At 43.3% G+C, this 72,089-nt stretch overlaps 1 long non-coding RNA gene across 1 annotated transcript; it reads left to right on the top strand.

Moving 5' to 3' along the window:
• The first annotated feature begins 25,178 nt into the window (after window positions 1-25,178).
• Window positions 25,179-71,693, top strand: LOC137627419 (uncharacterized). The gene is made up of 3 exons (XR_011041160.1): window positions 25,179-25,314; window positions 42,727-43,389; window positions 69,385-71,693. It is a non-coding gene; the product is annotated as an uncharacterized lncRNA (long non-coding RNA).
• Window positions 71,694-72,089: the final 396 nt, after the last annotated feature.

Here is a 72,089-nt window from a genome sequence, read left to right as displayed (position 1 = left end):
ATATAAATGGTATCTAATAGTACACACACATATATACAGTATATATATATATATATATATATATATATATATATATATATATATATATATATATATAAATGGTATCTAATAGTACACACACATATATACAGTATATATATATATATATATATATATATATATATATATACAGTATATATATATGTATATATATATATATATATATATATATATATATATATATATATATATATATATATATAATGCACTCATTACATCCGCCATATGAATGTATTGTGATAGTTGTAATACGTATGCGTTTTTAATAGTGCTTTTAGGATAATTATGACATGAAGATTTTTTCACTAATTCGTTAAACATCGGCAAATCTTTTTCTCACAACATAATTGGCGTTTATCTGCAACTCAGTGATATGATTGTTAACATCGTTGAAGATACAGTATGGTTCTCTTGCTTGAGGATACACTCGGGCCCGCTATTCTATATTATTTCTCTTCCGATTTCTTTTTTTTTGAAGTTTTTATAGTTTATATAAAATAGGTATAATTTGATGTTGTTAATGTTCTTCAAAGATTTTAATTTAATTGTTCATAACTTCTCTTGTAGTTTATTTATTTCTTTGTTTCTTTTCCCCGCTTGGCTATTTTCCCTGTTTGAGCCCTTGGGTTTATAGCATCCTGCTTTTACAACTAGGGGTGTAGCTTAGCAAGTAATAATAATAATAATAATAATAATAATAATAATAATAATAATAATTATCATTATTATTTATCACATTCTTGATAGCATTAACTGTATAGTATTTTGCGATCAAAATGATTACCTTTAAAGGTTTAAAGGCAACTCATGAATGGCAGAGGCAAGGGACAGTGACATTGCCTTAGCAAGCAAGACAATACCATAGAGACTGACCATATATACATATGACCAGCGCCCAAACCCCCTCTCCACCTAAACTAGGACCAAGGAGGGCCAGGCAATGGCTACTGATGACTCAGCAGATAGACCCATAGGTTCCCCCAAACCCCGCATCCTTAGCTCACAAGGATGGCGAGGTCGCAGCGAGTAAAAGAACTAACGAGTTTGTGCGGGACTCGAACCCCAGCCTCTGGGAATCACCAGGTAAGGACGTTACCAATTAGGCCACCACAAACCTTTATTGAAACGTCGTAATCTCTTTTTCCAATTAGAACAGTAATTCTCTTTAATATGGTCTCCGGAACAGTAATTACATTCGAATAAACTCGCTGAGGGGAGAGACAGTAGCTCTCTCTCTCTCTCTCTCTCTCTCTCTCTCTCTCTCTCTCTCTCTCTCTCTCTCTCCGACTTGTCAAGATGTTCAGGGTTCTATTTGAGGGGCATAATTGGACTTGGAGCTAATACTCATTAGCGACCCAAGTTACAAAAAAGTGGCAAAAGTTGAACAAAGGAATGATGGAGAAGGATTTGCCTTTACGAGCAAACACTAGGGGCTTAATGTAGTTTTTCAATTGGAGTCATTGCAAAAATAATTCTGCAACATTTACTATTATTTTCCATCGTTTTGCAGAAATCAGTCTTTCACGAAAATAATTTCATGAATGGTTTAAAAGCCATACATGAATGGCAGAGGCAAGGGTCAGTAACATTGCCCTAGCAAGCAGGACAATGCCCTAGAGGCTGACCATATATACATATGCTCAACGCCTAAGCCCCTTCTCCATCCAAGCCAGGAACAGGAAGGGCCAGGCAATGGCTGCTGATGACTCAGCAGATAGACCTATAGGCTCCCCCAAATCCCCTATCCCTAACTGACAAGGATGGTGAGGTTGCAGCGACCAAAGGAACTAACAATTTTGAAAGGGACTTGAACCCCAGTCTGTCGATCGCCAAGCAAGGACGTTACCAACAGGCCACCACAATTACAATGTTAAGGGGGCTAAACAAACGTGAATTCAGTATTCATTATTCATCATATTTACATAATGAAAACTAAAATCTGAATTGAACTCAAACGACATTCCTAATAGGCCACCAGCCAAGAGGATTCCCCATGGCAGACCAAAACTGATCTTTTAAGGCCCTGACATATCTATTATGCAAATCCGAGTGGCATTTGTGTATAAACTGGATTGCAATGTGCTATTTTTATGTATTTTCATAGGTACCTTCATCTGCATACAGCTATACTTAGGGGTTACATAAAACTTCTTCTATTAACGTGCATTTTCCTCATTTTTTTTTTTTTCATGGGTAAGTACGGTTGCCTTCTATTTGAATGACTTAGTTTAGCTTTCGGGTAGACCAAGGTCCCGATCAGCTGCCCTGCCTGACATTGCTTTAGACCCCGTTAGCGTATGTTCATTGTACCAGTCACCACCGTCCTCCCTCCCAGCAGCGAGGAGTCCTGGACTCCTGGCGCGTGAGGTGTCTCATAAAACAATGTATAGAATCATATCTCTGTTTCTAATTATCATAGAATCATAATATTGGTATCTAAGTGTATGTATCTTAGTTCATGGAATGTATTGGTGAACCTTTTAATCCCCCATCACTGACCATCGTCAAGAAATTTGAAGTTTCAGGTGCAAAAGCTTATGCAGGAATTTAACACCCAGCATCATAACTATCATAGTATTGTGAGTATTATCATTATCTTTCTCTTTATCCTCATCCCCTTGATCCTCTTCATCATCATTGCTGTCACATAGTAGGTCCTGGAAGTTGATCAATTCTTTAGGTAGAACGCTGTAATCTAACTGCAATGGCGCCACCTTCCCATCGGCAAGATGAAATTTCTAATTTTATGTTGTTCATCATCCTCATCTCCTCCTACGCCTATTGATACAAAGGGCCTCAGTTAGATATCGTCAGTCGTCTCTATCATCCTCATCTCCTCCTACGCCCATTGATGCAAAGGGCCTCAGTTAGATATCGTCAGTCGTCTCTATCATCCTCATCTCCTCCTACGCCCATTGATGCAAAGGGCCTCGATTAGATTTCGCTAGTCGTCTCTATCTTGGGCTTTTAATTCAATACTTCTCCTTTCGTCATCTGCTATTTCCCGTTTCATAGTCCTCAGCCATGTAGGCCTGGGTTTTCCAACTCTTCTAGTGCCTTGTGGAGCCCAGTTGAAAATATGGTGAACTAATCTCTCTAGGGGAGTGCGAAGAGCATGTCCAAACCATTTCCATCTACCCCTCACCATGATCTCATCCATATGATGTTGTTATTGTTCTTAAAATATTTTATCCTAATTGTTCGGTACTTCTCCTATATTTTATTTTAATTGTGTATTACTCCTCTTATATTTTATTCATTTCCTTATTACCTTTCCTCACTGGGCTATTTTTCCCTATTGGAGCCCTTGGGTTTATAGCATCCTGCTTTTCCAGCTAGGGTTGTAGCTATTAATCATATCTACATTAAGATCCCACACAAATATGCATTCAACATAGCTATTACAGTGGTAACACGTTCGCCTAGCTTTCACATGGCACCACGTCGATCCCAGCCCGGGAAGTGAGTTTGAGCTGTTTAGGGGAAGCCACTGCTGCGACTGGGCACCACAGTGGGAGATTCGGTTAGCCGGGCTGACGTTCTGGTGAGTATATATGAAACTGGAACCGAAGGCAGACACCTTAATATAAAAAATCATATGTAAGGAATTGCTAGCTATATTTTGCGGGTGCAATTCTATTTAATAAAGATGTTAGATGAAATAAGGTGTTATAGAGTTGACTTGCGTGAAAATCTCTGCGATTTTCGTTTTAGCACGACAACTTTAATATGGTCGAGATGTTTTGGCCATCTCTCAAAGCTGATTGCGAGGAGGATTTATTGCAAATCCCGTTAGGGGTAAGCACTCGATGCCCTTGCAATTCTTTGGGAGGTTATTTGAAGTCTATTTGTTTTATGAAGCTTATGGATAGACAGTTTTTTTGTTCGTAGATAGTGTTGTCCTTGCATGGTTGCAAAATCGGCCATTCAAAAGTAACTATGAAAAATTATCAAATTTACTAATGGTATATTATAGTTCGCGATGCTAACTTGCATTATCAATGTTTTTTTATAATTCTTAGTGTTTTTAACTGATTGTATGTTAAGAATTTCAAGAGCGTCTTTAGAGCCTAAATTTTTTTTCTTTTTTTTTCTACAAGTTTTATTGTTTTTAACCATTTGCTGCCTGTGGAATCTAATTTAATGTTAAGAATTTCAAGAAAATTTTGAGAGCCTAACTGTTTATTTTACAATTTTTATTGTTTTTACACGTTTAATGCCTGCAAAATCCAGTTGCAATTTAAGATTTTTTTTTTTTAAAAACTATCTAAAATCAAATCAGTAAACAAAAGCTAAGGTTTCAATACAAGGCCAGCAACCCAGCAGTCGATCATCAGCCAAGACCAATACTGAACAGTATCTTCTAAACAAGAACGCTCAGAAGAAAAGACTCTTTAGCTATGGTAAGCAGCTCTTCTAGGAGAAGGACACTCAAAAATCAAAACCATTGTTCTCTAGGCTTGGGTAGTGCCATTGCCAATGTACCATGGTCTTCTTTCATTGTCTTGGGTTAGAGTTCTCTTGCTTGAGGGTACACTCGGGCACGCTATTCTATCTAATTTCTCTTCCTCTTGTTTTGTTTAAGTTTTTATAGTTTATATAGGAAATGTTTATTTCAATGTTGTTACTGTTTTTGAAACATTTTGTTTCCTTGTTTCCTTTCCTTACTGGGCTATTTTTCCTAATGGGGCCCCTGGGTTTATAGCAGTCTGCTTTTCCAACTAGGGTTGTAGCGTAATAATAATAATAATAAAAATAATAATAACAAAAATAATAATAATGATAATAATAATAATAATAGTAATAATAATAATGATAGTAATAGTAATAATAATAATAATAATAATAATAATAATAATAGGATGGAACTGTTATTAATTACATGCAGAAATAGGATTAGTTTCAATATGTACATAAATCAAAATTATAAATTTGCTATAGATTTTCAGATCACTTCAGTTAAGAAAATAGATAGTGAAATTGTATGAACTCAAGATTTGTATAAAGAATGTAATTTTCTTGTTTTGAAAATAAAAAGCTATAAAACATTGGTTCACTCTCTCTCCCTCTCTCTCTCTCTCTCTCTCTCTCTCTCTCTCTCTCTCTCTCTCTCTCTCTCTCTCTCTCTCTCTCTTATATATATAAATATACATATATATACAAATATATATATACAGTATATATATATATATATATATATATATATATATATATATATATATATATATATATATATATATGTATAGTTTCTAACTCTCTCTCTCTACTGTATATACTGTATATATTTCTAAATCTCTCTCTCTCTCTCTCTCTCTCTCTCTCTCTCTCTCTCTCTCTCTCTCTCTCTCTGTCATTATACTACTATGTTAATATCTATTCACCAATCTAGTGAACTGAATTCTCTCTCTCTCTCTCTCTCTCTCTCTCTCTCTCTCTCTCTCTCTATCATGCACTGCCCTCTTACTTGTTGCAATCAATGGCAGGTCCTTCTCCCTCCTTACTTCATTCAAATTCACGTGATATCTTTCGACTGCATTTTCTAATGGGCATCAGTTCCTCGTCCAATTATTTCCTCCCAAAATCGTGTCCTTTAAATCTTGACAAAGTCACGCAAGGAAAGACAAGGTTTCTTTCTCCTGTTAACTCATGGAAATTGAATTGTGTTACGCAAGACGAAAGCATTTCTTTTATACACTGTATTAAGAGCTTGTGGATACTCTGTAGGTAAAATAAAGGTTATAAGTGGCTTTTGTATCAACTCTAGCAATAAAAGACAGAACACATTATTATTATTATTATTATTATTATTATTATTACTAAGAGATATTAGTTCACCAAATGTTTATCTGGGCTCCACAAGACACTAGAAAAGTAGGAAGGCCCATGCCTGCACGGCTGAGGACTATGATGTGTGAAGTGGGAGATGATGAATGGAGAAGTATTGATTTAAAAGCTCAAGATGGAGACGACTGGCGAAATTTAATCGAGGCCCTTTACTTCATGCATTCTGGTAAGCAAGCATTGCAAATCCTATGGTGTTCTGCTAACAAGGACAGCATCATCAGCATATTCTAGGTCTGCGAAATTCCTATTACCAGTCCAAACCAAACTCTCCCCCATCATGAGGAGGATAAACAACATAGGTGACAACACATTCCCCTGGAATACTCGTGTCCTCATTTTTACATATTACCCTACACATTAATAGGTAGCCGAAGTTTGACTTCAAATCACCACGTTCTGGTTCACCACAACCGCTTCAGGTGCTCACAGACCTAGGCACTTTGTCAGTGTTTTAACACAGCTACCCATTAGCTTGACTTTTCCAGTCATTGTCCCTTTTAGATGGCAAAAGAACAGTATGTGATCTGCATTGTAGTGGTTTCTAAAATGCTGTATGTATTGTTTGTCATAAGGAAAGTAGGATATCAACTGAATTATGCTAAGAGCAACCATCCCGCATAAGGATCTTTTCGAACAATGTTTACGCTTGAACCAGTTTGCCCGTTGCCATGGTAAATGACGTCATGACTTCGGCTCCCAATTGTTCCTTGTTTGTTGACAGTTTATTATTACTCGTTTCTAGTCATTCTTACTTTACTTAGCTTTACTTTTACGGCTGTTTTTCCGGTCCTATACAACAAGGAAATCCTAGGCTACTCTCTACAGGATCTCCACAGTCATTTTATCATGTTCGTTCAAAGTATAGAACATTTCATATCACGTATTAATCATTTTCTGTTAAATCGTCACTGTCAAAGGACTCACGGAATAAGAAATTCTTCATTTTCCTCTTGAAAACCTTAATCTCTTCAGTCATTCATATGTCTCGGGGGAGCTTATTGTATAGTTATCTCGTTAAAGCAATTCGCTGTCGCAAATAAAGATTTCGAACCACTGCTACCCGTCCATCATCTTGTTCCCGCCCACATCAAGGTAATTTTTCATATTCATTTTTCTTCGTCTTTTATTACAAATCTCATTTTTCTTCATTGTAGATTGTCATTATTATCTTTTTATTAATCCTAAAGGGATTTATCAGGGTTGTGGTGGCCGATGTGGTAACGTCCCTGACTAGTGAACGTCAGACTGGAGTTTGAGTCCCGCTCACAATCATTAGTTTCTTTGGTCGCTGCAATCTCACCATCCTAGTGAGCTAAAGATGGTGGCTGGTTTTGGGGAGCCTATAGGTCTATCTGCTGAGTCATCAGCAGCCATTGCCTGGCTCTCCGTGGTCCTAGCTTGGGTGGAGAGGGGGCTTGGGCGCTGATCATATGTATATATGGGCAGTCTCAGGGCTTAAACTTTCAAGGTAATTACCTTAGTTTGAGGTAATTTTCATGGTTTCAAGGAAATTTTAAGAAATTCTGGCTTTACTAACTTAAAATTTAAGGAAATTGGAAAGGTTTGAAGGTAATCTAAGGTAAAAAGCAGAAGCATTTAAGGTAATGGCCACATGGCACATGCTTGAGTATAAACCCTAGTGTCTAGGGCATTGTCCTGCTCGAAAGGGCAATGTCACTGTCCCTTGCCTCTGCCATTCATGAGCGACCTTTAAACCTTTAAACATTTAAACCTCTATCTTTTATTCCAATCTTTATATTTAAACTTCTATCTTCTATTCCAATCTTTATATTTATACCCTTTTCTTCTATTCCAATCTTTACATTTAAACCTCTATCTTCTATTGCAATCTTTATATTTAAACTTCTATTTTCTATTCCAATCTTTATATTTATACCTTTTTCTTCTATTCCAATCTTTATATTTAAACCTCTATCTTCTATTCCAATCTTTATATTTAAACATCTATCTTCTACTCCAATCTTTATATTTATACCTTTTTCTTCTATTACAATCTTTATATTTAAACCTCTATCTTCTATTCCAATCTTTATATTTAAACATCTATCTTCTATTCCAATCTTTATATTTATACCTTTTTCTTCTATTACAATCTTTATATTTAAACCTCTATCTTCTATTCCAATCTTTATATTCAAACCTCTATCTTCTATTCCAATCTTTATATTTAAACTTCTATCTTCTATTCCAATCTTTATATTTAAACCTCTATCTTCTATTCCAATCTTTATATTTAAACCTCTATCTTCTATTCCAATCTTTATATTTATACCTTTTTCTTCTATTCCAATCTTTATATTTAAACCTCTATCTTCTATTCCAATCTTTATATTTAAACATCTATCTTCTATTCCAATCTTTATATTTATACCTTTTTCTTCTATTCCAATCTTTATATTTAAACATCTATCTTCTACTCCAATCTTTATATTTAAACCTCTATCTTCTATTCCAATCTTTATATTTAAACATCTATCTTCTATTCCAATCTTTATATTTATACCTTTTTCTTCTATTCCAATCTTTATATTTAAACCTCTATCTTCTATTCCAATCTTTATATTTAAACATCTATCTTCTATTCCAATCTTTATATTTATACCTTTTTCTTCTATTCCAATCTTTATATTTAAACATCTATCTTCTACTCCAATCTTTATATTTAAACCTCTATCTTCTATTCCAATCTTTATATTTAAACATCTATCTTCTATTCCAATCTTTATATTTATACCTTTTTCTTCTATTCCAATCTTTATATTTAAACCTCTATCTTCTATTCCAATCTTTATATTTAAACATCTATCTTCTACTCCAATCTTTATATTTATACCTTTTTCTTCTATTACAATCTTTATATTTAAACCTCTATCTTCTATTCCAATCTTTATATTTAAACATCTATCTTCTATTCCAATCTTTATATTTATACCTTTTTCTTCTATTCCAATCTTTATATTTAAACCTCTATCTTCTATTCCAATCTTTATATTTAAACATCTATCTTCTATTCCAATCTTTATATTTATACCTTTTTCTTCTATTCCAATCTTTATATTTAAACCTCTATCTTCTATTCCAATCTTTATATTTAAACCTCTATCTTCTATTCCAATCTTTATATTTATACCTTTTTCTTCTATTCCAATCTTTATATTTAAACCTCTATCTTCTATTCCAATCTTTATATTTAAACATCTATCTTCTATTCCAATCTTTATATTTATACCTTTTTCTTCTATTCCAATCTTTATATTTAAACCTCTATCTTCTATTCCAATCTTTATATTTAAACATCTATCTTCTATTCCAATCTTTATATTTATACCTTTTTCTTCTATTCCAATCTTTATATTTAAACATCTATCTTCTACTCCAATCTTTATATTTAAACCTCTATCTTCTATTCCAATCTTTATATTTAAACATCTATCTTCTATTCCAATCTTTATATTTATACCTTTTTCTTCTATTCCAATCTTTATATTTAAACCTCTATCTTCTATTCCAATCTTTATATTTAAACCTCTATCTTCTATTCCAATCTTTATATTTATACCTTTTTCTTCTATTCCAATCTTTATATTTAAACATCTATCTTCTATTCCAATCTTTATATTTATACCTTTTTCTTCTATTCCAATCTTTATATTTAAACCTCTATCTTCTATTCCAATCTTTATATTTAAACATCTATCTTCTATTCCAATCTTTATATTTATACCTTTTTCTTCTATTCCAATCTTTATATTTAAACCTCTATCTTCTATTCCAATCTTTATATTTAAACATCTATCTTCTATTCCAATCTTTATATTTATACCTTTTTCTTCTATTCCAATCTTTATATTTAAACCTCTATCTTCTATTCCAATCTTTATATTTAAACATCTATCTTCTATTCCAATCTTTATATTTATACCTTTTTCTTCTATTCCAATCTTTATATTTAAACCTCTATCTTCTATTCCAATCTTTATATTTAAACCTCTATCTTCTATTCCAATCTTTATATTTATACCTTTTTCTTCTATTCCAATCTTTATATTTAAACATCTATCTTCTATTCCAATCTTTATATTTATACCTTTTTCTTCTATTCCAATCTTTATATTTAAACCTCTATCTTCTATTCCAATCTTTATATTTAAACATCTATCTTCTATTCCAATCTTTATATTTATACCTTTTTCTTCTATTCCAATCTTTATATTTAAACATCTATCTTCTACTCCAATCTTTATATTTAAACCTCTATCTTCTATTCCAATCTTTATATTTAAACATCTATCTTCTATTCCAATCTTTATATTTATACCTTTTTCTTCTATTCCAATCTTTATATTTAAACCTCTATCTTCTATTCCAATCTTTATATTTAAACCTCTATCTTCTATTCCAATCTTTATATTTAAACATCTATCTTCTATTCCAATCCTTATGCGCCTTCAAACATAACATGGTCACGTTTCATTTCGTCATCGTAATATTTGGTTTGTCCCAATTACCTTTTTTTTTTTTCTTTTTCTTTTTATCGGTGTAATCTCTTTGCGCTGAGCGAATCCTCAGTCCAATTTCGACTGCTTTTCGATTTAATACGTATTTGATGAGTTTACATTGCGAAAGAAGTTTTGTAAAATCCGTAAAAAAAAAGGAAGAATGATAGTTTTTTTTTTTTTTTTTGCCTTTGATGAAATTCAAATCATCTTAGCGTCCGACGGAAGGGGGAGACATTGAGCCACAAACTCACGATAAATTTTAATGAGATTCAAATGCGAATTTAAAAAAAAAAAAAAAAAAAAAAAAAAAAACTCTTGGTACAACGTAGCGTCGCTGAATTTTCGACATAATGCAGTGATTTGGCTTTCGACATAATTCCTTGTTATTGGAATGTCGACGCAATGCAAATATAATGGATCGTCAAAATAGCAAAGCAAATGAGAATTTTGGAACTATGCAAATTCGTTTATTATTTTCTGCTTTTTATCGTCAATGAGCTTTTTATTATTATTATTATTATTATTATTATTATTATTATTATTATTATTATTATTATTATTATTTTTATTATTATTATTTTTTTACTTCCTAAGCAGGATACTATAAGCACAGGGCTCCAGTGAGGAAAGGAAACAAGGAAAACTAAAATATTTCAAGAACAGTAACAACATTAAAATCAATATTTCCCATATAAACTATAAAAATCTTTAACAAAATAAGAGGAAGAGAAATAAAACAGAATACTGTGCCCGAATGTACCCTCAAGCAAGAGAACTCTAACCCAAGACAGTGGAAGACCATGGTACAGAGGCTATGGCACTACCTAAGACTAAAGAACACCGGTTTGATTTTGGATCCAAACCCCCTATCCCTAGCTCACTAGGACGGTGAGGTTACAGACACCACTAAAAAATTATTGACCTTGAGCTGGTTTCGAGCTCCCGTCCAACAGATTGTGAGACAGAGATTGTTTCCAAAAGGGTACGCATTTCAGGACTGGTTCTGAAGGTCGAAGTGATTACCCTCAACTCCTCTCTGTGTAGGTCAGAGCAGTTTCTACAAACAGTGATTTTAATGGAAAACGTCTTTTCATGGTTATCCATCTTGTACTCTACCTCCCTTATGAGCACCATGAGAAGAGGTCCTTAGTTGAATCTGGTTCCCATAAAAAGAGGTACTTGGTTGAGTCTGGTTCCAACAAGAGGAGGTCCTTAGTTGAATCTGGTTCCCATAAAAAGAGGTCCTTGGTTGAATTTGGTTCCAACAAAAAGAGGTCCTTGGTGGAACCTATTTCCTACAAAAAGAGGTCCTTGGTTGAGTCTGGTTCCAACAAGAAGAGGTCCTTGGTTGAATCTGGTTCCCATAAAAAGAGGTTCTTGGTTGAGTCTGGTTCCAACAAGAAGAGGTCCTTAGTTGAATCTGGTTCCCATAAAAAGAGGTTCTTGGTTGAGTCTGGTTCCAACAAGAAGAGTTCCTTAGTTGAATCTGGTTCCCATAAAAAGAGGTCCTTGGTTGAATTTGGTTCCAACAAAAAGAGGTCCTTGGTGGAACCTGTTTCCTACAAAAAGAGGTCCTTGGTTGAGTCTGGTTCCAACAAGAAGAGGTTCTTGGTTGAATCTGGTTCCTACAAAAAGAGGTCTCTGGTTAAATCTAGTTCTAATAAAAAGAGGTCCTTGGTTGAATCTGGTTCCCATAAAAAGAGATCCTTGGTAGAATCTGGTTCCTACAAAAAAAACGGTCCTTGGTTGAATCTGGTTCCAACAAGAAGAGGTCCTTGGTTGAATCTGGTTCTCACAAAAGATGTTCATTTTAGCAGTTGTCTCTCACCCCCTAAAAAAACTTCTAGCTATCATTGCCCCTGGCAATGGTCCTCCTTCGTGCTGGACATTCCTTCTCATCAGCAAGTGTAAAGTAATCCAGATCCCAAAGCGACACAGATCAGAAAAGCAGAACAACGATGGATTCGATCAAGTGTTATTCTAGTTCTATTCGAGAGATCAACAGTAATCTAAAGACTTAATTATTTTGTTTCTTTTGTTAATTATAACTAAGCTCAAAGTTAGTATTTTAATACTAACAAAATGAATTATGGTTTCGTGTATATATGTAGATACATATAAATATTCATTTACTGTATATATATATATATATATATATATATATATATATATATATATATATATATATATATATATATATATATACTTTATATGCGTTCATCTCACTCGACTCAAAATTCTTAGTAACTTGTCTTTCTAAGAACAATAGAATTGCAAATGCATTTTATGTTTAATTCGTAAATCATCCGTCGAAATGATTATGTATCCAACCAAACTGTTTTTTATCTTTCAGATGTTAGTCTCTTTAGTCACCGGAAATTGGGAAACAGTATAAAAATATAGAAAAAAAAGTAGCCTTCACTGTTTCAGCCTTTCCATGTTATGGTGAACTAATTTTATGTTGTGAGATAAACCGCGAGATAATGTTTAATATCCAAACAAAAGCTGACTATACTCAATTTTTTTTTTAATGAGGCACGTATGCACAGACTCACAGGGGTGCCCTTTTAGCTCGGAAAAGTTTCCTGCTAGCTGGTTGGTTAGAATTATTTTGTCCGACCAATCAGCTAGTAGGAAACTTTTCCGAGCTAAAAAGGCACCCCTGGGAGTCAGTGCAAATGTACCTGACTTGCAGAGGTGCCCTTTTAACTCGGAAAAGTTTCCTACCAGCTGATTGGTTAGAATTATTTTTCCACACCAACCAGCTAGTATGAAACTTTTCCGAGCTAAAATGGTACCCCTTGGAGTCAGTGCAAATGCACCCGACTCGTAAGGGTGCCCTTTTAGCTCGGAAAAGTTTCCGGCTAGCTGGTTGGTTAGAATTATTTTGTCCGACCAATCAGCTAGTAGGAAACTTTTCCGAGCTAAAAGGGCACCACTGCGAGTCTGTACAAATGCGCCTCATTAAAAAAAAGATTAAGTATGGTAATTCTTTAGTCAATTAAAAGTCTGTTATATCAAGCGGTTATTTTTTTTTCTTCAAGTGGATACTTTAGAGATTACAATAGAATAACATTTTACATTACATTTTCAGGTCATATGTAATGAGTGTAATGAGCTTGTAATATTTTCTTTATGATAATTCACTTCTTTTGTAAATAGTTGTTTCATTCATGAACTTCAGTCGGATATTAATGCATTGTGTATCCTTTCATACATACCCATATAAACTAAATATAACTTTACCTGTCATGCTTAATTATATTAAAAATACATACAAAAAGTAAGAAGTCTCTCTCTCTCTCTCTCTCTCTCTCTCTCTCTCTCTCTCTCTCTCTCTCTCTCTCTATATATATATATATATATATATATATATATATTTATATATATATATATATATATATATAATATCTTTTCATGGTTTTAAAAGACTTTCCAAAATATGAGATTACCAAACAATTCTCTTTTCACCCATAGCCTCTGTACCATGGTCTTTCATTGTCTTGGGTTAGAGTTCTCGTGCTTGAGCTTACACTCGGGCACACTATTCTATCTAATCTCTTTTCCTCTTGTTTTGTTAGTTTTTATAATTTGTTTATGAAATATTTATCTTAATGTTGTCACTGTTCTTAAAATATCTTATATTAATTTTTAATTACTTTTCTTGTAGTTTCCTTATTTCCTTTACTCACTGCGCTATTTTCCCTGTTGGAGCCCTCGGGCTTATAGCATCCTGTTTTTCCAACTAGGTCTGTAGCTTAGCAAGTAATAATAGTAATAATAAATACATATATGCAACGATATTTACGAAACTGATAAGATGAAATTGAAAACTTTGTAGATAATTTCATAAACTCAAACATTTTGTGGGGATTTTTTCTATTAAATAGGTTGACATAAGTCTCTCTTCATAATTTATATTTATTAGCTTCATTTTAACATTGTTACTGATGTTAAAAGATTTTAGATATTTCATTCATTATCTTTCATAAACAGTTTATTTGTTAATCAATCATTTTCTCAACGTGCGGTTTTCCTTGTTGGAACCCTTAGGCTCGTAGTATCTTGATTTTCCTACTTGGGTTGATAATAATAATAATAATAATAATAATAATAATAATAATAATAATAATAATAATAGAAGAAGAAGAATTGATAATAAAAATAATAATAATAATAATAATAATAATAATAATAATAAAAGAAGAAGAAGAAGAAGAGGCAACCACAGGCCTTTGTAAACACGCAAGGTTAGTTTCGGAACTCCCTTGTGAAAATCGCCACTAAAACGAATTCTCCTGATTCAAGGTGACCACAAACGTCTAATATTTCCAACCGGGGCCACCCATAGACAGAAACATATCGTAGCAAGAACTCTTGGATAAAATTCATGGCTACAGGTAGGTTAAGCCACAGATTATCGATTGTTCATTGACCTTATCTCTGCCATTGGTGACTCAGTCATGATTTGAAAAAGGAAAACATAATTTAAAACCACCCAAACTATATCAACCTGGTATTCATTAGATATGTCTTGATGAGCGTTTTCTGGTAAATAACATCAAGCTACGATTTGTGTGGTCTTGAAAGATTTTGCTACACTTGAAAATATGCATTAAAAAAACGGTAAATGTAAGGCAACATTTATTCCAGGATTCTTACCGTTTTAAAAACGGATGTATTGACGTAATGAAGTGATATTACGGTCACCAAACCGTAAAAGATAATAACAAAGAAAGGTAAAATTACTGTCGCCTGTATTATACTGAAATACGATTGAGAGCAGTATATTTATACGGAGAATTTCCGATTAAAATTACGTTTGTTTTAACAATGTACATCACAAGTTTTGTTGAATTTACCACTGGCAGTGAGAAGGTTAAGCTGAATTCCTTGTCTTTTACTCCTTACTCTTTACCATGCAGCAGAAAAGTGTTCATCATACTGTATAAGCAAGTTAAGCATTTACTATATTTGTTTTATAACATTCTCTAGTCTTGGGTCTTGCCATAGCCTCTGTACCATGGTCTTCCACTGTCTTGGGTTAGAGTTCTCTTGCTTGAGGGTACACTCGGGCACGCTATTCTATCTAATCTCTCTTCCTCTTGTTTTGTTAAAGTTTTTTATAGTTTATATAGGAAATATTCATTTTAGTGTTACTGTTCTTAAGATATTTTATTTTTTCTTGTTTCCTTTCCTCACTGGGCTATTTTCCCTGTTGGAACCCCTGTGCTTGTAGAATCCTGCTTTTCTAACTAGGGCTGTAGCTTAGCAAGTAATAATAATAACAATAATAATTACCATAATTGAAAAGTTAATCCGGTTACTTAACAACAAACTTTTAAGCGTTTTCTATCTTTCATTCTTTATTCAATGTATAAATGTATACTGGCGTTGCATCGACTATGGTCATTGGGTCTGGCTTGATAATTCAATAGTGTTTTCTTGTGAAAAGAGGGAAGACTTCACCCATCATTGCCAATACAATTCTACTTTAGTCATTCAAGCTACCTTATTCATACAAGCATTTCCCTGACTAATAGATGGCATCTCGTGGAATTTCGATTTGGCAACGTTGATATAGTAATTATGTCCTGTTAAATTAAAATACTTTAAGAATAGTAACAATATTGAAATAAATCTTTCATATATAAAGTATAAAAACTTAAAAACATCAAGAGGAAGAGAAATAAGATAGACTAGTGTGCCCGAGTGTACCCTCAAGCAAGAGAACGCTAACCCAAGGCAGTGGAAGACCATGGTAAGGAGGCTCTGATAATTTGTCAATTTTTTTATATTTTTAACTTCATTATATAACATTTCTCTTGGAGATGTTCGGTATATCTATGCTATCTTATTACTTTGACTGATGCTGCTTTGAAAGTATTAAGACCTTTGCAAACACAAATGTCAAACACCTAATTCTATTCATTTAGATTATCAGAAATGTTTCTAAAGTCATTCATGAATTTCCTGACACAATAGCTTTATTGTTTTTAAACTAATTTACATGAATTAATATAGTTTTTTTTTCTCTCATCTGTTATAGATAGTGTAAAATCTGATTCTCTCCCCATTTATAGTGACAAAATGAACATAATTATATCTTATTATATACATTTCTTTCTAGTTTTCAACTACCTCGCTTAAAACTATAATTTTCTGTTTTCTTTCTCTGATAATCTCAAAGTAAACCACATCCTTTAAAAGTATATTCATTTATTCAATTACTTCTCAATTAGACAATCAATGCTTAAAGCAATTTGTCTAGTTATTAATACGAATTTTAAAAGAGAATATATTAATATTTTTCTTTTTAGTTTTACCATAATATCCCATGAACATTTCAACTTAATATGATTTTTTAGTTTTAGTAAATCTCATGGACTTTTCAACTTAATACGTTTTTGTCTTTTAGTTTTGCCGTAATATTTCATGAAGTTTTCAGCTTAATATTTTTTTCCCTTTTTTTTTTAGTTTTACCGTAAATCTCACAAACTTTTCAACAGGTTTTATACGATTTTCTACATTCTTCAAAGTCATTGTCATACTTTTATCTTATTTTTATCATTTTAATTAAGAGCTGCTTTCTACCTCTTCAAATACCTCGAATAATTACAACCATCGTTTTTCTCTACACTAAATTTCCTCCCTCATCTTTGTTGCTCTTTTCCAAAGTTCACACACTTTACCTGTTAAAAGTAATTTAGACAAAAATACATTACACGACAACATCTCAAAAATGAGGAATTCAGTGCCCTATTAATATATGATTAGAAACATTATTTCAACCAATTACATGTGATTTTCTAGAAACTTTTCCTGACCGATGTTCAAGTTTCCGGGATATTTTCATAAATAGCTTTAATTGCCATAAGTGGATTTAAAAAAAGAAAGTTTCCACTTGGCAGAATTTGACTCTCTCTCTCTCTCTCTCTCTCTCTCTCTCTCTCTCTCTCTCTCTCTCTCTCTCTCTCTCTCTCTCTCTCTCCTGGTGAGATTTTGTGAAAACACTGATATTGGTTTCACTTTTTTTGGAAGTTTTAGGATTTAAGGTGTAACTGCTTTACCAAGTAGTGAAAGGAGTTTATGAATTTTGACGTCAACAGAATTGGTGACATTCCCAAAAATGCGGTGAACATAGTTGTAGTTTCCGTTAAATGATATACTGCCACACTGGCATTTAATACCGAATTCTACCTTGGGAATATACATCCACTGGAATTCATTTATGATAATAGCTTCTGGGTAGGCAGGGATTCGAACCCCTGCCTTCTCAGCCGAAACCATGCCTGCAAGGACTACCAACTGAGCTATTAAGTTGGTAGAGTCCTCGCAGGCTTGGTTTCGGCTGAGAAGGCAGGGGTTTGAATCCCTGCCTAGCCGGAAGCTATTATCATAAATGAATTCCAGTGGATATATATTCCCAATGTAAAATTCTGTATTAAATGCCAATGTAGTTGATATATATGTGTATATATATATATATATATATATATATATATATATATATATATATATATATATATATATATATATATATATATATACTGTATATGTATATATACATGCTTATTTGTGCGTTTATGTGTCGATGTGTAAATCAATCTACGTAAAGGATGGCCTACAATAAAAAACCAGACTATAGTTTAGTCTGACTGTCTCTTCTTTCACTGGTGCATGTTGCAACTTTAATTCTGATCTAGATTTTATTACAACACTCACCAGGCTCTGTGACTGCACCGACCCAGCAATGTATGTATACCTTAGCTTCAGTATCGGCTACAACCTCTAATGTGCAACTTTTTATCTTCTAATACATGAAACCGTGACATTCATTGTCGGTTGCATGCACGACGCAGCACCATATGACATCTCGATCAGTCGTCTTCAGCATGTTAGCTGGTTAGTTGGCTGTAGATTGCCTTACCTATAGCAAGACGGGTTTTTGCATTGGCATCCCGTAAGTCAGTTAAGGTTGTGAAAGAGGTAGGTCATATACACAAAGAACGGACAGGATGATGAAGAGATGGCAGCAACATGACGACGGTGGCAGTAGTCCGAAGCCTGTACGAGGCACCGCAAAGCAAACGTAGTCGACCAAGCCCGTTTCCTCTTCGGTCCTGGAGAAATTTGATCTTTTCTTATCAAAGCCCCCCCCCCCCCGCCCCCAGAATCTCGTACGAGGCACTGCAAAGCAACCAATCCCGGTTCCGCTTCGGTCCTGGAGAAATTTGGTCTTTTCTTATTGAAGCCCCCCCCCCCCCCCGCCCCCCGAATCTCGTACGAGGCACTTCAAAGCAACCAATCCCGGTTCCTCTTCGGTCCTGGAGAAATTTGATCTTTTCTTATTGAAGCCCCCCCCCCCCCCCCCCCCCCCCCGCCCCCAGAATCTCGTACGAGGCACTGCAAAGCAACCAATCCCGGTTCCTCTTCGGTCCTGGAGAAATTTGATCTTTTCTTATTGAAGCCCCCCCCCCCCCCCCAGAAAGGATAGTATGTTAGCCTGTCGCCTACTATTTGATACACTCTTGCCCAGTGTTCGACTGTTTTTCCCATAGCAATGATTTGCAAAATGTCTGCTTTTTCCCGGAGTGAAAACATTCCGCAGCGCTAGCAGGGCAATTGGCACGCCCTCTCAAGTGTGCAATCTTGCAAAACACATTTCACACTTACCTTGGAGCTTGATATTGCCGCATCTTCCATCTTTAAATGTTAATTTGTTTTCACAGTCTCTACTTCTTCCAGTGACAAAGCTGATTCTTCATCCCTTTTGATGCCTGCCTCGGTGAACTCTCTTCGCTACCATTTTTTGTTTGGGACCCCTTCATTCATGTATTACATCATTGAATTTCTCATTTTGCTTAAATTTCTCTAAATTAATTCTATTGCTTAGATTTTTTCTGAAGTATCCTGTTACAGCTTTTGATTCAGTGTGCTGTTCTCAAATTCACGTGACAGCACGTATTCACATAAATCCTCTCTACACTCTTTACCCTCAAGGTCTTCCCGTTGGAACCTGTAAATATATTTGATTTTTCTTCCTCTCTGACTTCTTGTGAATAAAATATCGCCACACAACCGCTCTGATCACCGTCTTTAGTAAAAATTTCTTCGGACATCAAAGGCGTCCTCTACCCCTAAAGCATTCCAAGTTGCTAGAGAGGATTGAATATCTATAGCACTTTGTCATTTGTCTTCGCAGAATAGCCTGATATTCATTGCTACCTTATCACGTGGAAACTTACTGATTTTCATACAGTGTATTTCTATCCAATCCGTAGATTGCTTAGAGTCTGAAATCCTCTGCTGAGATCAAATACATGTAGTTCTTGGGAGGAATATACTTGTTGCTTCCATGTTTTTGGTTCGATTATTCCCACCTCTTTGTATCGTACCTAAATCCTCTGGTGCCCAAGGGATGCATAGGGCCTAAGGGAATTTAAGCCATATGTCTCTTTCCTGTGCTATCTCCCTGAGTTCAACTCAATTTTCAGATCCAACCTTCCTCTGCATTGTCATTAGCCACTTTTCTCTTGGTCTGCCATGTCCTCTCTTGCCCAGCGGCTTCCATTCAGGAGGATCCTGGAGTAACTCATCTTCCCCTCTTAATATATGCCCCATCCATCTCCATCTTCATAATCTAACTATATCGTTCTGATTGTGCGCCCCTGCCACCTAGCTAATTGCCTGTTTGTATAGCAATACATAATGCCTGAACTAATGAGTGTAGAACTTTATAGCCAATGCTGCTCAATTGCCACTCTGTCATTGCGCCATGTAGTAAGCTCTATTAACAGGGTAAAAGGCACAATAGTATTACCTTGTTGGTGGTCTATCGCAAAGAGTACAAATTGTAAAGTGGGTCCATAATAACGGGTGTTGTTTTGAACAGAGCTAAGTAATGCGTTGCTGATCACAGATGTAATTACATTCGACTATGTAGTATTGTCTATATCTGATGTAATGCATATTTTTTTTTCTAAATTTTGATATCTATCATTGAAAGTAAAACTTTATTACAATAAGTGAGTGTACATGTATATGTATAAATACTTTTATAAAGTATAAAATAAGTAGAAGTGTCTAATCCCGGTCCATAGGATTCCAAAGACTATTGCATCATTCATGATATTGATATCTTTATTGGCCTTTGTTACAATAAAAATGTGCTATAAACATTCGTAGTACAGCCCAAGTCCATTAAGCATAAAGTTTTTATATGGACCAGACTTAGTTAACATGAAAATAAAGACATGCAAGTGTTATGGCCTTATCAAGATGTGTTTTTGATGTCGGTACATTTTATGCAGCGTTTCTCTGGCCCGGCTCTATACCTGTACTTGCTTTTTACCTTATTTTACCTCACTTTCTGCTTCACTCTTCCATCTTGTTGTCCAACCTCTTCAACTTTTATATAACTACCAGGTTTTCCCCGAGTTCCACTTGACCTCACAGGTCCTAGTGACAGGCTAATTAATCCTGATTTTGTAAATCCATCCTTAGCAGCAACATAATTCTAGTTTGACCTATTTTCCTTGTTGTTCAAACCTCAAGTTTTACTTGATTTTGTAACTAAATGATTGTTTCCCTAGTGACCTCAAGTTGAGAGACTATATTATTTTTACTATCATTATTGCTAGCTAAGCTACAGCCCTAGTCTATATTCTATAGACCAGTACCATCTCAAACTGAAGAAAGGCCAATTTTGCAGTGCTTTTGTGTTTGTCAAGAGTATAATAGTTTCAATATTGTAAGAAAATTGTAATTCAGTTATTCAACTGGCTCTAATATAATCTACAGTTTAAATACCATAGCTGCTGTTTCTACTCACAACATACAAGATCTACTTGATGTTAATACAAATCATTACTGGTATGACATGGTGGCTAGAGGGCATTCTTTGCTGGTATAAAAGCAAATACATTCCATGTGGTTGACTGTAGGCCTAGACGGTACTTTAATGCATTTTCCTGTCTAATCTCTTTAATTCTTAAGTATAAATACTATTTGAACTCATAGGTGGGTCAAATGTCCGGAATTCATGCATCCTTTTCAATTGAATTTCACGAAAACATTTGCATAATACTTATTGAAAATTTTCACATTAATAATTTATGCTTATGCTTAGATGAAATGGAAAATATAATCTATTACCAAGTCCCTGTATTTTCTAAACTTATCTAAAATACACCAAAACCAATACTACAAATGGTCATTTAATCTCTTTGGGATTCTCTAAAAGTGTCTGTTTACAATCTAATGATTACCGATAGAATGTGATAAGGTTGGATGTATGAAAAATATAATTTAGTCTCCTTCTAGTTACCGTTTTCTATTATTATCATTAGTTTTCTTTTATTTTAATAACGTAAACTATTGTAAATACAACCCTTGAAAATACGTTTATAGAGTAATTTTGGGGAGCCTTTGTATATCAGCGACCAGTTCCACCTTTGTGCATAGAAAATTAGAATTTTCTTCCTAAATTATCATGTTCTAATCGTTCGTACGACAAAATTTGTGTCCATTTTTCTGTAAAATCTGTACACAAGATCACCACTTAAACTTCATGCCGAGATCTTACGTACATACATAACCTGAGGGGGGAGGGGGGAGGGGGGGGGGCAAACTCCCTCCGTGAGATACCTCCCCTCCCTTACACAGCCGTATTCTTACCTTACCCTGTGTTTAATTCGTAAATTGCCTTCATTACTGTAAAAGTAAGAGCACAATATTTATGATAATTTTAGAGAAAATTATGTATTTTTATCTTAAATTTCTTCAAACATTTTAAAGCAGGGTTTACTTTTCTTCTCATTAAGGTGAATACATTGTACTATTACCGTGCATGAACTAAATCAAAACTCGAATTGCTGGAGTTTTCAGTATCCAATGAAAATGGAGGATATATATATCAAGAGTAGCCAATCAAAATGAAAGATATATTTGCAAATTAAACTTTGTTTGGTTTAGAGGATTCTTGAGCGTTTATATCTTGCTGTTTAAAGGTCGATAATGAATCGTAGAGGCAAGGGAAAGTGACAATACTCTAGAAACTGGCCATATAGGCTATAACCTACTTATGATCAGCGCCCAAGCCCCCTCTCCACCCAAACTAAAACTAAAGAGCTTTATAATAATAGTATTTATTTGAATATAGAATATTAGCCACGTAGCCTATTACTCAATACTTCACTCAAACCAGCAAACATGATTATTCAGTCATGCGAGCAAGCTTTAAAATTCATCCTGCTCGTCCTGACGTCACTAAAACGTAATTTCTAAGATACTGATTTAGTAATCAAACTGTATTCGTTTGATAGATGTTATAAAAACATCTTATAAGGGACTGTCTCTATACATTTTAACGAAAACATATCCTGAATTCCCTATAAAAATCAGCTCTGTCCCTCATAGAACATTTAAATGCAATTCTACAGAAATTTGAGCAGATTCATCGTAACTCTCTTTACGGTACATTCCGGTTCTCTGATTGGATATATGTACCTCAGCCGTGATTGGCTGTTGCCTTTGTTTACTCAAATTTCGTGGCCAGAAAAGTCAATTGTAACAAAATACGAATTATATTCACAAAGTTCCTTCTCAATTTAACTAGATACGATAAAAGCATGTATCTATCTGAATATCAAAATATCAGCCACTTGATACCTCACTCAAAGCAGCAAACAGAATTTTTCAGACATTTAGACACGCTGCAAAATTCATCCTACTCTTATTAACGTTACAAAAACGTATTGTTATTTTTGATAAAAATAATGATTTGATAATCAGTATTTGTCCCTCTGATAAAACGTGTTATCAAAACACCTTATAAGGGGACTGTCCCTATATACTTTGAAAAAAATCATTACTTTTAAAAAATTCAGCTCCATCCCCCAATAGCTAAAGCGTTTAAATGAAATTTTATGGAAATTCGGGTTGGTTTGTCTAACAGCAACTCATAAAGCCCGGGACTCTCTCTTGGTACGATATTCCAGTCTTCTGATTGGCTGTATCTTCTCAGTTGTGATTGGTTGTTTCCTTTGTTTACAAATTCACACGCGCACCTCTAAGGGCTCGGCCAGACCAAGCGCGTTGAGCGGCGAGGTTAGCGGCAAGAGGTTCCAGCTGAGAATTGAAACCTTAGGTATCTTATGTAGGTGGCCAGATAGGAGGCGCGCGGCTTCCCGCGCTTCCTATCTGGCCACCTACATAAGATACCTAAGGTTTCAATTCTCAGCTGGAACCTCTTGCCGCTAACCTCCCCGCTAGCCGCGCTTGGTCTGGCCGAGCCCTAACATCGTAGCCAGAACTCAATTAATTATTCCTTTGAATATTACGTATTTATTTAGTCTGTGACTTCGAATAAGATCTATTCACTATTTTATAATTAATAAATAATAATTCTAATTATAATGGCATTAGTACTTTAATTTATAAGTCGTAATTTACCTGCATTAAGTATAAGTATTTAACTCCTACCCTGTCGAATTTATTCATAAAATAGTATTGTCTGACGTCACATACAACCGCCAATCACAACAGAGGACGAATCAACCAATGGGACAACATATTTTTTTCCCGCTAAAAAGGCATAAGGCGAGAGGGTTCCTCTGAGTTATGGGTTGCTGTTGAGAAAAAAGTCAAATTAGCGCAAGACATTTTGTTTAAACGCTCTAGTTAAGGGAGCTTTTTTCACCCTACTACTTGTTTTCACAATAATGAATGATATCTAAAGACCCATTTTATTACTGAATTATTTATTATTTTTTAGTTTGTTCCATTATAGTTGCATTTTTAAGTCCTAATTTATCTGAATTTGAAATATTTATGCGTTTGGTATTTAATACCCTTACAATGACGACGTATTTCCTAGTAAAGATAAAATAATTTGGCAATGATCTATTCAATTACATTATACTTTAAATGTATTTAACTCGATATAATAATAGTATCTATCGCGTGTTTAAAGTGTTTGAATGTAAACTTTACGGAAATTTGGACAACTCATAAGACCCTGGAACTCTTAGTGGTACATTCCAACCCTCTGATTGGCTATGTCTTCCTCAACTGTGATTGGTGGTTCTCTGCATTTACTACAGCTAATGCACACATACGCACACACATCACTCATCTAACATCGTAGCCAAAAGCACAGTCAATTATTCCTTTGAATATGACGTATTTATTCAAGTTTTGGCCTTTAACAAGATTTATTATTAATCCTATTTGAAAATTGATAGGCTTTATAGTGATATTTTTGTAAAATTTAAATTTTAAGTTCTAAATAATCTGAAATGAGTATAGGAATTTCACCCTTAGCCTTTACCCGTAATATTCTTTCATGGAATACGACTGTCTGACGTCACATACAACCAACCAATTGTTTAGGAACGAGTAAATTTATACAAAATACTTTTTTTTCTCTCTCAAACGCTCTAATTGCTAATGGATAATTTTTTCATCCTTTTTCATTATTATACATACAAAAAAGTATTGTTATTTATGCAGTCTAGGAAGAATTCAAGAACATAAAGTTATGAACCCAAATTGTTATCATAAACAAATGTTTTTTTTTTTTAGATGTGATCAATACATTTTCATATTGCTTCATTATAAAAGCTGATTAAGGATACGAATTCTGAAAATTAAACAATTTTTGCTATATTTTACAGATATTAATTAATTAATATTCGAAACGAACTATCTTGAAGAAAGGTAATGTCATCAGGAGAGTGTTTTACAGAGATATGAATTATCTCAAATACTACTACTGCTGTCTAGGGTCACATCTTACATGTTTTCTTTAGAATTTATTCATATACTGTATGTATTTTTGACTGTGGGTTTAATATGCGATGAAATATAGTGTTGATTTTTATCAAATAACTTCAAACAATAGTTTATGGTATGTATACTATGCTAATATTTTGTTCCTTGTTTAAAATGAAGGTAATGTTTTACTGTAGCTTATTACAGTGTGTAAATGAGTGAATGTTCCGAAATTTGTGTATCACTGTATCATTACGCTTTTTCATCAAAATTGTTAAGAAAAATCAAATTCATAACAACAGGATAGACATTGTGGTAAGAAATAACCTTCAGTTTGTACAGAATACCTTATTTAATTACAGGTCAACTCGCCGCCCTTACAGACTCACTGCTCTTTAGTGTAAGGTTAACCCAATAGCAGATCTTAGAGGGGCCAATAATTGTTAAGGAACTAACATGCAATTTAAAATAAAAAGCTCTGGAGCCTATATAGTTGGTTGGGATGAATAATGTCAATGATTAAAATGTGGGTAATTATATACTTTACCATAATATTCCTGACTAGTTTACGCAACCCGTCAAAAATGATCGGCCAACACTTGCTCTGGGGGAGAGAAGGAATTAAGAAGTGTTTTTAGTGTATTTAAAGGTATTTTGAACGGTTCTGATGTAAATAATTAGGAAAACCAATATATTTCAAATTGTAGAAGTTCTAAAATTTCAAGTTATGATTGAAAAATCTCATTTTAAAATGAAATAACACAAGAACGCTGAAAAACCTGTAGTTCCCTATCTAACATAACCTAGGAGACATATCCTTAGCAACTTACCTACTTACTGCTGTGACCACCCCACTCCCCTTAGACCTCCTTAACCTTACCTTACCCTAAGATTAAGTCTCAACCCAGTGTTTTTTCATTCTGAACAAGGCAACAGTAGATAATAATATTTGAGGAATTGTAAAACTATCTTCATAGAATTGTATTTCAGATCAAGATAAACAATATTTTCCACACGAAGAAAATCAACTTGACCAGTAATAAGAGAGTTTACTCCTGTCCCAAGAAACTACATACTGTACTCCTCTAAACCTCTTATTAGATCAAATGAATAATTAGTCAAAGAATTGATCAATCAATTTTGCTGTTAATGGTATGCTGATGAAGGTAAGGCTAGATTGTGGTACCGTAGGTTAGGACATATTTATTTAATATAGTAATATGGGAGTAAACTTCCCTTTTGTGGTTCCTTATTGTTGTACACTCCGGTCTTCCAACCTTAGAATGTCAATTTTCAATGTCACTTGTATTGTATGCCCTTCGCTGAAAATGATTGTTCCATCAACCATTTTTTTTTAATGATAGGCAATTTAGAACTACAGTTTTTACTAATTGTATGATTCACATGCTATATGTTACCGGTAATCGCTGGCTATTTTAAGCAGGAATGCAAAAAATTCTTTTGTAATTACCTATTGGAAAGCTAAATTGATAACCAATTCTGGCCTCACTCAATATTTTAGTGATCTGGTAATAATTTTTGAATGGCATTATATACCCAGTAGATCTTTTGGTCATAGAAAATCCTTGCTTACACAAATGTGGTGTGTGGGGATGTGTTAATCTTACACAAAGGGCAGTGACTTAACGTGTAAATTTACGTTAGGAATGCTAATCAACATTTCTTCCTGCTTGGATACAAACTTCTGGTTTGGTTTTCCACGGCCAAACAAAAAAGAAATCGGTAGATTGCGCCATGATACGTTACCATGGGCAACCGCTATCCTTGACGCAACCTGCTTGGGACAAGCGCTTCTTCACAACATTTCTGGCTGTGAAGATATTTGGACGTATCTTGCCTTCACTACGACGATCTTTTGCCCTTATAGTGCCTGTGCTTGTGTCATGATATTAAGTCACTACCCTGTTTATTCTTTTAGTTTTGAGTGTGTGCCTTGTTTCGACTATGTCGAATACAGTACGATGCGCTCCAGCCCAGGCCATAATGGTAGCTCGTGTGGTACTTTTATGAGCCGGATAGAAGCGGATCCTCACCTGGTATGTCCAATGTGTCAAGGGAAGAGACGTTTGGTAGAATCCTCTTGTGAGTATTGTAGAGAATGGTCATCCTCCTAGTGGGAAGAAGCGAGCCAAGAAAGATCGCTCTCCTCAATCTCCTTCCGGTGAGAAGAAACGAAAAGTAGGTGTGGTGTCGAACGTTATCTCCCCACTAGGCCCTACGTGTCAGGTGCCCGCTGAGGTTTCTGTCATGGAAGGGGATGGCTGTTTTGTGAATATGTTATCACCTAGTGTTAATGTGCATTATGAAGTTGAACTTTTTCAATATTAAACTTACCCGATAATCATGTAGCTGTCAACTCCGTTGCCCGACAGAATTCTATGGAGGGATACGCCAGCTATCACAATACTAGAAGGGGGTGTACTTACCAGCGCCACCTGTGGCCAGGTACTCAATCATTTGTTGTTGACACCTCCTCAATTATTCCTCTGTCGTGCCTCCGGCTAGACGTTCTGGGATACGCTTATGGTCTTCGAGTTTATTCACGGATATTTGGTGAAGTATTCTCTCTGATTAACGGCTGTCGCATTACTGGAAACCTTCTGATATTAGCTAGATAGCTTTTATTTAGTTCAGTTTAACGATTAACGAATTGTTGCTTGTTTTTTGGATCTCCCTTTGACTACTCTTGAAAACAAAATGTCTGACATTTCGCAAGCCCCCTCCCATAGACGATGTAGGTCTTGCAATAGACGGATTCCGAAGGCCTCGGTAGATCCTCACACCGCTTGTTCTGACTGTAGGGACATACCCTGTCAGTTAGAAAATCGATGTGAGGAATGCGCCGGACTTTCGGAATTGGATTTTGTCCGTCTTTTAAAGTATTCTACTAAGTTAGAGAGAGTTAGAGCTAGGAGGAGTTCTTCTCACTCTTCTTTATTTTCCTCATCTCATGATCCCCTTCCTGTTCCTACCCCTGTAGTGGCTACCCCCGATCCTACTGTGTGCCCTCCGCCTGATATGTCAGTGGTTTTACGTGCTATTCAGGCTTTAGGCGATAAGGTAGAGTCAGTGGTAAGTGACCATAAGTCTCTGATGGCCGAAGTGAAAGAGCTGAAGGTCAAGAGTGCAGTGGGTGAAGTTAGTGCCAGTGCTGTGACGAGTGCTAGTGTCGGTGCAGTGCCTTGTGCTAGTGTTAGTGCCAGTGTGGTGCGTGAGGATTTTTCTGTGCGAGCCAGTCGTCCTCCCAGTCCGGGACCTCTTGCAAGCTCCCAAGCCCAGGGGAGAAGCAATGTCGAAGGGCATAAGGGTTCGGCAGGCCTTGTTAGGCGCACAGAATTATCCTCAGTGGTTGCGGGCGTGTCTTCCACAGACCGTCACTCCCACTTGCAGACGATTGAGCCCGTCTTCCGCTCGTCCGCTGATCTTCTTTCTGGGAAGGAACGTTGGTCTCAGGTCTCGAGACCGCTTAAACGCAGAGTCCAGCCCGCGAGTGCTCAGCCAGGTTGCAGTCATTGGCTCAGCTCCGACTCGCCTCAGTCATCTGTCGACTGTACTCCGCCCAAGAGGAGTAAGGTTCTGCCACAACAGAGCTCGACTGTTAAGGCTTTACCTCAGTCTGCTGCCGTCTCTGCTGATCCCAAGTGGTCTATGCTTCAGTCCATGCAAGCTCAGCTTTCGGACCTGATGCGTGAGTGTCGTGCTGAGAGTGTTGCACCTCCTCCTCCACCTGCACTCCTTCCGCCTGCACCCGCTCAGCCTGTGCTCAACCCGCCTGCGCTCGCTCCACCTAGTCGCAGCACCATCTGCCAGGCGTACGATGTTGAGCCACATTCTGTGTTCGCTGTTCCCTGTGTTGTTCAGCCTCAGCCTTCTTTAAGGCAACCTTCTGTTTGGGATCAGGAGGATTACTCCACTCTTCCTCCACCTCCCCTGGCTGCTCCACCGGTGGTGCAACTCTCGGTGGAGGTACAACAACCTCTTCCACCCATGAGTCAGTCTCCTCAGCTGCTGCACCGAGCTCAACCCGTGCACCCTGATCCTGCGCCTCAGACACCTCTGCTTGCGAGAACTTTACCTTGTTCTGCGCAGCCTCGGTCTCATCACGCTCCACTCATTCCACAGGAACAGGAACTTACTGCTCCTCCTCCGTCCACCACGGTTATTGTTCCTGCTCGTTCTGACTCTGCGGTTCAGCATTCGTATCCGATCTCTTCGCCTCATTCTGGGGATGAGGTTTCGGATGATGAGGAGGCACACCTTGATCCCTCATCAGACGTGGACGAATCCAAGCTTTCTCCACAGTCTCTTGATTTTCGCAAGGTCTTGGCTCTTCTCAGGGAGGTTTATCCAGACCATTTTGTCTCTGCTATCCCCCGCTCTCCACCTTCTGAGTTTTCGCTGGGCGTGCAACAAGCTAAGTCTTGCTATACCAAGCTTGTCCTAGCTAGATCCTCCAAGAGGGCTTTTAGGATCTTAGGGGAGTGGCTGCAGTCTAAACAACATCTTGGCAAGACTTCCTTCATGTTCCCTCCAACGAAGCTCACTTCGAAAGCGAGCGTTTGGTATGCCACAGGGGAAGCACCAGGCTTGGGAGTACCTGCCTCTGCCCAGGCTGACTTCTCAAGTCTGGTAGACTCGCCTCGAAGGACTGCTATGAGGCGCTCGAAGGTGTGTTGGACCTTCTCAGACCTGGATCACTTGCTGAAAGGGATGTTTAGAGCGTTTGAAATGTTCAATTTTCTCGACTGGTGCCTGGGGGCCCTCAGCAAGAAAACCTCTCCTGCGGACAAAGATTCTGCCATGCTGTTAATGTCCTGCATGGATAAGGCCATCAGAGATGGATCGGGCGAGCTAGCGTCCTTGTTTGTATCAGGGGTGTTGAAGAAAAGGGAACAGCTGTGTTCCTTCCTTTCCGCCAGCATTACACCTTGCCAACGTTCTCAACTTCTTTTTGCTCCGCTCTCGAAGTTCCTTTTTCCCGAAGAGCTCATTAAGGACTTGTCTGCTGCCCTGATACAGAAGGATACGCACGATCTTGTAGCTTCTTCGGCTCGTAAGTCTAAAGTTGCCTCCTCAGTTCCTAAGACTTACCGCTCCCCAGTGGCTGATACCCCTGCCACTAGGTTCATACCGCCCTTTCGTGGTAGAGCCCCCAGCCGAGGAAGCTCCCGTCCAGACTCGTACAAAGGCAAGTCCAGGAAAGGATCCAGGTCATCCAAAGGAAAGAACTGACTCTCCGCTTCTCCAGACAACAGTAGGAGCCAGACTCAAGACCTTCTGGCGAGCTTGGGAGAAGAGAGGTGCAGACGCACAGTCTGTCAGTTGGCTGAGGTTCGGTTACAGGATTCCATTCTGCCTTCAACCACCTCTGACCACTTCGCCCATCAACCTCTCTCCCAACTACAAAGAGGAGGACAAGAGGCTAGCTTTGCACCAGGAGGTGTCGCTTCTTGTGCAGAAGAAGGCAGTGGTTATAGTCCGGGACCATCAATCCCCGGGCTTCTACAACCGTCTCTTTCTTGTGGCCAAGAAGACAGGAGGTTGGAGACCGGTGCTGGACGTCAGCGCTCTCAACGAGTATGTCACCAAGCTGACGTTCACGATGGAGACGACCAAGTCGGTCTTAGCAGCGGTCAGACAGGAGGACTGGATGGTCTCTTTGGACTTGAAAGACGCATACTTTCACGTTCCGATTCATCCAGACTCCCAACCTTTCCTGAGATTCGTTTTCGGAAAGGTCGTCTATCAATTCCAAGCCCTGTGTTTTGGCCTAAGCACAGCTCCTATGGTCTTTACCCTTCTGATGAGGAATGTAGCCAAATTCCTTCACTTGTCAAGCATCAGAGCCTCCCTCTACCTAGACGACTGGCTGTTGAGAGCCTCCTCGAGTCGTCGTTGTCTGGAGAATCTTCATTGGACTTTAGACTTAATCAGAGACCTAGGTCTATTAGTCAATTTGGAAAAATCTCAACTCATTCCCTCACAATCCATCGTGTATCTGGGAATGGAGATTCAGAGTCAGAGTTTTCGGGCTTTTCCATCGGCCCCCAGGATAAGCCAAGCCCTAGAGTGCATCATGAGCATGCTGAAGAGGAGCAGTTGCTCAGTGAGACAGTGGATGAGTCTCACAGGGACTCTCTCGTCACTGGCCCTGTTTGTCGAGCTAGGGAGACTCCACCTCCGCCCTCTTCAATTCCACCTGGCAGCTCATTGGGACAAGAGTTCGACTCTAGAAGCAGTCTCTATCCCTATCAACCAAGAGATGAAGACCACTCTCCTGTGGTGGAAGCACAACCTCCTTCTCAAAGAGGGTCTATCCTTGGCCATTCAGACCCCCAATCTTCATCTCTTCTCAGATGCATCGGACTCGGGCTGGGGTGCAACCTTGGACGGACGGGAATGCTCGGGAATGTGGAACGAGGAACAACGATCTCTCCACATCAACTGCAAGGAGCTGCTGGCAGTTCATCTAGCCCTATTGAACTTCAAGTCCCTCCTGCTAGGCAAAGTGGTGGAGGTGAACTCGGACAACACCACAGCCTTGGCTTACATCTCCAAGCAAGGAGGGACCCATTCGAGGAGCCTTTACGAGATCGCAAGGGACCTCCTCATTTGGTCAAGAAGTCTAAACCTCACTCTAGTCACGAGGTTCATCCAGGGCGATATGAACGTGTCAGCAGATCGCCTAAGCAGAAGGAATCAGGTCATTCCCACGGAATGGACCCTCCACAAGAGTGTGTGCAACAGACTTTGGACCTTGTGGGGTCAACCTACCATAGATCTGTTTGCCACCTCCATAACCAAGAGACTTCCTCTGTATTGTTCTCCTGTTCCAGACCCTGCAGCAGTTCATGTGGATGCCTTTCTACTGAACTGGTCCCATCTCGACCTGTACGCATTCCCTCCGTTCAAGATAATAAACAAGGTTCTGCAGAAATTCGTCTCGCACGAAGGGACACGGCTGACGCTGGTTGCTCCCCTTTGGCCTGCAAGAGAATGGTTCACAGAGGTACTACAATGGCTAGTAGACTTCCCCAGGACTCTACCTCTAAGAGTGGACCTTCTACGTCAACCTCACGTAGACAGGTTGCACCCAAACCTCCACGCTCTTCGGCTGACTGCCTTCAGACTGTCGAAAGATTCGCTAGAGCTCGAGGCTTTTCGAAGGAGGCAGCCAGTGCGATTGCCAGAGCAAGAAGGGTTTCCACTCGTAGAGTCTACCAGTCTAAGTGGGAGGTCTTCCGAAGCTGGTGTAGAGCCAATTCGATATCCTCTACCAATACCTCTGTGACCCAAATAGCTGACTTCCTTCTTCATCTTAGGAATGAGAGATCCCTTTCAGCTCCTACGATTAAAGGATATAGGAGTATGTTGGCCTCAGTTCTCCGCCACAGAGGTTTGGACCTGTCTTCCAACAAGGACCTTCAAGACATTCTTAAGTCTTTTGAGACGTCTAAAGATCGTAGTCTTTCCACTCCAGGCTGGAATCTAGACGTAGTCTTAAGGTTCCTTATGACATCTAGGTTCGAACCTCTCCAGTCAGCTTCATTCAAGGACCTTACCCTCAAGACTCTTTTTCTCGTTTGCCTTGCAACAGCTAAGAGAGTCAGTGAGGTTCATGCCTTCAGCAAGAACATTGGTTTCACAACCGAATCGGCTACATGTTCTTTTCAGCTTGGATTCCTAGCAAAGAACGAGCTTCCTTCACGTCCTTGGCCTAAATCGTTCGAGATACCTAGCCTCTCCAACATGGTAGGTAACGAACTAGAGAGAGTTCTTTGCCCTGTCAGAGCTCTCAAATATTATCTCAAGAGGTCTAAACCTCTCCGAGGACAGTCAGAAGCCTTATGGTGTGCTATCAGGAAACCCTCGAGACCCATGTCCAAGAATGGGCTTTCGTATTATATAAGGCTTCTGATCAGAGAAGCACATTCTCACTTAAAGGAGGAAGACCTTGCATTGCTGAAGGTAAGGACCCACGAAGTAAGAGCCGTAGCTACTTCGATGGCCTTTAATAAAAACCGTTCTCTGCAGAGCATAATGGATGCAACCTATTGGAGGAGCAAGTCAGTGTTTGCATCATTTTATCTGAAAGATGTCCAGTCTCTTTACGAGAACTGCTACACCCTGGGACCATTCGTAGCAGCGAGTGCAGTAGTAGGTGAGGGCTCAGCCACTACATTCCCTTAATCCCATAACCTTTTTTAACCTTTCTCTTGAATGCTTTTATTGTTGTTTTTATGGTTGTTACGGTAGGCTAAGAAGCCTTCCGCATCCTTTTGATTTGGCGGGTGGTCAATTCATTCTTGAGAAGCGCCTGGGTTAGAGGTTGTGTAGAGGTCCTTTAGTAGGGGTTGCAACCCTATATACTTTAGCACCTTTGGGTTGATTCAGCCTCCAAGAGGAACGCTGCGCTCAGTAAGGAAGACGAACTTAAAAAAGAGGCAGAGTAACGGTTCAATTCGACTTCCTTACCAGGTACTTATTATTTCATTGTTATTTGAGATAACTGTTATATGAAATATGGGATACTTAGCTATCCTTTAATCATGTACACTGGTTTTCACCCACCTCCCTGGGTGTGAATCAGCTACATGATTATCGGGTAAGTTTAATATTGAAAAATGTTATTTTTATTAATAAAATAAATTTTTGAATATACTTACCCGATAATCATGGTTTAATCGACCCTCCCTTTCCTCCCCAGAGAGAACCAGTGGACCGAGGAATAATTGAGGAGGTGTCAACAACAAATGATTGAGTACCTGGCCACAGGTGGCGCTGGTAAGTACACCCCCTTCTAGTATTGTGATAGCTGGCGTATCCCTCCATAGAATTCTGTCGGGCAACGGAGTTGACAGCTACATGATTATCGGGTAAGTATATTCAAAAATTTATTTTATTAATAAAAATAACATGTTCTTGTCGCGGATCCCCTAGCTACAGCAGCTACGCTCCCTGAGCCAGATTCACTAGAGGCTTCTATTCCTGTATGTTTCTAGATCATCCTCGGCCCCCATGACCGCGTCGGAGATCTGTACAGCATTTATTGGATTACATGGATAAGATACTGTATTCACCCTTATAGAAGTGTCTACCATAAGAATAGTTCTTTCATCTCCTCGTTCTCATCAAGACCTTGGAGTTGAGCCTATCATTTCCCCTTGTACCGAGGCAACCTTGTTGGAAGAGCCTGATGGCCAATCTCCAACTTGTATTATCGAGAAAGGCTTGCCTTGTACAATAGGGGCTCTCGGCAGAGATCGCCTCTAAAGAGTTTCCAGAACAAGGAGAGAGATTTATTTTCTTTCTACTATGAGGGTGGTTTGACTGCTCTGGCTGTGGACTATCTTCTGTGGTTGGTGTTGTGGAAGGGATATCTCTCCCGTTGATGACACTTCCAACAATAGCGGAGTTCCTTGTGTACCTTTGGGAGGAGATGCTCCTCTCAGTCTTTGCAGTGAAAGGCTACAGCTCAGCCTTGAGCCTTGCTTTTAAACTAAAAGGAGTCAATATTTCTTCTTCGTTGGAACTTTCTCACCTCATACGAAGCTACAAGCTTACCTGCCCCTAGTTAGAAGTTAGACCACTCCTTGGAATGTGGTTCGTGTCCTTCATTCTTCGAAGGGGGCTCCTTACAAACCAAGGTTGAAAAAACCACGATTTTTTTCTAAATTCTCTAGTGAAAAAAAAATTTATTTACTTGATTTAAATCAGTTTTTTTTTCCATCTAAATAAATTTTTCTTGATTTAAATTATTTTTTTTTTTTAATAGTACTGTACATATTTACTGCGGGTGATTATTTGTTTCAGTCTTATTAGGTTATTTTCTGGTATTAAGTCGCCTGGCTAGTACAGTGGTAACGCGTTCGCCTAGCATTCGCATGGCAGCAGATCGATCCCTGCCCGGGACCGTGAATTTAAGCTGTTTACTGGGGAGGCCACTGCTGTGGTTGGGCACCACAGTGAGGGGTTGGGCTTGCCTGGCTGACATTCTGGTGAGCATCTATTTTGATGAAAATGGAACTGAAACCAGACAACTTTAACATTTAACTTTAAACGTAATGCGTACCATGGTTTTTGCCAGGTGTAGGGTTTGTACTAGTTACGTGTAGAGCTCGTATGGTGAAACCCCTGGGTCAAAGCCAAAAAAGCCAGTTAGCACGGACTTCCACCCTCCTGAGGAGTAAGTCATCCCCTATAAATAGCGTTGGTTTGTATTAGTGTCGGAACAAATGACAAATTTGGAAGTAATTTTTTATTTTTCGTAACGATACAAACCTGTAGCTATTTATACAAATTGGCCTGTCAGCATCTATCCCCCTATTTGTTTGTTCCAGATTTCCCGGAGCTTGTCTTAGACTAAAAGTCATAGCCACCAGTAAATCCCCCTTGAATTCCTATCTCCTAGCAAAAAGGGGTTAGTCAGCCCAGGTGTGCGAGTGGGATAGCAAACTATTCCCTCCCCTGGCCCGATAACTAGAGGGTGGGTGGTTAACCCCTCTAAAAGTCTTATGGCTTGTCTATAAATACAGTAGCTACAGGTTTGTATTGTTAGGAAAAAATAAAATTACTTCCAAATTTGTTACATTTGTGAAGGAACAAATCACAATTCCTAACTATACAAAGCTGAGTCCTTTAACTTTCTTCCTCAACTGCCCTACAAGTCCTAAGTTAAGGTCAAAGTGGCTTCTCAATAGCCTGTCTGGTGGTAGGAGCTTAGCTACCTCTTTATAATTCTTGACAGCCAAGTTCCAGCTCCTATTTAAAAGCTCAAGTTTTCAATATTAAACTTAGCCGGTGATCATATAGCTGTCAGCTCTGCTGCCCGACAGAAAAACCTAAGGACAAAATACGCCAGCGATCGCTATACAGGTGGGGGTGTACATCAACTGCGCCATCTGTCGAGCAGGTACTCAAGTACTCCATGTCAACACAGAACCAATTTTCTCTCTGTCGTGCCACTGGCAAGACCTACTAAATACGCTGTTACTAACTGGATTTGTTTTCACAACTATTTGGTGAAGTACACTATTCCAGTTTTGAGCTTTCGCTATGCAGGGGTTTTATCTTCATCTCAAAACTTGAACTTATTTTGGATAGATTTAATTATGGTGACAAAGAGAGTATGGACTCTCTTTCACTTTTAAATGGCCGACCCTTCCCTTAGAGGGAAGTGTGTTTAGGTTTTTAGTAATTTTGCTTAACACGTTATAGATCTATATATTTTATATCTCTCCGCCTTTATTAGGCCTCTTCGATTAACTTTCCATTTTTTATAAACATAAAAAAAAAAAAAAAAAAAAAAAAATAAATTTTTATGTTTTGTTTATATGCGACCTTTCCTGATAGTAGGCGGTCCTAACTTGGAACCGAAGTTAATCAACGTTGAGCCCGTTATATCGTATTTAGCCTTTAAAGAATTTAAAACTTTTTAAATTTAATGTTTTATGAAAGAATTTCTTTGATAGTCTCGTACTTTTTTCAAAGATGAACTAACGTTTAGTTTTTTAGACTACGCAGTTGTTGACGTTCAGGACGTTCAACATGCGCTCTATCGTTACGATAGAGAGAGAGTGTATCACGGTTTCACTTTGCAGTAAGAGTAAACCGATTCTGACGTTTCGTTCATTCTTTCTTAGCTTAATGGTTTAAATTCTAAATTAAAGGAACTTTTTATTTGGAAAACCTATCAGTTTTTTCCTTTAGCCAAATAACATGTTTTGACGATATATAATTGGGCTCTTCTCTCAGGTGCGAAATCAAGAGAGAAAGAGAGAGAGAGATAGAGACGGAGGGAGAGAGAGGAGAAAAAAAAAACGTTCCGTTCAAGCGGGTAACGTTGTTCTCGTGTTACTCTCCTCCCTAGTCGCTGTACGGGGAAGAAGGTAAAACGTTTCTAGGGTTTTATTCTTGTCCCCAGGCTATGTGTGGTGAGAGATTGTAAACGTAGTTTATTTGAACTAGTGTTTAGTCTCTTTCCCAGCCACTGAATTCTTTATCTTTATATATGTTTTCTGTTGCATTATACGACTGTTTTCGCAATTACTACCTTTTAATGAAGGGTAGGATTGCGTGTTTCAGGTAGAAATCAGTAAAAGTTTCGATTTCAGTGAAATAAGTGCAAAACAGAAAATCGAAGTGATAAAGTGATATGCGCAAAGTGTTACAGTGTTGTGTCCGAGGGTTCGTCTGTTCGTGCCTGTCGTTCACCTAGTCCGGGACCTCTTGCAAGCTCCCAAGCCCAGGGGAGAAGTAATGTCGAACGACTTATGGGTTCGTCAGGCCTTAATCAACGAACAGACGTTTTTCCCTCCGTGGTTTCGGGCGTATCTACCCAAGATCGCCCCACCCACACAAAGACGAGAGAGCCCATTTACTTCTCGTCTGCGGAAGAGGTTTCTCGTAAGAAACCTTGGACCAAGGTCTCGCAGCTTATTAAGCGCAAGTCGGTCCCTTCCGCGCAAGTCCAACGGCCCAGGTGTAGCCACTGGGTCAGTTCGGACTCGCTGCAGTCTTCCGATGACTGCACACCTCCTAAGAGAGGCAAAGCGGTACCGCAACAGGCAGTAACACCGTCTGTTGCCGCACCTGCTGCTGTAGACCCTAAGTGGTCTTTGCTACAGTCTATGCAGACACAGTTAGCATCTTTTATGCAGGAGTATCGTGCGGAGAAGGTTGACGCTGCACCCGTTAGCCTACAACCAACCTCGGTTGTGCGTACAGTAGACGCTGACGCTACCTGCTCCCGCACTCCGCCTGTGAGAGTTCCACCACCCATGCGCAGTGTACCCTGCCAGCCGCACGTTGACGTTCACAGACGCACGCTACCCTCCGTTGACGTTCGCGAGTTACCACAACAACAGGAGGGTGGAGTTAAGTTGCTTTGTTTTGACGCTGTGCTTCAACCTCCGCAACCCACTGTGGTTACCGCTACTCGCCCGCAGCAGACTAGTCAGTCAGGAGTAGAGGCTTTGCTTCCCCACACAGCTATGGTTGTTGCCAGCTCACAGACTGTCAAGCAGTTACATGACGTTGCCTTCTGGTCTGCTACTAATGCACCAGTGCTGTATGTCCTCACGCACCTGTTGTGGTTGACAGTTCAGTTTTTGACAGTTCACAGACTGTCAAGCAGTTACATAACGTTGCCTTCTGGTCTGCTGCTAATGCACCAGTGAGACCCTCACTGAGATAACCTAGCTTTTCTCGGACAAGGTTCCTGTAGATGAGAAAGTGCTGTTCTCCCTCCTACTGATATTCCTTTGAGGACTCTGTCATTTGGAGAGGAGCCTTAAGCTGCTTAGCCTTCTATGGACTTTAATTAAATCATGATGATTTTTTAAGGATCTTCGTCCGGATCTTGTAACTGCTGCTCCTCGTTCGCCTAACGTCAGAACTTACACTAGGCCTAGCTACTTCGAAGCCGTTGTTGTTAAGCTAGTGCTCTCTCGCTCTCCTAGAGAGCGTTACGTTGGCTAGGCGACTGGTTTTTGCACCAGGAGGAGTTTTAGGGATACAGCCTTTGTTTTCCCTTCTTTTAAACTGGCTTATAGAGCGAGAGTCTGATAGGACACGAGAGAAGTTCTCGGCTTGGGAGTTCATGCCTCTGCCCAAATAGACTTCTCAATTCTGGTAGACTCGCCCTGGCGCCTAGCCAGGAGACGCTCCAAGTTGTTTACAGGTCAACTTCTCAACTTTTGTCGAGCCTTTGAAGTTTTGCTGTACTATTATGTCACACATAACAAGGCTTCCAGGGATGGTAAATGGTTCCGCCTCAGTCGCTAACCCCGTCTGTTGCCACACCTGCTCCCGTAGACCCTAAATGGGCTTTGCTGCAAGACATGCAGTCCAAGCTTGTGTCCTTGATAGAGGACTTAAATACGGAGAAGAACCTTCTGGCCAACAACCTTCCAACTGGTTGGTTGTGCGCCCTGTTGACGCTGAGGTATCCTACTCGCGTCTGCCAGTTGAGGTGGTTCCTCCACCGATGCGACCCAGTGTGGGTTGCCAGTCGCACGTTGACGTTAAGCGACGCTCGGAGGTGGTTGTTGACGTTCAGTGTGTCACTAGGAAGACGTTCAACAACCAGCAGAGGTGACTTGTTGTGACGCAGTGCGTCAACCTCAGCAACCCGGTAGGGTGTTGACTGCACAACCCAGACAGTCTAGACAGTTTCGGGTTGACGCTGTACTTCCTCGCGCACCCATGGTGGTTGACAGTTCACAGACTGTGCAGCAGTACCATGATATTGCGTCCGGCTCCGTCACGCATCCACCAGTGCGACCGGATTCAGCGAGTCAGACGTTGCCCACTCCGTTGCCGTTTCCTCATCAGTTTCGGATGAGGAACCCTCTGATGAGGACGTTGCTGAACAAGACGATCAACCCCCAGCCCTGCTATCCATCCAGAAGATGCTGAAGAAGGAACGCTGCCCAGTCAGGCTGTGGATGAGTTTGGTAGGGACACTGTCATCCGTGGATCAATTTGTGTCACTAGGAAGACTACACCTCCGTCCTCTTCTATACCATCTAGCTTTTCACTGGAAAAAGGACAAGACGCTAGAAGCGGTCTCGATCCCGGTTTCCGGAAAGATAAAGTCTGGTCTGACTTGGTGAAAGGACTATATCAACCTTAGAGAGGGTCTTCCCCTGACTGTTCAGACTCCCAACCACGTTCTCTTCTCGGACGCATCGGACGTAGGCTGGGGTGCGACATTAGACGGTAGGGAATGCTCGGGATTATGGAACTCGAGTCATAGGACAATGCATTTCAACTGCAAGAAGCTACTGGCAGTACGTCTGACCTGGAAAAGCTTCAGGTCTCTCCTTCAAGGCAAAGTGGTGGAGGTGAACTCGGACAACACCACGGCTTTGGCGTACATCTCCAAGCAAGGAGGGACCTACTCTCTGACATGGTACGAGATCGCTAGGGACCTCCTCACCTGGTCAAAAGGTCTAGACATTTCACTAGTAACGAGGTTCATCCAAGGCAACTTGAATGTCATGGCAGATTGTCTCAGTCGGAAGGGACAAATAATTCCAACAGAATGGACCCTCCACAAGGATGTATGCAAGAGACTTTGGGCCACCTGGGGCCAGCCAACCATAGATCTCTTCGCAACCTCGATGACCAAGAGGCTCCCAATATTTTGCTCACCAATCCCGGACCCAGCAGCAGTTCATATAGATGCCTTTCTACTAGATTGGTCACTTCTAGATCTATATGCATTCCCTCCGTTCAAGATTGTCAACAAGGTACTGCAGAAGTTCGCCTCTCACGAAGGGACAAGGTTGACGCTAGTTGCTTCCCTCTGGCCCGCGAGAGAATGGCTCACCGAGGTACTTCGATGGCTAGTAGACGTTCCCAGAACACTTCCCCTAAGGGTGGACCTTCTACGTCAGCCACGCGTAAAGAAGGTACACCAAGGCCTCCACGCTCTTCGTCTGACGGCCTTCAGGCTATCGAAAGACTCTCGAGAGCTAGAGGCTTTTCGAAGGAGGCAACCAGAGCGATTGCTAGAGCAAGGAGAACATCCACCCTTAGAGTCTACCAATCGAAGTGGGAAATCTTCCGAAACTGGTGCAAGTCAGTATCCGTATCCTCGACCAGTACCTCTGTAACTCAAATAGCTGACTTTCTCTTATATCTGAGGAAAGAACGATCTCTTTCAGCTCCCACTATCAAGGGTTACAGAAGCATGTTGGCATCAGTCTTCCGTCACAGAGGCTTAGATCTTTCCAACAATAAAGATCTACAGGACCTCCTTAAGTCTTTTGAGACCACGAAGGAGCGTCGTTTGGTTACACCTGGTTGGAATTTAGACGTGGTACTAAGATTCCTTATGTCAGACAGGTTCGAACCGCTACATCAGCCTCCCTGAAAGATCTCACCTTTAAGACTCTTTTCCTGATATGCTTAGCCACAGCTAAAAGAGTCAGTGAGATTCATGCCTTCAGCAAGAACATCGGATTCTCATCCGAAACGGCTACATGTTCTACAACTTGGTTTTCTAGCCAAACACGAGCTGCCTTCTCGGCCTTGACCAATATCGTTCGATATTCCAAACTTATCGTATGGTTGGAAATGAACTAGAAAGAGTCTTATGTCCTGTTAGAGCTCTTAAGTTCTATTTAAAAACCTTTACGAGGCCCGTCTGAAGCTTTATGGTGTTCAGTTAAGAATCCATCTTTGCCTATGTCAAAGAATGCTTTATCCTATTTTGTCAGACTGTTAATACGAGAAGCTCATTCCCATCTGAATGAGGAAGACCAAGCTTTGCTGAAGGTAAGGACACACGAAGTTAGAGCTGTCGCAACTTCCGTGGCCTTTAAACAAAATAGATCTCTGCAAAGTATATTCGACGCAACCTACTGGAAAAGCAAATCAGTGTTCGCGTCTTTTTATCTTAAGAATGTCCAGTCTCTTTACGAGAACTGCTACACTCTGGGACCATTCGTAGCAACGAGTGCAGTACTGTAGTGGGTGAGGGCTCAACCACTACAATTCCCTAATTCCATAACCTTTTTTAATCTTTCTCTTGAAATGTTTTATTATTGTTTTTGGGTTGTCCGGAAGGCTAAGAAGCCTTTCGCATCCTACTTGATTTGGCGGGTGGTCAAAGTCATTTCTTGAGAAGCGCCTAGATTAGAGGTTTTGATGAGGTCCTTTAGTATGGGTTGCAACCCTTCATACTTCAGCTCCTAGGAGTCGCTCAGCATCCTATGAGGATCGCGAGGCTCAGTAAGGAAGACGTACTTAAAAAGGCAGAGTAATTGTTCAAGTCGACTTCCTTACCAGGTACTTATTTATTTTATGTTTGTTATTTTGAATAACTGCTAAAATGAAATACAAAATACTTAGCTCATAATAATGTCAACATGTAATGCTGGTCTCTACCCACCCCCCTGGGTGTGAATCAGCTATATGATCACCGGCTAAGTTTAATATTGAAAAATGTTATTTTCATTAGTAAAATAAATTTTTGAATATACTTACCCGGTGATCATATATTAAAGGACCCTCCCTTCCTCCCCAATAGAGACCCAGTGGGCCGAGGAGAAAATTGGTTCTGTGTTGACATGGAGTACTTGAGTACCTGCTCGACAGATGGCGCAGTTGATGTACACCCCCACCTGTATAGCGATCGCTGGCGTATTTTGTCCTTAGGTTTTTCTGTCGGGCAGCAGAGCTGACAGCTATATGATCACCGGGTAAGTATATTCAAAAATTTATTTTACTAATGAAAATAACATTTTGTATAGTTAAGAAAAATACAAATTTCTAGAAAAATATCTTGATTTTGATTTTCAAATATTCTGTCTCTCAAGTTACAGAGCCAAACACTGATTAATTAATATCAACTGAAAATTGGATAATGAATAATTTCTCACAAAATACTAATCTTTGATGAACATTAGATATTTGCCTTAGAGCAATGCTTAGTATGCATGCAAGATACCTTTGATAATGAGTCCTCAATATTATTAGCAGTTCTTATTTACATGTGACTATTTTTGTCTTATTCTAGGTCTCGGTGAAGATGAAAGTGTTGCAGAAAAGTATATGGAAAATATCCATAAAAAGTGAAGGACATGGCTTTGAAAACAATATGTATAGGAGAGAAGATGAAGTACTGGATGCAAACAATTATTTACAGTATCAACATTACGAAGGCAGCGGAAATGATAAGAATTTCTGAAGCTTGAGTCATTACTCTACCATCCCAATAAATCCAGAACTTCTGTTGTCTGCTGGTTTCAAGATTTTTCTCTTCAAAGTTTCTTCTTCACAGGAACTTTCTGATTAGCTTCAGTGTTCTTCAAGGATAAGTGCTAAGCCCCTGTGCTTTTCATTATGGAGGAAGCTGGAAAAAGACCTGTTAGTTGCTCCATGCAAATGACTTAGGGAGAGATGGGGATCATACTGACCCTATAGTTACCATAGAAGATAATGACGATGATGCCATTGAAGACATATCAGCGGGATGCACAGAATGTTATCTCATAAAAAATGTAGAGGAAGAACTTCACTGCCTTACTCAACTCTATAGCCTGGTGGCCTGTATGTAATTCCTCAGCCCAAAATGTGTAAAGCAAGAACATGGCCGCTAAATCTAGATTTTCCGTCACCAATGCTATTGCGTCGTGCATTCTTTGACTAATTGTCACCACTCTACATTACTCTGATAAAGGTAAGAAGGATATGAATACTTATGACCAGTAAACTAGTCATAATTCTTTATGAAGAGGTTTAATTTCTAGGCTGCTAAGTTTCTTAAAAGTGATTATAATGATAAATTCTATTAGGTCTGGTTCTTTTAAGGGTATTGCGTAGGTTGGCTTATGTAGGAAATCTGCTTTTACACATGGTAGTCCCCACCCAGCATATTTGTTAAACTAAGGCACAGCTGCATTTAGAAGTTGAACGAGTTGCATTAGTTTAACGAACAACTATTTGGTTGTTAGATTTGGTCTCCTCAGATAATGTTCATGCCCTTAAGTAATGTAAAGATCTGTTATGTAAAGAATAGAAATATTATCTGGTCAAATAACCTTGTAGAGTATTTGTTCTTACATGAATACAAACCATTGTCCTTTCCTAGCATAGCTACAACTCTGGTTGGAAAAGCAAAATGCTGCATCCTAAGGTCTCCAAGTAGTCCAGTGAGGAAAAGAAAGAAGGGAATAGTAAGTAATCTGTATTCAAGTACAGTAATGAATGAAAATATATGAAATTTTTCAATATTAAACTTACCCGATGATCATATAGCTGTCAGCTCTGCTGCCCGACAGAAAAACCTACGGGCGGAATACGCCAGCGATCGCTATACAGGTGGGGGTGTACATCAACAGCGCCATCTGTCGAGTAGGTACTCAAGTACTCTATGTCAACACAGAACCAATTTTCTCTCTGTCGTGCCACCGGCAAGACCTACTGAATACGCTCTTGTTTTCTGGATTGAATTTCACGTTATTTGGTGAAGTATTCATCTCTAGTTATTAGCTATCGCTGTGCAGAAGTTATCTTCAATACTTCCTTGCATTCTTTTTTTGGATTTGGATTTTTTGTTGACGACTTGGATAGATTTTGAATTCCCCCCTTTGACTAATTCAAGATGTCTGACCCTTCTCAAGTCCCCAAGTACAGGAAATGTAGCGCTAGGGACTGTTCAAGGCGTCTTCCGAAGGCCTCTATCGATCCGCACACCGTTTGTTCCAATTGTAGGGGTAAAGCCTGTCAATTGGAAGATCGATGTGAGGAATGCGCTGGGCTTTCGGAATTCGGGTTTCAAGAATTCCTGAAATATGCACGTAGGCTAGAGAAGGATAGGATCAGGAGGAGTTCGTCTCGCTCAATTGATTTTTCCTCTCCCCATGCCCCTCAACCTATTCCTTCCCCTGTAGTGGTTGCACCCGACCCCCCTGCTAGCTCTCATCAACCTTCAATGGCGGATATGATGCGTGCCATTCAGGCTCTAGGTGAGAGAGTCGAGTCATTGGCTAATGACCGCAATCAACTCATGGCTGATGTCAGAAAGTTGAAAGGTAAAAGTGCAGTGGGAAGTGAAGTGAGTGTCAGTGCAGTGAAAAGTGTCAGTGTTACGCATGAGGGTGCGTCTGTTCGTGCCTGTCGTCCTCCCAGTCCGGGACCTCTTGCAAGCTCCCAAGCCCAGGGGAGAAGCAATGTCGTACGACCAAAGGGTTCGACAGGCTTTAATCAGCGTACAGACGTACCCTCCGTGGTTTCGGACGTATCTTACCGAGATCGTCCCACCCACAAGAAGACGAGTGAGCCCATTTTGTCCTCGTCTGCGGAAGAGGTTTCTAGACAGAAACGATGGACCAAGGTCTCACGGCCTCTTAAGCGTAAGGTCCCTTCCGAGCTAGTCCAACGGCCCAGGTGTAGCCGCTGGGCCAGTTCGGACTCGCTGCAGTCCTCCGACGACTGCACACCTCCCAAGAGAGGCAAAGTGGTACCGCAACAGGCAGTAACTCCGTCTGTTGCCGCACCCGCTGGTTTAGACCCTCAGTCTCAACGGACAGTAGCTCCGTCTGTTGCCGCTTTTGTAGACCCTAAGTGGTCTTTACTGCAGTCTATGCAGACTCAGTTAGCTGCGGTTATGCAGGAGTTTCGTGCGGAGAAGGTTGACACTGCTCCCGTTAGCCTACAACCTGCCACGGTTGTGCGCCCAGCTCACGCTGAGGCTGCCTGCTCCCACACTCCGGCTGCGGAGAAGGTTGACGCTGCACCCGTTAACCTACAACCTGCCACGGTTGTGCGCCCAGCAGACGCTGAGGCTGCCTGCTCCCACACTCCGGCTGTGAGAGCTCCTCCACCCATGCGCAGTCGACCCTGCCAGACGCATGCTGACTCCCACAGACGCACGGAGCACTCCGTTGCCGTGCGTGAGCTACCACAACAACAGGAGGGTGGAGTTAGGCTGCCGTGTTTTGACGCGGTGCGTCAGCCTCCGCAACCCACGGTGGTCTCCGCTATCCTTCCACAGACTCTTTGCGCACCCACTCAGCTTTGGTTGTTGCCAGTTCTCAGACTGACCAACAGTGGAATGATGTTGGGTCCAGTGCAGCCACGCATGCACCCGTGCTGCCGGACTCAGCTGTCCAGCCCACTCCGTTGCCTCTTCCTCCTCAACATTCAGACGATGGTATCTCTGATGATGACGAAGCTGCACATCTTGACGACCAACACTCCGACATCGAAGAACCCAAGACCACGCCTCCCTCCTTAGACTTTAGGAAAGTGCTTGCGCTCTTTAAGGATTTATATCCAGACCAGTTTGTGTCTGCAGCACCACGCTCGCCTCCCTCTGAGTTCGCTTTAGGCATGCAGTCAGCAGCTCCTGCCTTTACGAAGCTCGTACTCGCTCGCTCGTCCAAGAGAGCCTTAAGGGTACTGGGAGAGTGGTTGCAGTCCAAGAAGCAATTGGGAAAGACATCATTCATGTTTCCCCCGGTCAAGCTTGCTTCCAGATCTAGCGTCTGGTATGCCACGGGAGAAGTTCTCGGCTTGGGAGTTCCTGCCTCTGCCCAGGGCGACTTCTCAAGTCTGGTAGACTCTCCCCGCAGGCTGGCTATGAGACGCTCCAAGATTTGCTGGACCCCTTCGGACATGGACCATCTTATGAAGGGAGTTTTCCGCGCTTTCGAGGTCTTTAACTTCCTGGACTGGTGTTTGGGAGCATTGAGCAGGAAGACCTCCCCTTCTGATAAGGAAACTTCCATGCTCATCATGTCCTGCATGGACAAAGCCATTAGGGATGGGTCTAGTGAGCTTGCGGCTTCTTTCGTGTCTGGAGTACTCAAGAAGCGAGATCACCTTTGCTCCTTCTTGTCAGCTGGAATCACCCCATGTCAAAAGTCGGAGCTGATGTTTGCTCCACTCTCGAAGTGTCTCTTCCCTGAAGAGTTGATCAAGGAGATTGCTGCCTCCTTGATCCAGAAAGACACCCATGACCTGGTGGCGTCATCCGCACGCAAAGTCACCCCTTTGCCCTCCGTACCTAGACCTAGGATGGACACACCAGCGTCAAGGTTCATTCCGCCCTTTCGTGGCAGAGCCTCCAGCAGAGGAGGTGCTCGTGCCGGAAGTCAACGTGGGAGTAAGAAGAAGGGTTCCAAGTCCTCTAGAGGCAGAGTCTGACTGCCACCTTCTTCAGACAGCAGTGGGAGCCAGGCTCAAGAACTACTGGCAGGCCTGGGAGAACAGGGGCGCAGACGCACAGTCTGTGAAGTTACTCAGGGAGGGGTACAAGATTCCATTCTTGCGCAAGCCCCCTCTAGCAACGACTCCCATCAACCTCTCTCCCAGGTACAGAGAGGAGGAAAAGAGGCTAGCTTTACAGCAAGAGGTGTCTCTCTTACTACAAAAGGGAGCGGTAGTCATAGTTCGGGACCATCAATCCCCGGGCTTCTACAACCGCCTCTTCTTAGTGCCGAAGAAGACAGGAGGGTGGAGACCGGTGCTAGACGTCAGTTCTCTGAATGTCTTTGTCACAAAGCAGACGTTCACCATGGAGACGACAAAGTCGGTTCTAGCATCGGTCAGGAAGGAAGACTGGATGGTCTCGTTAGACCTAAAGGACGCGTACTTTCACGTCCCCATCCACCCAGATTCCCAACCTTTTCTAAGGTTCGTTTTCGGGAAGGTCGTATACCAGTTCCAAGCCCTGTGCTTTGGCCTAAGCACGGCACCTCTAGTTTTTACCAAACTGATGAGGAATATTGCCAAATTCCTGTCTTTAGCAAACATCAGAGCCTCCCTCTATTTGGACGACTGGCTTTCAAGAGCTGCGTCAAGTCGTCGCTGTCTGGAGAATCTACAGTGTACTCTAGATCTGACCAAGGAATTGGGTCTCCTGGTCAATATAGAAAAGTCCCAACTCGTCCCATCCCAAATTATAGTTTACCTAGGAATGGAGATTCAGAGTCAAGCTTTTCGGGCTTTTCCGTCGGCCCCCAGAATCAGTCAAGCCCAAGAATGCATCCAGTCCATGCTGAAGAAGGACCGGTGTTCGGTCAGACAGTGGATGAGTCTGATAGGGACACTTTCATCACTGGACCAGTTCATCGCGTTAGGGAGACTCCACCTTCGCCCCCTTCAGTTTCACTTAGCTGCTCACTGGAGAAAGGACAAGACGCTAGAAGCGGTCTCAGTTCCTATTTCCGAGAAGATGAAGTCGTCACTGACTTGGTGGAAGAACAACATTCTCCTCAGGGAGGGTCTGCCACTGGCTGTTCAGACCCCCGACCACCTTCTCTTCTCGGACGCATCGGACACGGGCTGGGGTGCGACGTTGGACGGTCGGGAATGCTCGGGCACGTGGAATGCGGTTCAAAGCGAGTTACACATCAACTGCAAGGAGCTACTGGCAGTTCATCTGGCCTTGAGAAGCTTCAAGTCCCTCCTTCTAGGCAAGGTGGTGGAGGTGAACTCCGACAACACCACAGCACTGGCGTACATCTCCAAGCAAGGAGGGACTCATTCGATGAAGTTGTACGAGATCGCAAGGGACCTCCTCACCTGGTCAAGAGATCGAAACATATCCCTTGTAACGAGGTTTATTCAAGGCGACATGAATGTCATGGCAGACCGCCTCAGCCGGAAGGGTCAAATCATCCCAACAGAGTGGACCCTTCACAAGAATGTATGCAACAAACTATGGGCATTGTGGGGCCAACCCACCATAGATCTGTTCGCAACCTCGATGACCAAGAGGCTCCCAAATTATTGTTCACCGATTCCGGACCCAGCAGCAGTTCACATAGATGCCTTTCTTCTGGATTGGTCCCATCTAGACCTTTATGCGTTCCCCCCGTTCAAGATTGTCAACAGAGTACTGCAGAAGTTCGCCTCTCACGAAGGGACACGGTTGATGTTGGTTGCTCCCCTCTGGCCCGCGAGAGAATGGTTCACCGAGGTACTGCAATGGCTAGTAGACGTTCCCAGAATACTTCCCCTAAGAGTGGACCTTCTGCGTCAGCCGCATGTAAAGAAGGTACACCCAAGCCTCCACGCTCTTCGTCTGACTGCCTTCAGACTATCGAAAGACTCTCGAGAGCTAGAGGCTTTTCGAAGGAGGCAGCCAGAGCGATTGCTAGAGCTAGGAGGACATCCACTCTCAAAGTCTACCAGTCGAAGTGGGAAGTCTTCCGAAGTTGGTGCAAGTCCAAATCAGTATCCTCAACCAGTACCTCTGTAACTCAGATAGCTGACTTCCTGTTATACCTAAGGAAGGAAAGATCCCTTTCAGCCCCCACGATCAAGGGTTACAGAAGCATGTTGGCAGCAGTCTTCCGTCACAGAGGCTTAGATCTGTCTAACAACAAAGATCTACAGGACCTCCTTAAGTCTTTTGAGACCACGAAGGAGCGTCGTTTGGCCACACCAGGCTGGAACTTAGACGTGGTACTAAGATTCCTTATGTCAGCAAGGTTCGAGCCACTTCAATCAGCCTCTTTTAAAGATCTCACTTTGAAAACTCTTTTCCTCGTCTGCTTAGCAACAGCTAAAAGAGTCAGTGAGATACACGCCTTCAGCAGGAACATTGGATTTACATCTGAAACGGCTACATGTTCCTTACAGCTTGGTTTTTTAGCCAAAAACGAACTTCCTTCTCGTCCTTGGCCCAAATCGTTCGAAATTCCAAGCCTTGCTAGTTTGGTTGGAAATGAACAAGAAAGAGTACTATGCCCAGTAAGAGCTCTTAAGTACTATTTGAAACGGACTAAGCCATTACGTGGACAATCAGAAGCTTTATGGTGTGCCATTAAGAAACCTTCGTTACCAATGTCGAAGAATGCAGTTTCTTATTATATCAGGCTTTTAATTCGAGAAGCTCACTCCCATCTGAATGAGGAGGACCATGCTTTGCTGAAGGTAAGGACACATGAAGTTAGAGCTGTCGCAACTTCAGTGGCCTTCAAACAAAACAGATCTCTGCAGAGTGTAATGGATGCAACCTATTGGAGAAGCAAGTCAGTGTTCGCATCATTTTACCTTAAAGATGTCCAGTCTCTTTACGAGAACTGCTACACCCTGGGACCATTCGTAGCAGCGAGTGCAGTTGTGGGTGAGGGCTCAGCCACTACATTCCCATAATCCCATAACCTTTTTTAATCTTTCTCTTGAAATGCTTTTTATTGTTGTTTTTTGGGTTGTCCGGAAGGCTAAGAAGCCTTTCGCATCCTGGTTGATTTGGCGGGTGGTCAAATTCTTTCTTGAGAAGCGCCTAGATTAGAGGTTGTGATGAGGTCCTTTAGTATGGGTTGCAGCCCTTCATACTTCAGCTCCTAGGAGTCGCTCAGCATCCTGTGAGGATCGCGAGGCTCAGTAAGGAAGACGTACTTAAAAAAGGCAGAGTAATTGTTCAAGTCGACTTCCTTACCAGGTACTTATTAATTTTATGTTTGTTATTTTGAATAACTGCTAAAATGAAATACAGAATACTTAGCTCTTAAGGTTAACATATATGCTGGTCTCTACCCACCCCCCTGGGTGTGAATCAGCTATATGATCATCGGGTAAGTTTAATATTGAAAAATGTTATTTTCATTAGTAAAATAAATTTTTGAATATACTTACCCGATGATCATAAATTAAAGGACCCACCCTTCCTCCCCAATAGAGACCCAGTGGACCGAGGAGAAAATTGGTTCTGTGTTGACATAGAGTACTTGAGTACCTACTCGACAGATGGCGCTGTTGATGTACACCCCCACCTGTATAGCGATCGCTGGCGTATTCCGCCCGTAGGTTTTTCTGTCGGGCAGCAGAGCTGACAGCTATATGATCATCGGGTAAGTATATTCAAAAATTTATTTTACTAATGAAAATAACATATTTTAGGATCAGTAATAATGTTTAAATAAATCAATCATAGATAAACTATAGAATGAGACTGATGTCAATCTGTTCAACAGAAAAGTAGTTAAAAAATGTTTCAACTTACCAAGTTCAACAGATTCAACTGGTCACAACTAGAATAAAACTTCTAGAGTATTGTTAGTATTGTGTCTTATGATGTAGAAAGCATGACTTTTAGAATTAACCGCATATCTAGTATTACATACAGGATGGTACAGTCTGGGAAGATCTGAGTGTGGGAAGATCTGAATGTAATGGATGATAAGAATTATGAAAAATCTTACGTAACATTCATAAAGACATACTTCTCTACTGCTCCATAAACTGGCAGCTTTCATGTTCTTTTTTTAACAATCATTGTGCTTGATAATATGAAGACTCCACAAGAAAACATGGAGGTTTGCCCCGGTAAATCTGAGGAAACAGTAGCATGTGTATGTGCACGCTATCTGTGGATCTTCCTACTTTTTCCAGGGGCTTGAGTGCTTGCAGTCATCTCCTTGTGATGAGTATAGTACAAGAGCTTGGTAAGAAGGCTAAGAGAGAATCGTTGACTTCAGACTTGGCAACGCTTTAGCTGTTAGCCAAGAAACTCTTTAGCTCATTCTTGTCTCTTTTGGGATCTGGACTTTCTTCTCCTTCTTAGGGTTTCTCTATGGTTTATGGGACCGAGAATGTGCAATTTTGGTGGGAAATGAAGGGCACCGCCTTCTTCACCTTCCTTCTTCAGAGAAAGAACCGTAGAAACATCGTGATAAACTCCTAGAAAGACGACAGTTGACCAGATGGATTGTGATGGAGCACACAAACGTCAAGCTCGCGCAATGACAGCAGACCGTCTCGTTAAAGACTTCTCCGTCATCTGGTCTTCAACTGACCAGTCCCACCGACATGAGTTACCACAAGTTCAATCTCTATACAGTATTCATGTTCACCATGCAATCAGACAACTCTGCGTGACTTTACTCCTTGCCCTTACTCTTCCAGTGATCTTGACATTTGAGTCCCAAGGCACCTGTCACCTACATCTTAAGATTGTAGGTTGACGTATTGAGATCTACCAATGCTCAGAGATCCCTCTGTGCGCCAGTGCCAGTCAACGACACTTGAGCTTTCTACACGTCAAGTCCTTCCAACGCGTTCACTCATTGAGTCGAGCCAGGTGACCTTTTGGGATTGCCCCGACCTTCAAGCTGTCCTACCTTGTTCTCAGTATTACCATGGTTTTCAGTTTCTTTCTCTCCTTATTCCTTTGTTTATTATGCAACAAAACGTTAAAACGAGTAGGTTGACAGGTGATGTCATTGCTCCCTGGTCGAAATTGATGAGCCTGACAGCTAGCGATTTTGTCATGGACTCAGGTTTGTATAGTTAAGAAAAATACAAATTACTTTTAAAAGTTGTGATTTTAAAACTATGAAATAAGTTTATGATGGGTACAATGGTTTAGTCTTTCAAGAGAATTGACCTTATTTCAATTTTTGTGTAGTTGCCAAGATTCTAATTGAGTACAGTATTTCTGAACATAGGTTTATGTCTTATTGATATGCCTGTATTTGTATGTGATTAATTCAGTTATACTGATGAACCTTTTCACTGTTTTATGAACCTCATTAATCTTCATACTTTAATCTATTCAAGTTGAGTCGTATAAAGTACCGTATGTATTCTGCACCTCAGTTTCACCTGCTTACAATTGAATGCTCAATACTACACAGCTTTTTAGAAGTTTTATTCCAGCTGTGGCCAGATTGTGGAATGATCTTTCTAATCGGACAGTTAAATCTGTAGAACTTCAGAAGATCAAACTTGTAGCGATTGTATTTGTCCTGAATAGGCAGACATGAGTCTCTCTTCGTTAGTTAATGACATTTGCCATTTCATATCTAATGCAGAAAAAGACCAGTTTCACACTAGCAGTGCTCAAGGAAACAAATACATATTTAGATTTGTTCCGTAATTGAAATACAAACCACGCTATTTACATGGCGTAGCTGAACGACGAGCCATAAAAGTTTAAACGAGGGTTTCCTAACCCTCCGCTAGTTAGCGGGGGGTAGGGAGGGGTAACTAGCTACCCCTCCCCCTCACACACACCGGAGAATACTCCACTTTACTTTTGGCTCGGATAGCGATCGGAAGTCTCCGCTCCTATCCTCACTTGACGGCCATTATTGTTTTGTCTTTTAACTTACCTTTTCTTATACTTGAGATATTTAAACATTATTGATGTTTATGTATATTTTGGTGTATAGAAAATAGTAAGTTTCCTTTGCTTTCGGTGTTGTGCGGTGTGTGTTGTGTACGTTCTACGAGAGTGATCGCCGGCTTTGCAGGCCACTACGATCTTTTCTTGATCACGGCCTTTCACTCCTAGGCCACCACGGTTGCCTTCGTGGAGACCGGCCCTTCTCTTGAGGTCGTTCACCTCTTACTCTGTACTACGCCTACGATAGCCTCTCGGGACCGAGTCGCTATTTCGTTTTATTTGTCTCAATTATTGTTATGAATACAATTGTGTTTTAACTTTTCTGCTCAGGGCTCACGTCCCTTCGGGGGTCGGTGATCCTTGGAACATTCAAAGTCAGTTGCATAATTATAATGTTATACTGTAATTCTGTTTTGTTAACCTTAATCCCCCCCCCTCTCACCTGGGCATGCCGGGTGGGGGAGGGGGGGCGCATACCTTCTTTCGTTCTTGTTCTTTCCCTCAGGGTTTCTCTTCGGAGTTTCCCCCGGGAGAATTTCTGTTAAATAATTATTCTGTTTTATTTTCCAGTTGTTCCGTAACCGAAATACAAACCACGCTATTTACAAAGGGTATTACTTTTAGCGCAGCTGAAATGACGAGCCAATAGTTTTTAACGAGGGTTAATTACCCCCGCGCTAGTTAGCGGGGGGTGGGAAAGGGTAGCTTGCTACCCCACCCCCCTCCACACACCGGTGACTTGCTTCACTTCACTTTTGGCTCGGCGGTGATCAGACGTGTCTGCTCATCGTCTTCGTGACAGCCTTTAATTTTCTGCTTTTTCTTTTCAGCGTGTGTGTTGGTTGGAAGTTGACCTTCAGTTATTTTCTTTACTATGCGTACATGCCCTGGAGTTGCCGGCCGTCCTTGTGGGACTTTCATGTCGGACGTTAATACGGATCCACACACCCTCTGCCCTCAATGTCGGGGCCGACGGTGTGACCAGGATAACATGTGCCATGAGTGCAGGGAGTGGTCTGCCTCCCAGTGGGAAAGGTTTGGCCGTCGGCGTAAGAAGAAGTCCAAGAGAGACCGTTCTCCTCCGGGGTTAGCCTTGAAGGAGGAAGGTTCTTGGGACTCTTCTTCCGCCGCCCAAACCTCCTCCGAAGCTCCCCCTCGGCCGCCTCCTAAGGAGAGTCGTCCGAGTGGGAGCGCAGGCCCTTGTTCTGTTTCCCTACCTTCGGTGGGGGGAGAGGGCGTCGCCTCCCATAGCGAGGCGGTTCCCCCTCCTCCTCCGGGGGAGGTTATTAATAATGCCTTATCCAGTGATGATCTTTTACAGATTTGGTCGTCCCTGGGGCTTAAGGGCTTGCCCTCCAGGGTCGCTCTTATTGACCTTGTCTCGTTGGGGGCCGCTGTTAAGCAGTCGCCGGTGGTAGCAGAGGTAGACCCTCTGTCTATTGTCGACGTCGTGGTGACAGAGGCCTCCGATGTGGCTGGGCCTTCCGCCGCAGGTGCTGTTGCTGGTGATGGTGCTCAAGGCTCTCCTCCTCCTTCCGTACATCCTTCGAAGGGGGAAGTGAGTCCTTCGGTCTCGTCTGCTGCTCAGCTTCCTTCTGAGGGAAGTGTTTTGACGGAGACTCCCCTTCGGAGGACCGATGGTCCCGACGATCTCCCCCGAGGCCGCCTCCGCCATAAGGCTCACCGCCCTCTACGCCACAAGGGCCTCCCTTCCCCTTACAGGGGGACTAAGACACGCCTTTTTGGGTCTTCGTCCTCCGGAGGGGACTCTCCTCGTCAACCTCAACCTACGGCTCCGCCCTCCTTGAACCTCTCTGCAGACCGCTCACCATCTCCTGCCGGATCTTCGCCTTCTGGAGAACTCGTCACCCGACGGGCAACGGTCCCTTCGGGGCTAAGGGATTCTTCCCTTACGCGAGCAGTGCTAGCGCACAAGCGCTCTCCTGCTCGCCAGCGCTCTCCTGCTCGCCAGCGATCTCCTGCTCGCCAGCGCTCTCCTGCTCGCCAGCGCTCTCCTGCTCGCCAAGACTCTCCTGCTCGCCGACGCTCACCTGCTCGTCGGCTCTCTCCTGATGTTCGCCCCCCTCGCCAGCGCTCTCCTGCTCGTCAGCTCTCTTCCGAGCGTCAGCGCTCATTTGAGGACCATTGCCCTGCGGTCTCTGACCACCCTTTAGTTCCTGCTGAACTCCCTGCTCACCATCTGCCTGGTCCTGTGGCTACGCAACATCGTGCTGCGCGTGTGTCAGAAACACATGTTCGCCAACGCGCCAGCGATCTTCCCGTTCCTGCTCGTGAACGCGCCGCACCACCTGTCCTCTCACAGGACGCGCGTCGACCTTCTGCTCGCCAGCGATCACCAGCTCGCCAGCGATCACCTACGCGCCAGCGATTACCTCCTCGCCAGCGTTCACCTGCTTGCCAGCGCGCACAGGCGATCTTAGTATCGCCTATTCAACAGCGACAACTAACGCGCCGACGTTCGCCAACGCTCCTGAAGGAACATGGTTCGCCAGCTTCTAGCTCGCCATCGCGCGATCGCCCGCCTGCACATGCCGCTCGCCATCGCTCGCCATTGCACGATTGCCCTCCTGCGCATGCTGCTCGCCATCGCACGACCCTGCACGATCGCCCGCTTACGCATGCTGCTCCTCATCGCACAACCCTGAACGATCGCCCTCCTGCGGATGCTGATCACCATCGCACCCCATCACGCGATCATTCACCTGCGCATGCTGCTCGCCATCGCACAACCCTGAACGATTGCCCGCTTACGCATGCTGCTCCTCATCGCACAACCCTGAACGATCGCCCTCCTGCGGATGCTGATCACCATCGCACCCTATCACGCGATCATTCACCTGCGCATGCTGCGCGCCATCGCTTACCATTACGCGGTCATTCACCTGCGCATGCTGCTCACCATCGCACACCAGTGCGTCAACATACCACATCGCGCCATCGCCAACTTGAGCGACTGCACTCACCAGCTCGTCATCGATCGCCTGTAGATCTACATCGGCAGCGATCTTCCTCACCTACGCGGCAGCACGATCCCTCGCCGTCGCGCCAACGCTTGCGTTCGTCGCCTCGGACACGTGTTCATTTACCTGCCCACCCTCGCGCCCACTCGCCTGCGCGCCCGCGCGCCTGCGCGCCCGCTCGATCATCCACCTGCGCGCCCGCACGATCGCTCACCCGCACGATCGCTCACCCGCACGATCGCTCACCCGCACTCCCGCGCGACCATTCGCCCTCGCGCGACCATCGTTCGCGGCGAATTCCACAGCCGGTGGTAGCAGCAGGGACGCGTGCTCCTAGACGGCACTCGGGATCACCTCCATCCAAGCACAGGTTGGTAGGGCAGGACGAAGACAGGTCAGTACAGCATTCTTCCCCACCTTCTTTTCAGGCAGGTACCGTCGTGTCCACTCCAAAGGATCGCCCGATCCCTTTCTCTTTAGCGAGGATTTCGGACTCTGTGTCCTTGGAGCAGCAGACTTGGTTTGGTCTGCTGGCACGGGCGTTAGTGAGGGTTATGAAACCAGCACTCGCCGGCCAGGGTGACAAACCAGCGGCTGTCTCTCCTACGCTGAAGAGAAAGAGAGAAGTGGACTTCATGGTGACTTCCCCTAGGGCGAAGTTGGTTCCCAAGAGGTCGGTCTCGAAGGTCCCTTCTCCTGCACGAGTACTCTCTCCTTCTCCCGTGGACGAGGCCTTTCGGTCCTCAGGTGAGTCCAGTGGGGCGGTAGTCTTCCCCTCGGCACCAGGGGGGGAGACTTCACTTCAGGCAGGAGAATCGTCTCGTGAGGAAGGGGCCCCTCGAACCTCGTTGTTGGGATCCTGTATCCCTCCCAGGAGGGAACCCAAGGATTCCAAGACCGTCCCTAAATCCTCTGCAAGGATTCGTCAGGAACCCACGACTACCCAGGGGAATGTCCACGTATCACCCCAGGAAGAGATTCCTGGGGCAGGAAACTTAGCTGCCAGCCCGCAGGGAGGAGAACAGCAAGAGTCCGAATATGCCTTCTGGCAGGTCCTAAGCCTGATAAGGACACTTAACAGACTTACGGATCCAGTCATCGCCCCCCGTGAAGGCAAAGACACGATTCTGGATGAAGTGTTTGACGTTCGGAAGGCCCCTAAGACCAGTGCAGCTCTGCCCTGGTCTCGGGGGCTGAAGAGTGCCAGAGCTAGGGCCAACGCTCAGCTCGCACTTCTTGCCTCCTCCAGTCGTTCCACTGCCGGAAACAAGCTTATCCCTCCTCCTCGCCTTCAGCAGAGGAGGTATTTCGAGATCCTGGGTGAGCACAACCTCGCTCTTCCTCTCCATCACTCTGTGGAGGAGCTGGCGAAGGGAGTTCCCCTGGAGAAACTCTCTGCCCGGCAGGTGTCGTTCTCGGCGGCAGAGATCCTTAACCACGAGAAGGTCACTAAGTGTGCCATGCAGGCCACTTCGTGGCTGGACTTCTGGCTAGGATCTCTGGGCATCCTATTGCCATCGGAGGACTTGTCCAAGGAGACCAATAGGAAGGCCCTAGAGACCTTCTTGCTCTCGGGCACCCGCTCCATCGAGTTTTTTGCGCACCAGGTTACCACCCTGTGGGCCAACTCGGTGTTGAAGCGTCGCGATGCTCTGTCCTAGAGATTCCATCCGAAGGTCCCCGCCGTAGATGTGTGTAGGCTCCGACATGCTTCCCTTCTGGGGGAGAGCCTGTTTGAGCCTCAAGACTTGGAGCGAACGGCTGAGAGGTGGAGGAAATCCAGCACGGACTCCCTCCTCCACAGGGCCCTTACAACTCGGCCCTATAAGCCTCCAGCCCCGCCACAACAGCAGCAACAGCCTCGTAAGGCTCCCAAACAGGCACCGGCAGCTAAGAAAGTGGTGTCTAAGCCCCAGCCCTTTCCAGCCAAGGTCAAGAGGGGCGGTAAGTCCTCCAGGGGAGGCAAGACTCCTAGGGGTGGCGGCCGCGGCCGCAAGCCCTAGGGATGGCAGTCCCCCTGCGTGTCCACCTGTGGGGGGATGCCTTCAGCGTTGTGTCCGCAGGTGGCAGCAACACGGGGCCGATGCTTGGACGGTCTCAGTGATCGGCCAAGGTTATCGCGTCCCGTTCACGTCATCTCAACCTCCCCTGACAGCGAATCCAGTGTCGTTGAGCTCCTATGCCATGGGATCGGCAAAGGGGGTGGCCCTTCAGGCCGAAGTCGAGACCATGTTCGAGAAGGGTGCTCTCCAGGAGGTCGTGGACGGCTCCCCAGGCTTCTTCAGTCGACTCTTTCTTGTAAAGAAGGCTACTGGAGGCTGGAGACCCGTCATCGATCTCTCAGCTCTGAACAGGTTTGTCAAACAAACCCGGTTCAGCATGGAGACAGCAGACACGGTCAGACTTGCGGTGAGACCACAAGACTTCATGTGTACACTGGATCTAAAGGACGCGTACTTCCAGATCCCAATCCATCCGTCTTCCAGGAAGTACCTGAGATTCTGCCTAGACAGCAAGATCTACCAGTTCAAGGTGCTGTGTTTCGGTCTCTCCACAGCTCCTCAGGTGTTCACCAGAGTGTTCACCCTGATTTCATCTTGGGCGCACAGGAACGGCATTCGTCTCCTTCGTTACCTAGACGATTGGCTGATCCTAGCAGACTCGGAGTCGACCCTTCTTCGGCACCGAGACAGGCTTCTGGATCTTTGCCAGGATCTGGGGATCGTGGTAAACCTCGAGAAGTCCTCTCTGCAGCCGTCCCAACGACTGGTTTATCTAGGCATGCTAATAGACACTAATCTCCACAAAGCCTTTCCATCAGACGACCGGATAGCAAGGCTGAGGAGGGTGGCGGAGCCTTTCCTCAGGCGAAAAGAACTCCCCGCCCAATCGTGGTTGCGTCTCTTAGGCCACCTATCCTCCCTGGCCCGTCTGGTTCCAAACAGCCGCCTCAGGATGAGATCCCTTCAATGGCGGCTCAAGTCCCGGTGGAATCAAGGATCCGATTCCCCAGACATTCTGATCCCAATGGGGTCTCTGGAACAGACGGACTTGCGGTGGTGGCTAGCCGACGAGAACCTGCGGAAGGGAGTGAGTCTTCTCGTCCTCCCCCCGGAATTGACACTGTTTTCGGACGCGTCAAAAGAAGGGTGGGGGGCGCACGTTCTGAACCAGAGGGCCTCAGGCCTTTGGTCAGAATCAGAAAAGTGCCTACACATCAACCTGCTAGAATTGAAGGCCGTCTTTCTGGCTCTTCAGCAGTTCCAACGGTCCCTGGCGGGTCACTCCGTGGTGGTGATGAGCGACAACACCACGGTAGTGGCTTATATCAACAAGCAGGGAGGCACTTTTTCGCAACAGCTATCCCATCTTGCAGTAGAGACTCTGAGGTGGACCGAAACCCACTCGATAACACTATCAGCTCGCTTCATTCCTGGCAAGAGGAATGTGCTCGCCGACAGTCTGAGCAGGGCTTCGCAGATAGTGAGTACCGAGTGGTCTTTGGATCCTCAGATAGCCAACAAAGTCCTGACTTTGTGGGGTTCCCCAACGGTGGACTTGTTCGCGACAGTGTTGAACTTCAAGCTGCCCCTGTACTGCTCACCAGTCCCGGACCCCAAGGCACTCTGGCAAGATGCTTTCCAGCAACGGTGGGACAACATCAACGTGTACGCCTTCCCACCATTCTGTCTGATGAGAAGGGTGCTCAACAGGACCAGACTATCGGTCAACTGTTCCATGACTATAGTAGCTCCGCTATGGCATCACGCGGAATGGTTTCCGGACCTTCTGCAACTCCTGACGGAACTCCCAAGGGAGCTTCCTCCACGACACGAGCTTCTCAGACAACCCCACTCCGGTGTCCCTCACAGGGCCGTAGCCTCGCTTCGGCTTCACGCCTGGAGACTATCCAGCGTCTCCTCGCGGAGAGAGGCTTTTCGCAACAGGTTGCGGAGAGAATGTCTCGGCACCTGCGAAGGTCCTCTGAGGGAGTCTACCAAGGGAAGTGGAGAGTCTTTTGTGGTTGGTGTCGTGGAAGGGGTATCTCTCCACTCGATGCCACTATTCCAGCAATAGCGGACTTCCTTGTGTATCTGCGAGAAGAAATGCGCCTTTCTGTCTCGGCGGTAAAAGGCTATCGCTCAGCCTTAAGCTTGGCCTTCAGATTGAAGGGCGTGGATATTTCTTCGTCGCTAGAACTCTCTTTACTCATACGCAGCTATGAGCTTACCTGCCCCCAGTCGGAAGTGAGACCCCCTCCTTGGAACGTGGTTCGAGTCCTCAGGTCTCTCAAGAGACCTCCCTTCGAGCCATTACGCCAGGCCTCCGATCGCCACCTGTCTTGGAAGACGGCTTTCCTACTCGCCTTGGCCTCGGCCAAGCGAGTTAGTGAACTTCATGGTCTCTCGTATGACATCGCCCATTCAAGGGGATGGGGGGAGGTAACGTTCAGGTTCGTCCCTGAGTTTGTGGCCAAGACTCAGAATCCTGGAGTGCCGGATCCTCGGTTCGACTCTTTCAGGATCGCGAGTCTCCGTTCTGTAACCAACGACCCAGACCAGCTGCTACTATGCCCAGTGAGGTGTCTGAGGTACTACTTGAAGAGAACGGCTGCAGTCCGTCCTCATGTGCGAGCTTTGTTTGTGAGCACAGGCAGGACAAAGAGGAGGGTCACCAGGAACACCATCTCTGCTTGGATTCGAAGGGTTATCCACCATGCCCTGAATCCTGACCCTCCTCCGTCATGTCGCCCTCGGGCCCACGATGTCAGGGGTATTGCTACATCCCTGGCCTTCAAGAGAAACTTCTCTGTGACGCAGGTACTTCAAGCTGGGGTCTGGAAGCGTCAAACGACCTTCACAGCCCACTACCTGCAAGACGTGACCCACAGGAGCCTCGATACGTTCTCTATCGGCCCTGTGGTGGCTGCACAACAGCTGGTCTAACCTCAGGCTCCTTTTTGGACAAGTAGCAGTAGGTTGAGGGCGTTGTTACCCGGTCTTAGTCTGCGTGAATGAAAGAGTATGTCTGACCCTTACTTCTTTCTTCATTCTCCCCTCTCTTGGGGAAGCAGCATCCTGGTCCTCGCATAGCTGACCTCGACCTCTGCAGGTAACCCATGCTTCTTTGTGCTCCTAGTATTAAGCTTAATACTGTTGCGTCTCCCATACCCTGACGAGGTGGTATGGGGAACGTCCTATCCTAGAATTCCTATCTGAAGGTCTCAAGGTCAACTTCATAGGACGAGTCACACTCTCCTCCTCACACTGCTTATGTAGGCCACTCGTTCCTAGCGATGCTAGGAACCTGTGAGGTACAGGGGCTCCCTCTCTCTAGTGCTGCTCACTGAGGGATCGAGCCCCCGGGCAAGCCGAAGTCAGTAAGGCTGGGGACTTTCCACCCTTCCTAAGGGGTAAGTCACCCTTTGTAAATAGCGTGGTTTGTATTTCGGTTACGGAACAAATGACAAATTCGAAGATAATTTGTATTTTTCCTAACCATACAAACCTTAGCTATTTACACATATGTGCCCGCCATCCCTGACCCCCAAGTCAAGTCCTACCTCTAAGTGAAGTGAAGCAAGTCACCGGTGTGTGGAGGGGGGTGGGGTAGCAAGCTACCCTTCCCCACCCCCCGCTAACTAGCGCGGGGGTAATTAACCCTTGTTAAAAACTATTGGCTCGTCATTTCAGCTGCGCTAAAAGTAATACCCTTTGTAAATAGCCAAGGTTTGTATGGTTAGGAAAAATACAAATTATCTTCGAATTTGTCATTTTACGATGCTGTTTCTTCGTGCCTGTTGTGTGCCTTCGAAGCAGAGCTGTCCTGTTTATCCTGGGGAGTCGGCTTCGCCGCCGTCTCTCAAGGCATTCGTTAGGGGCGTTCCCTTCTCTTAGAAGTTCCCCCGTGACTACTGCCAGCTCTTCATTGCATCCCAGAACGAGAAGGAGGTTCGCCTCCAGGGTAGTTAGTTAACTTCCATTTTTTACTTTTCCTTGGTCCTTAGGCGGTTATGCTCTTAGGGCTGAGCGGCCGCCCTTGTGACTTGTTAAAGGGGCTGAACGGTTGCAAGGCTAGACCATGGTACTAGCGATTATGCTCTCGGGGCTGAGCGGTCGCTTCTGTAGCTACGCTCAAGGGGCTGAGCAGCTGCAGGATCAGTCTGGCCCTCTCTCGTTCGCGAGGGAGGCCGCACTAAGGGCTCCTCCTCGGAGTATTGCTCCTTTTGTCTCTTCTACGAAGTGAGAGGACACTCACAGAGACTCCTCTTCGGAGGATTGTTCCTGTTTACGTCTGCTGATCTCACAGCCTTTCGGGGCTCCATCACCAGTCTCTTCTACGAAGTGCTCACCTCTCTCGTTCGCGAGAGAGGCCACTCATAGAGACTCCTCTTCGGAGGTTTGTTCCTGTCGTCAACAGCTTGCTGTTCAGTCACTAGCACTTCGGTGTTTAGTGACAGGGAACCTTCGGTTTCTCTTTTTCCCTGACCCTTCGGGGTCTTGAAGCCTTAGTTACGCAGTTCCTTTGGGCTCTCGTAACTTTAGTCACTTCTTCACTTCGGTGATTAGTGACGGAGAAACTTTGGTGTCTCGTTGCGTTGACCCTTCGGGGTCTCGCAACTAATCCCCTCGGGGCCTCGTTACTCAGGCTACGTTAGACCCTTGGTCTCTCGTCCCTCAGTGTACCTGTTGCCTGCTGTATCCGTTCCTGACTGCAGACGCACTTTGGGCGCCCACGCCCCCGTTATCTAACGGGCTCCTCCCTTCGGGGCAGGAGAGACCTTGAGTAAGTCCTTCAAGTGCCAGGTATCTCCTGCGCGCCAACGTTCCCTTACGCGCTAGCGCTCGACTGCTGTTCCTGCTGTTCCTGAGTCTGCCTTCAGAGACACCCTGTTCCAGTATTCAGTTAGGCTGCTACCAACGTTCCCTGCGCATTTGCGCACATCGTTGGGGTTCCTGAGATAGCGCACTGGCGCTCACCAGCGTTTCAGCCTACGGTGTCTCAAGTCTCTTCTATGAAGGACACCTCTCCCGTTCGCAGGAAAGGTACCTCACAGAGACCACTCCTCGGAGTATTTAGCAGTCCATCAGTTGATCGTCGGCACTGAAGTAGACCTGATCCTCTTCAGGGGATGCCCTCCCTTTTAGGGACACATCCCAATTCCTGATCTACGAGTTAGCCGATCCTTCAACTATTTCCGACGATCTTCTGTTACACAGGGGCCTACGATCTTCACTTGTGCATAAGCGCTGAAGACCGCCCGCGTGCGGGATTATTTCCCGCGCGCGATCCCGTGATCGTCGAGGATCGTTAGCCGACGATCTTCTGATACGCGCTAACGATTAAGCGTTGATGATCGCCCGCGCGCGGGACGACTTCCCGCGCGCGATTTCGCGATCATCTAGGATCGCGTGATCGGCTAGGATCGTTAGCTGACGATCTTCTGTTACGCGCTAACGTGTAAATGCTGTAGATCGCCCGTGCGCGATCTCCAAGGCCCTTCCGCTCGAGGTTTTTCTGCGCGCAATCCTCGAAGATCGTTAACCTGGCAACGGTTGTTAGCCGGCGATCTTTGGATCCAGCGCTAGGCGCGCAAGCACTGGCGATCTTCTTAGTGCGCGTAAGCGCCGAGGATCGGTCTGTGCGCGGGATGGTTTCCCGCGCTCGACAACAAGGCCGTTCGCGCGCGGTTCTCCGCACGCGATCATCGACGGCCGTTAGCCGGCGATCTTCGGATCCGGCGCTAAGCGCGCAAGCACCGACAATCTTCTTAGTATGCATAAGCTCCGATGATTGTTCTGTGCACGGGATGGTTTCCCGCACACAGCAACGAGGCCATAACCGCGCGTGATCGTCGACGCCCGTTAGCCGCCGATCTTCGAATTCGGCGTTAGGCACGCGAGCGCCGATGATCTTCACAGTTCGCGTAAGCGCCGAAGATCGTTCCGTTCACGGGATGTGTTCCCGCGCGTGACCATTGAGGCTCACGCATCCATCGCACGGATCGTCCGCGCGCGGTTTCCCGCTCGTGATCGTCGTAGATTGTCCGCGCATGGGCACAGAGGTTTTCCCGCTCGTGATCGCCAACTATCTTCTCTCGCGCGCGAGCGCCGACAGTCTTCGCTCACGCGTGAGCGTCGAAGATCGTCCGTGCTTGCGCGAATCGTCGACGATCGTCTTTTATAGTTGGAGATCAGAAGCACGCGGGCACCATGGTTTCCTGCTCACTGTCCTACGGTCTTCTCTCGCGCTAGCGCCGACGATCTTCGTACTCGCGTAAGCGCTGAAGATCGTCAGCGTTATTCTTCTGTGCGTGGGATGGTTTCCCACACGCAATCGCCGACGGTGCCAGCACCGGCGATCTTTTTCGCCGAGATCGTTCGCGCGTGGTATGGTTTCCCTTGCTATCGCCCACGATCTTTCATGCGCAAGCGCCAGCGATCTGCATATGTGCGGAAGCACGGGGATCGTTCACGCGGACACCGATACGCTCACGCGGGCATGCGGGTGCGGTTATACTGCTAAGCATGCTTTATTCAAGCGCTACCCAGATCTGTGCTTTTCGCGCGATCGTCAGCGTGATCGGCGCACCGTTCTCCGACGCGACCGCGCCCTGTTTACATCAGGGCTTATGGCGGTCAGGCCACCTCCGCGTTTCCCTCCCCCGCAGCGCAGAGCAGCGCCCTCTCCGGAGGGGGAGAGGTTTCTGGATAGGTCAAAGGTCTCTTCTCCCTTCTTTGCAGGTTCTCTACGGGCGAACCCTCATGTGTCATCTCCCCCAGAGGATCGAACGACCCTCTTTCCTCCAGAGGGACTCTCTGTCAGCGCAAGGGTTGGTCAGAACGTTCAAGCAGGCTATGAGCCTGTGCCTTCTGACTGGGGTCACTATTCAGTAGCAGCTTCCTCTCCCCCTGTAGGAGGTGAGAGGAATCTCTGGCTTGATATCTCCCCCAAGGACTATCCTGTCCCTTCGCGAGTCCTTATGCAGGCGATGAGCCCTCCTCGGCCTTAATCTCCCCTCCCCTGCGGATGAGCACTACCCCTCCCCAGGAGGGTCGGAAGACCCGGTTCTCTCCCCCCTTCACTCCATTGGGAGAATCCCCGCCTCTTCCTGAGGGTCCTATCGTGCGGAGGGGGCGAAGCCTTACGTCCTTCATTGCTGGGGTCCTGTTTCCCTCCTAGGAGGGATCCTAAGGCCCTGTTTTCCGCAAGGATCCGACAGGATCCAGTTCGACTCTTGGGGCATGTCTACGAGTCTCCCCAGGAAGAGCCTCCGGGGATGGGAGACCTTGCTGCCAGTCCATCAGGAGGAGGAGCTCCAGGGGTCGGAACTTGCGTTCTGGCAGGTTCTGGCCCTCAGGAGGAACCTCAAGGGGATCCCAGACTCAGAGATTCCTCTTCGGTAAGGGAAGGATTTGGTCCTGGACCGAGTTCTACTCACCCAAGGACTCCCTTACGCCAGTGCAGCTTGCCCTGGACTCAGGGAATGGAGAGCGCCAGAGACTAGGCCGAGGGCCAGCTCTCCGAGCTTGTCTCCTTCCACAGTCCCGGTTGGTTTCGAACCCCTCCCTCCTCCCTGGGTAGGGATCGGTGAGGGGACGGGCCCTCCGGGCAGAAGTCCAGTCCATGTCGGAGAGACGTCCCCTCCAAGAGGTGGCCATCGGGTTTCGAGGCCTCCGTAATCGTCTCCTTCCCTTCTCGACTCTGTACAGGGTTGTCAAACAGTCTCCGTTCAGCATAGCGACAGCAGACGCGGTCAGCTTTGCGGTGAGACCGCAAGTCTTCATGTGTACACTGGTCCGGTAGGACTCGTACTTCCGGTCCCGGTTCACCCATCTTCAAGGAAGTACTTTGGAATCCGCCTGAAAGGCGGATATACCAGTTCAAGGGCTGTGCTTCGGCCTCTCCACGGCACCTCAACAATTCTCCGATACTTCCTCTCGGATCTCTTCACGGGCTCTCAGCATCGGCATCCGGCTACTCCGTTTCCTGGGTGACTGGCCGATCCTGGCAGACTCGAAGGCTTCCCTTCTTCGTCTTCGGGACAAGCTCCTCGGACTTTACCAAGTTCTAAAGATCATGGTAGTCCTCGAGGAGTCCTCCCCGCAGCCCTCTCAGAGTCTGGTATACCGAGCCTGGTCTTAGGCTCCTATCTCCCATAGCCTTCCCTTCAGACGACAGGGTACCAAGGCAGAGGAAGGTCGCGAGACCTTTCCTCACACGAGAAGACCCTTCAACCCAAGGTTGCTACGTCTCTCCTCTGTGGCCCGTCTGGTTTCCACAGTCGACCCCAGGATGAGTTCTCTCCAGTGGCGACTCGGGGCGCGGGGAGTCGGGGGCACGTCTCCCCAGACGCCGAGACCCCTAGGGGACAACCGGTACAGACGAACCCATAGGGGTTGGAAGCAGACGAGGGCCTACAATAGGGAGTGGTCCTTCTCTTCCTTCCCCCTAACTTGATGCTGTCTTCGGACGCATCAAAGAAAAGGGGGGGGGGGCCACGTTCTGATCCACGAATCCTTAGGCCGGTGGTCAGAACCAGGAAGAACCTTCTCTAGTCCTACTAGAGACGGAAACCGTGTTTCTCTCACTTCAGTAGCTCCACCTAGCCTGGCGGACTACTCTGTAGTTATGAGGATCAACAACACCACAGTGATGGTTTTCTGGCCCAGACAAGGAGGTACTTTTCAGTACAACCATCCCATCCTGCGGTAGAGATGCCGGGATGGTCCGAGTCCCCCTCGGTCTCCTTGGCAGCTCGCTTGATTCCAGGCAAAGGAATGGGCTCGCCGACAGTCTGAGCAGTGTGTCACGGACACCACATTCCAAGTAGTCTTTGGATCCTCAAGTAGCCTACAAGTCCTGACTTGGTGGGGCTCCCTCGGTGGACTGGTTCGCTACAGCACTGAGCTGCAAGCTCCCGCTGTACTGCTCCCCGGTCACGGATCCCAAGGCCTTCTGTTAGGTTGCCTTCCAGCAACAGTGGGACACCATCGATGTGTTGCCTCCGTAGCTTGCTCCACTTCCTGCCGGGAGTCTATCCAGCATCTCCTCAAAGAGAGAGGATTTTCGCAACAAGTGGCGAAAAGGAGGCCTGGACACCTGCGCAAGTCTTCCGCAGTAGTCTCCCAGGTGAAAGAGCGAGTTTCTGTGGCCGGTGTCGGGGAGAGGGCATCCCTCCACACGATACCGCTTCCAGCAATAGCGGAGCCCCTATTGGGATTGCGGGATAAATGTGCCTTTCAGTTTCGACTGTGAAAGGCTATCCCTCAGCCTTAAGTCTTGCCTCCTGGCTCTAGGGACAAACATTTCTCCCCCGCTGGAACTCTTCCTTCGCATGCGAAGCCTTGTCCTCTCCTGCCCTCAGTCGAAGGTGAGACCTCCTCCTTGGGACGTGGTTCGAGTCCTCAAGTCTCTAAAGAGACCCCCTGACGAACCACTACGTAAGTCCTGAGACCACCACCTTTCTGGGTAGACAGTGTTCCTGCTAGCCTATCTTCAGCCAAGCGAGTCACATGGTCTCTCTTATGACTTCGCCCATTCAGGGGGTTAGGGGGAGGCAACATTCAGGTTCGTCCCTGAAGTTTGTTGCCGAGACTCAGAATCCGGGAGTGCCGGACCCGCTATTCGACTCCTTCCAGGGTTCGAGTCTCCGTCCTGTAGCGGATGACTCAGACCATCTCCTACCTTGCCGGTAGGGAGTCCGAGCTGGTGTCTTCAGAGGACAGCTGCAGTTTGTCTCCAGACTCAAGTCTCGTTCGTGGATCCTGGGTAACGAGGAGAAGGGTCTCCAGGAGCTCCATCTCGGCCCGGATTCTCAGGGTGCTACCCCTGGCCTTGAATCCTGACCCTTCTCCGTCGCATCGCCCTAGAGCCCATGATGTCAGGGGCTTAGATACGTCCCTGCCCTTCATGGAGCATCTTTCAGTGACGCAGGTCCTACAAGCGGCGATGTTGAAGCATCAGACCTTCTTCTCAGCCCCTTACCTGCAAGACATGACCCACAGGAGGCTCGATGCGTTTCTATCGGCCCTGGGGTGGCTTCACAACAGCTGGTCTAAACCTCAGGCTCCTTGATGGACAAGTAGCAGAAGGTTGAGGGCATTGTTACCTGGTGTTAGTCTGCATGAATGAAAAGATCTGTCTGGCCCTTATTCTTTTCTTCATCCTCTCCTCCCTTGGAGAAAGCAGCATCCTGGGTTCTCTGCACAGCTGACCTTAAACCACTGCAGGTAGACCATGCTTCCTTGTGTTCCGATTATCAGGTGTAATACTGTCATGTCCCCATACCCTGATGAGGTGGTATTGGGAGAGTCCTAACCTGGATTTCCTTCTGAGGGACTCCAGGGCAACTGCCTGGGACAAGTCACTTTTCACCTTCGCACACACCTTACGTAGGCCGCGGCAGTTTCACAACCGCCAGCGAGGAGCAGGGATTCCTTATTGTCCGAGTTCTTGACCGCTCGAATATGGAATCCCCGGGCAAGCCAAAGCCAGTATGGCCGGGACTTACCACCCTTCCTAAGGGTTAAGTCACCCCATGTGAATAGCGTGGTTTGTATTTCAGTTACGGAACAAATGACAAATTCGTAGATAATTTGTATTTTTCCTAACTATACAAACCTTAGCTATTTACAGTTATGTGCCCGCCAGCCCTGTCCCCCAAGATAAGTCCTACCTCTAAGTAAAGTGGAGAATTCTCCGGTGTGTGTGAGGGGGAGGGGTAGCTAGCTACCCCTCCCTACCCCCCGCTAACTAGCGGAGGGGTAGGAAACCCTCGTTAAAACTTTTATGGCTCGTTGTTCAGCTACGCCGAAGTAATTACCCCATGTAAATAGCTAAGGTTTGTATAGTTAGGAAAAATACAAATTATCTACAAATTTGTCATTTTAGAAAACTGAACTTTTGTACAGTTCTACTGTCTGGATATTTCTGCTACCCCAAATTAGGCTGACATAAAACAGTAGGTTTGTGGTGAAAACATTATATACAGTATTAAGAATAATAATGAGATTGTAAGAAGAATTTTCTTAGCAAATGACTGTATAAAAAGCCCTTTTCTGAGTGGAGATATCTTACTGTGGTGAAGTGGTTTGTGAATTGCCATGATCAGCGAAGCTGTACTAGCCAGGGCCACCCACACTAGGTTGGTTTGCTGCGAGACGAAAATCTCCCACCATTACCAATCTGCACTGACCAGCATGGTGATAAAAACTGGCCAAATCACAGACATGAATTGACTGAGGCCTTTGTCCTGCAGTGGACTAGAAATGGCTGCATTTGTTGTTGTTGTTGTATAAAAAGCAAGTGAACAGTAACAGTTAGGCAGATTACATGCCACTGTTTACTTTGCCTGAGTTCTTAATTCTGTTTTTCACATTATTGAAAAATTTATTAACGCACAGTTTTTATTATAGTGTTTTAAAATGACAAACTATTTTAGTGTGGTATTTTTCACCTCATTAGTCTTTATGCCTTAACCTATTCAATTTTAGTATAAAAATCAAAGAATACATTATTACTTTGGAATTCTATGGAATTATTAGATTATTTCGATCACTTTAAAACAGTTAATGAAAAAAATGTTAAAATCTCAAATTTTCTCTTACAGATGTTGGACTCGATAATGACCGTATGAAGAGATTTACTCCACCAAACTCAAGTACAGTACCTCAAAGGACATATATTCCATCGAGAAGTTAAATTTGATCCCCCTCTTTTGAAAGAAGACCCATTTGATGGATATTGTTCCTCATCTTGTAGTTTACGGTGACTGTACATCAAACTCCTACGGTTTCTTTAAACTCTACTACTATTTTGTTCATTGACAGATCTTTTGTATTTAAAAACCAAATGAAAGACAATTTTATACATGAGTTTATGAACTTGAAGTAATGTGACTCTATAGTACTGGGTTAGATCAACAGCAAGGTAACCTAATGAAAGAAGAAAATAAATCCTTGAGTTGAAAGAATAACGTATTATACAGGAAGTCGTAGAGGTGTACAGTACTGTATACGTATGTCATTCTCTTGATGAAAAACATTAGGTATAGCTTTAATCTATACATTTCATATGAAGAGTACTGTATATACCATTTTTTATATGTTATACTGTACAATATATTCATAGATATTTTCACACTATTCATACAGTATAAGGAAAGTACTTGTATTATCTGCTGAAGATAGGAGAAACAAAGAAATGGATGAATTAGGTATACTGTACTATTTAGATATGTGAACTTGAAAGTTTTCAATCTCATTACGATTTTTATTTTTTTTTAATGAATTTGGACTTAGATGTCCATAATTGTAGGTATTAACAAAATGTTATACTGTTTCATAAAGGTTTTTTTATGTAGGCACCATCAGTTTTTTCAGTAGAAGGGTAAAATCAAACCAGACCGTTTACATGAAATATAAAAGCTTTCAATACTTATAGTCTGAGCTCTAAATTGGACATTTAATACCTGAAAAAGCTTTATGTTATGATATATCACAGTTAATGTTATAGGTGTCATGAAAGACAAGGATTGGGGAAGTCATTATTTTTGGAAGGAAGACTTTCAATAGAGTTTTAGAAGTAAATGTTTTGGGTTAGTTGTCATTATAGCTGAATTTCTCTGTGATTTAACGCATTTAGTAACAAGAAACACCGTAAAGGGAAGGATGGGTGAAGTCATTATTTTCAGAAGGAAGAATTTCGATAGAGGTTTTGTAGTACAGTACTTTCTTAGGTTTCTTTGTCATCATAGTTGAATTTGTGTATGTGTTCAGTATTGTTCGTAGTAGCTTAGCAACAAGTACCCAGAGAACAGTACAGTATTTTAAATTTAATATAATTCATCTATACAGGTCAAATAATTTACAAATCTATGGTTAATTACCGATGAAGAATTAGTCTTGTCAGGTATATTCATACATAGCACCCATAGTTCCATGTGATTTATACACTTTATATAAAGTAGACATCCTGGCATTTTGTTCCTCAGAGGTGTTCGAATTTTATGCAACTTTTAGGGCTTACTAGGTATTTTTATAACATTGTTAATTGGCAAAATACATTTAGTTTTTTTTAAGAAATTTCCCATTGAAAAATATTCCTGTTTTGATTTCTGGACTTAACTCAGTCAAGAGGGAAACTTTTTTTATCTGGAAGATTCTGTAAAGTGCTTTTTAGAATTTTGTAGCAAATAGATAACATTTTGGTCTCAGCTCTTTGATGAATAGCTTTTGTATCCATTTTTTCATTTTGTCTGAAAAGATGATTATTTGTCCCATTTTGCTATGATCCTATTACTGTAAATGTATTCTGCCTATTAAGGATTATATTAGGGTTTGATATTGTACATATACTGCAGAAGTGGCAATACGTCGTTCAATTTAAAAGGTCTGTTTTTAGTAAAGTTTTTTTTAAGAGGATAATGTCTCCTGTAAGGTGTGTAAGTGCTCATTTGAAAAACAAACCTAAGAACTTATTGAATCTCCATGACAGATCTACATCAAAATGTCAAACTATTTTCCTTAAGGGATATTTGAACCTCTTTTTTGTGTCTTTTAGCCCATCGTTAAGCTCTGCTAAGATTTTCCTTTTCACCTTTTGTATTTTAGCTGTTGTTCATTAACTATTATATCAATAATTCACTCATACTTTTTCAAGTACATAAGTTACGTTGTGGATCACCAGGTTTGATAAAGTGCCAGAGTGACTTACGGTGACGAGGTTCTTACAAAAGTATTTTTTTACTCTACTCTATCTGTATGATGGTTGCATATAGTTCCATGTCCATGATATGAACTCTTCCACTTTTTTCTTGTCTACTTTGGGCCATTAATATCCTTGGAATTGATTTGAATATTGTTTCATGCTAGCTTTTTGTAGTAGAAATTTATCCTTCTTTGTTATGGTTACAATTACTCTACATAAGGTAAAATAGGAAGTATTGAAACAATATATTGGGTACTTTATGCTCAGTCATAAGAGGGAAGACCTCAAGTAATTTCAAGATGTACTGTATGTAAATACCTACTCAGTGTGTGTGAATTGCAGAGGGCAAAATGTTTTAGGTAGACTTTAAAAGAGATTTGTTCCGTAACCGAAATACAAACCACGCTATTTACAAAGGGTATTACTTTTAGCGCAGCTGAAATGACGAGCCAATAGTTTTTAACGAGGGTTAATTACCCTCGCGCTAGTTAGCGGGGGGTGGGGAAGGGTAGCTTGCTACCCCTCCCCCCTCCACACACCGGTGACTTGCTTCACTTCACTTTTGGCTCGGCGGTGATCAGACGTGTCTGTTCATCGCCTTCGTGA

The sequence above is a fragment of the Palaemon carinicauda genome, chromosome 35 (genome assembly GCF_036898095.1).
Source record: "Palaemon carinicauda isolate YSFRI2023 chromosome 35, ASM3689809v2, whole genome shotgun sequence".
NCBI lineage: Eukaryota > Metazoa > Arthropoda > Malacostraca > Decapoda > Palaemonidae > Palaemon > Palaemon carinicauda.
Note: the sequence above shows the minus strand (reverse complement) of the source record. Positions and strands in the feature narration are given on the sequence as shown.